This window comes from Hylobates moloch, unplaced genomic scaffold (genome assembly GCF_009828535.3).
Source record: "Hylobates moloch isolate HMO894 unplaced genomic scaffold, HMol_V3 SCAFFOLD_6, whole genome shotgun sequence".
Classification (NCBI taxonomy): domain Eukaryota; kingdom Metazoa; phylum Chordata; class Mammalia; order Primates; family Hylobatidae; genus Hylobates; species Hylobates moloch.
This window is the reverse complement of record NW_026652281.1, coordinates 10884073-10956161: the sequence shown is the minus strand read 5'-3', so window position 1 is coordinate 10956161 and position 72089 is coordinate 10884073.

Sequence of the window (72089 nt, the reverse complement as noted above, 5' to 3'; positions counted from 1 at the left end):
ACAATAGCAAAGACTTGGAAGCAACCCAAATGCCCATCAATGATAGACTGGATAAACAAAATGTGGCACATATACACCATGGAATACTATGCAGCCATAAAAAAGGATGAGTTCATGTCCTTTGCAGGGACATGGATGAAGCTGAAAACCATCATTCTCAGCAAACCAACACAAGAACAAAAAACCAAACACCACATGAAAACCAAACACCACATGTTCTGACTCATAAGTGGGAGTTGAACACTGAGAACACACGGACACAGGGAGGGGAACATCACATACCAGGGCCTGTCAGGGGGTTGGGGGCTAGGCAAGGGATAGCATTAGGAGACATACCTAATGTAGATGACAGGTTGATGGGTGCAGCAAACCACCATGGCACGTGTATACCTATGTAAAAACCTGCATGTTCTGCACATGTGCCCCAGAACTTAAAGTATAGAAAAAAATTTTAAAAAGAAATGTTTATAACATATTAGGTGAAAAATCTACGTTATAAAAGTTGGTAGGGTATGATCCCATTTTTCTTAAACCTACATTCATGACTTTGCACTTACAAACTATGTATTGAGAGAAAAAAAGAATGAAAAAGTGTTAATAATGGTTATCTCTGGGTAGAGGACGTGTGGATGCCATTTTTTTCTTATGCTCATCTATATTCCCCACATTTTATATGATAAAGGTATGCTCTAATACTTTTTAAAAAGTAAAATTTAGAAAGACAAAGGCAAAATATGCCAGTGCTTGTAAAACATGCCCAGCTGCCTCACTGAGTATGACAGCACGGCTGTGAGCTGACTCAGCTCCAGTCACCGAGCCTCCAGAAAGCTCTCGAGTTGACATACTGACAGAAGTGGAATGGCTTGTAAGTTTCCCAGGAACAGGATGCGGAACCTTAGGGCTACATGGCACCAAGAAACATACATTTGAAAAAATAAAAGCAGGTGGATTATTTTGGGTCACTTAATTGTTTCAAAATAACTGGCTGGGCCAGTTAATCCCAGCCCTTTGGCAGACCAAGGCAGCAGGATCCTTTGAGTCCAGGAGTTTGAGATGAACCTGGACTCAAACCCCATCTCTACAAAAAATTAGCCAGGCATGGCGGCAGACACCTGTGGTCCCAGCTACTCAAGAGGCTGAGTTAGGGGGATCACCTGTGCCTGGGAGGTCAAGGCTGCAGTTAGCCATGATTGTGCCACTGCACTCTAGCCTGGGGGACAGAAGGATACTGTGTTTCACACAAACAAACAAAACAAAATAACTGCCTGGTTGTCTGAATTACCTGTCATTGCTGTGTGTGTATGAACACCATCTCCCTGTGACTTTGGCCAGGTCAGTATTCAACAAGAGACTCTTTTCCGATTGAGTTTGACATTCTGCCATGGTCGAGTAAAGTACTGTAATTGTTTAGCTCCTCATGTCTCCACCTCAGTGCACTCCTATTAACCTTGAACGTTCATGCCCACATTTTGCCACACCCAGAGTATGGATATATGACAAACCCCTTTCTACGTTTTATTATTGCTTGCTAAAAATTTGAACTAAATGATAAGCTGAAGTATTGATTTTTTTTTGCCTATGTCATCTCTGCTACTATAAAGTTTTTAAACAACATTGGAAAACAAAATAATATATTTTATGCTACTCTAAACAAATATCCTCATCAAAAAAACTTGAAATATTTAGACTTAAAAAATATCATCAATGTCAATGTAACTGTTGAGTGGAAAGAAATCCTGCGTGTAGAGTACAACTTCCTTCTTGGAATCTGAGAATAATACCTTTTCAAAAAATTCTTTGCAACAGGGTCTTTCTCTGTCACACAGGCTAGACTGCTGTGGCACAATTATAGCTTACTGTAACCTTGAACTCCTGAGCTCAAGCGATCCTCTCACCTCAGCCTCCCAAGTAGCTAGGACCATAGGCATGCACCACCACACTCAGCTAAGTACTTAGTTTTTGTAGAGATAAGGTCTTGCTATGTTGCCCAGGCTGGTCTCCAACTCCTAGCCTCAAGTGATCCTCCTGCTTCTGCCTCCCAAAGTGCTGGGATTATAGGTACAAGCCACCTTGCCCAGGCACATTATTTTTGAACTTTAAAGTTATTTCATGACTTATGTGACAACTATTTGAGGGGAAAGAATTAAAAATATACAATCTACAAGGAAAGCGTGAATACCTAAGAAACATCAAAATAATTCACCCATTAACTATCAGTCTAAATAAGGGCAAGGTGGGTGTGATCTCCTAATAATATCACATGTGCTTCATTCATAAAATCAAGAAAGAAGGGCTTCACTAGATCCTGCTCTGACTTTAATCCCAGGACAGGAAATGCACTGATAATTCTCGAAGCTTTGGAGAGGAAAGCTTCACAAATTGGCCTGGATCCATTTCTGTAGCTGTGAGTCTTCAGACATTGATCTTCCTGATCCCTGAGCCCCTGCCGGTGTTTCCTCACTGGCTCATGCCCTTTTCAATGGTTGGCACCTTTGATCATAAACGTTTCCACAGGTACACAAAGACAGGCATCAAAGAGAAAAAGAACTCTCTGCCTATATTTGTTATGGTTGAAAATTCAGATGTTTCTCCTCTGTTTCCACTTAGGCTGAATTACAAGGTAATTTGCTCAGGAAGACAAATATAATGGTGGAGGGGGGTTAGCGCAGGGGGAGGTCCGCTCAGGGTTTCCACCAAGGGTGCAGGTTTAACAAGCTAGAATGGGAGGATCATGTACATAGACTACAATGAGAATGGTACCCCAGTTCCGCCCTCCAGCAACATCAGCCTGCACCAGTCTGAGAAAGAGCACGGTGGGAAAGGAGAGGCCAGGATGGGCTTTCATCGGTAACACAGGGCTCCATCAAAACACAATTGTTCTCGGAGCAAAAGACAGAAAACAGTAGAAAAAGCCCAATCAGCCACATTCTAATTCCCTTCTCACCCACAGAGCTGTGTGAGCCTGGCAAACCATGTGTCCTCTCACAACTTCTTCCTTCTAACACAGACCCCCAACACCCAGGTCACACGAACTTTGTCCTTGTGAGGATAAAGGCCACAGTCGGAATTTAGTAACATTAATTTTAAAACCCTCATCTCCAGGCCAGAAGAGCCTCTCCCAACCCCTTGGAAACGGGTTTTGATGCCACCACCAGGACAGCAGGGGCAGTGACTCGCGGATATGGGGGATGGCTCTGTGGGCGCGAGGCTCCTCCAGAAAGCAGGCATTTTGCAGGGTGTCTCTTTGATGGTCTTTTAAAGAGCTTTCCCTGTTAGTTAGAGCAGTTTCACCTTCAGATAGACTTGCCTTTCCGTTGTCCGTGGAATTCACTGCACACTTCGAGGGGCCGCCTGTCCTGGCAGAGAGCAAGGGACTCATAAAAGTGTCAGAACGTTATGAACAGCCCAAAGATGGGCTGTGAGGAGGGATAAGTGAAGCGCGGCGTGGAGGCCGTTCGGTAACTCCATCCATCTGTGGACAGAGGCAAGAGGACAAGGCGAACAGACTCGTGGCGAACAGCACCTGGGTAAGCCAGCAGGTGCTTGAACCACGGGGTTCCTCGCTGAGCCATCTAGAGGAGGGCACCCAGCAAAGCGCCTGCTGAAAATACCTTGTACCTGCGGGATTCCCTCTCTTCACTTGGAAGTGAAAGATGCGGAGTTTAATCCTAACCTAGTGGTGAGAGGGTCCTAAATTCCCTTTCTCGTAGAATGACCTGATTTCTGCGGCTCTGAGCTTGCTTGCGGCAGCCTGTGTATTAATTTAACTTCGTTTTTATAGGCCTTTTGCATGCAATGTTAAGCACACAGCCCCACCATCTAATTAAAAGGAACTCTAATCAATTTGCAGGATAGTTGCTTACAGAAAAAAAATTAAAAAAAACCACTACACGGAATCCTTCATTCTTAAGAGGTAAATATCAATCACTGAGATGTTTATATTTAATCACTGATCTTGTAAACAGGTTGTAAACACATACATGCTGAGTGACTCTGTAGGCAAGCCCTATCTTTGAGAAACATTTCTGGTTCTTACACAGTTAACTTTCTGGAGCTGAATTGCATAGGACCCGAGGACTGAGTGCTGGAGGTGGTTATGGCAAGGGAAGCTCTCTCTGGCATTCTGGGTTCTGACCTTTCGCCTGGCTAAGGCAGGCTGCTTCTGTGGGTGCCTCCAGCAGTGACAGAAAGAATGCACGGGAGGTGTGACCAATAGAGGGTACTGAGCAAGAAGTGCTGAGGCTCGGAGAGGGACCATCCGCTTTGAAGGCGCTGGACCAGACCTCAGATACACGAAGCCCAGCTTAGACCCTGCCCTTCCCCGGGTGAGTGGTCTTGAGCAAATTAGGTAAGACCATTGATTTCAAAGAATGTTTCCATCCTGGAAAACCAGGTAGTACAAAAGAATAAACGTGGGTCGAATCCTGGTTCTACAGCTGAGCAACCTTCAGCACAACACAGTGCCTCTCCATGTCTGCAAAGTTGACCTGAAAATGCATACTCCACATGGTTCCTTTAAAATTGAAGAAATTAACCAAGTTTATGAAAAGAGTTGATGCATAGGCTTGCTACAAATTCCAGTTTCCCATGATGGAGTGTGTTTTCTGAAGCTAACATTCTAAGATTATATTCCAAATTTCCTGAACAAAATGTCCTTATTGCATAGCAAGACTGGACCCTGAGTTCCTTAATTATGCATTTTATGTTGGGACGAAGACAGGCGAATACATTTTACTGACTCTGCTTCCCGCTCAGTAATTCTTTTTCTGATCCTGTGAGGTAGTGCTGCATACGCTAGTATTTCTCTGCTCAAAATGTATGGGTATCACTTGTCTGAAACTGGCTGCAGCTTGTCAGATTGGTCAGCTTCAAATATCTATTTTAAAAATCACCCAAAAAGCAGATTAAAATAAGAAATGTCATGTTTTTCTGTATAGTCTTATTAGTTTTGCCCCTGGAAAAATGGAGTAAAAATAGCTCCCAGGTGGGATAGCAGGGACAGCCTCCACCTGGAGGGTGGGATAGCAGGGAACTGTCTCCACCTGGATGTGAAATCTGGAGACCAGGAAGCTCAAAGTCACTCTTTGCCAACGGGCTCTTATAGGAAAGGATATCTGAAGTCCTCAAAGGCCAGACTTGAGTGTTTGAGGACCTGGGTTAGCACGCACAGAGGGAAATGCCACAATTTTGGTATTCTGACCTGGTTTCTGGGGTAAAACTGGAAATGAGCTCTTACTGCATTTTATTTTAAATTAACATCAGATATAAACCTGAAAGAAGGCCTATCAAGGATGTAGTCTAAATCCCGAAAGCTGACAGAAGCAGAAATAAAACCATCTGTTGAATGGAACAGAAAACAGTGGTCTCAGCACCAAGAATAGAAGATGATTCCTGGCTCATTGGATTCTCGTGTGAATTTTCTTATCTCTGTTATCATCTGTCTAGTTATCAGGTATCTACCTGCCTATCTATGTATTGTTCCATCCCATCCCCTAAAAGGGGTTCTTATGTTGCAAAAAGAAGAAAGCAGGAAAGAATTACAAAGGTGTTAAGATAACTATATAGAACGTGCTGTTCTCAACCTTTCTGGCACCAGGGTCTGGTTTCATGGAAGACAATTTTTCTGTGGACTGGAGTTGGGCGGCAGATGGTTTCAGGATGATTTAAGCACATTACATTTACTGTACACTGTATTTCTATTATTATTACATTGTAATATACAATGAAATAATTACACAACTTGCAATAATGTAGAATCCGTGGGAGTCCTGAGCTTGTTTTCCTGCAACTAGACGGTCCCGTCTGTGGGTGATGGGAGACAGTGACAGATCATCAGGCATTAGACTCCCATAAGGAGCACACAACCTAGATCCCTTGCTTGCACAGTTTACATTAGGGTTTGCCCTCTTATGACAATCTAATGCCACCGCTGATAGGGCAGGAGGCGGAGCTCAAGCAGTAATGTGAACAATGGGGAACAGCTGCAATTACAGATGAAGTTTTGCTCCCTCGCCTGCTACTCACCTCTTACTGCGCATTCCAGTTCTTAACAGGCCATGGATTGGTACCAATCCGTGGCCGAGGGGTTGGGGAATCCCTGACACAGACAATATACAAGTTAAAAAGATTTAAATAACATATACTGTGGTCTATTAAAATGGCTGGGTTGGTGAAATGTGAATTTGGGGAGATACGAATATAGGCATGGTTTCTTCTTACCTTCACATGTAAATACTTTTGTACTTTACAAAATTTGCATGCGAACATTTTCACGTTATTAATATGACTTTTGGTAACACCTGAATCATATTGCAGAATTTGGACGTACCGTAGTTGACTTGACAATTTCTCTTTTATATAGAGAAAGAAACTTGGAGTCTTGATACAACATAATAGCCCAGCCTAAAGAAGTTAACTGAGAAGGCTCTTACCAACATACTTAACCTAATATTAGAAGGACATTTCAGGCTTAAGCGCTTCCTGCCTGACACTCATGGCACATGGACAGTGTGTGATGTTTGGTTAGAAGTTAAATCAAAATAAAAATAGTCAATTCGCATCTGGGGTTCTTTGTTCTCCATGACGCCCTATGATCTGTGCAGCTGAGCCTTCTCTCCCATTTAATCTATGGATTTGATAGGATTAGATAATGCAGAAGTCCCTGAAATAATAGCCCAGTTTAATAACAGCTGGAAAAGTGTTATTGTAAAGATAGGCCATTCTTTTTTTTTTTTTTTTTTTTGGAGACAGAATCTCGCTCTGTCACCTAGGCTGGAGTGCAGTGGCACGATCTTGACTCACTGCAAGCTCCGCCTCCCGGGTTCATGCCGTTCTCCTGCCTCAGCCTCCCGAGCAGCAGGGACTACAGGCGCCCACTGCCATGCCTGCCTAATTTTTGGTATTTTTAGTAGAGACGGGGTATCACCATGTTAGCCAGGATGGTCTCGATCTCCTGACTTCATGATCCTCCCGCCTCGGCCTCCCAAAGTGCTGGGATTACAGGCGTGAGCCACCGTGCCCGGCCTCGATAGGCCATTCTTAATGACTACCCGTGCAGGTTTTTCATGCAATGAAGAAGGATCTTGACTAACTTATGGGAATATCAATGCACAGAACGGGTCATTTACTCACTCAACAAGTAATCACCAAGTGGACCCTAACACAGGTCGTGTTCAATAACTGGAAATGCAGAGATGAAAATGTGTTATATTAGCCCTAGAGTTCTGGAAGTGGACCCATGCCATGATCATCCAGGGCCCCTTGTGCAACTGCAGTTGGTAACATTACACTGGACCCTAAGTGATAGCCCTAGAGGTTCCATCATGGAGATTCAAGGTGGATGTCATCTCCCAGAGCTATGCAACTGGGGGCACTGTGAATAATCAAGACACAAGATGCATCAGTGGCTTAGCATCAATGGCTAATCATCAATGGCAAACACATCAATGGGCTAAGCACAAGTACTGTGGGAACAGAGATCACAGGACCCAGCTCTGTCCCACTGGGAGGTGATGGGATACCATTAAAATTCCCATGGAATGTAATATTGACATTTGAAAAATGGTAGACAAGCAGATTCAAGAATAAGTATATATGGCCGGGCACAGTGGCTCATGCCTGTAATCCCAGCACTTTGGGAGGTCGAGGCAAGCGGATCACAAGGTCAGGAGTTTCAGAACAGCCTGAACAACATAGTGAAACCCTGTTTCTACTAAAAATACAAAAATTAGCCAGGTGTGGTGGTGGGCACCTGTAATCCCAGCTACTCAGGAGGCTGAGGCAGGAGAATCCCGTGAACATGGGAGGTGGAGGTTGCAGTGAGCCGAGATCACTCTACTGCACTCCAGCCTGGGCGAAAGAGTGAGACTCCATCTCAAAAAAAAAAAAAAAAAAAAAAAGAGTAAGTATATAGAATGGGCAAGATCAAACACCAATTTTTTCACAAAGTGATCCTGAACCTGCCCAGCCTCCAACCTTCCTGGAATAAGCAACCTCTTCCTTCTCAAGGTGCTAGTTGCTCTTTTCACACTGTCCTTCACACTTGTGTGGCACACAGAGTAGTTTTTTTGGCACAGACTGCCAACTGTGACACTTACTTGTAAGCCACCAAGCCCTGAACATTCCACACAGACCACACAATTAATTTTATTTTTGCCCTCAGCCAGATTTCAAACAAAGACCCCAGAGATGTCTGGAAAATTAATTTATTAAACAGCAATAGCTTGATAATACACACGATGATAGAAGAAATGAATATGTTCCATATCTTATAAAACAGTTGGCAATCACTTAATAGAGTGTTCATTGTCAATTTAGTAGCTTGTCTCATTATGCTCCGCAAATAGTTGTAAAATAGTGTATCATTCATGAACCAACATGCTTTAATTACTTTTAGTGCACATTTATTTTTCAAATGCAATCTGAGTTAGATTCATCTATAAAAGCAGCCCATTTTGCAAAAGTCGGCTTCAGGACCTCCCAAAGAAAGAGCCACATGTTGTGTGTCTCAGCCTGGAAATGCAGACTGGCCAAGCCCACACCTTTGTCCTAGCAGAAAGCAGGTAGTGGTAGCCCCTGACTTTAGATCATCCAGGAAAGGGTTAGCTGATACTACCCCCAGCTGTGGACCCCACACAGTGGGTAGTGGCTCCCCTAAGCCAGTCCTGCCTGTGGTGGGTAGGATCTGATTCAGCCACCTGAGTCTTTGACGAGGCTGATCATGTAACTTACTTCGCAGTGGGATAGGAGCAGACCCAGGAGCAGGGGCTTGACCTGCCCTCGCATTGCTGGACGCGCCCTTCTTTACACTCCTGCCATTCACCATGAGAGAAACATCCCCCAGGGGACCACTAGTCCAAGGAAGACAGAGACACATCCAGTAGCCACGGACTTAATTCATAGCCTGGAGCCAACCCAGCTGGGATCAGATGACCCTCAGCTTACAGACAGATGCAAAAGCAATAAAGATAATGATTGCTGCTTTAAGCCAGTACCATTTTTGGGGTGGTTTGTTATGCAACCAAAGCTCACTGGGAAAGTGGCATATCCAGAATTTACTTTGAGATGCTCTGGGGACATCCTCAAAGCAGCTGGCAGTCAATTTACCTCATTTCACTTGCTGTAGAGGATGTGTGGCACACGGGACTGTAAGCTCAAAAGAGAAGTCACACATAGTGAATAAAGAAAACAAAATTTGCAGAGGAGGGAGGATCACTTGAAGCCAGGAGTTTGAGGCAAGCCTGGGGAACATATCAAGATACCATCCCTATGAAAAATAAGGAACAAAAAAAATTAGCTGGGCATGGTGGCACACGCCTGTAGTCCCAGCTACTCTGGAGGGAGGCTGAGGTGGGGAAATCGCTCGAGCCCGGCAGTTTCAGGGGCAACTGTACTACTGTATTCCACGCTGTCTCTAAAAAAAAAAAAAAACAGAAGAAATTTTAAAAATATGATTGAAAGCCACAGAGGCAGCCACTCTCACTACGGGTCTTGATTTTCATCCAAGTGCTTCTCATATGGGCAACTCTATGCACACACTCTAGGGTAACAGAAGGATAAATTAATTTAGTTAGCAATGGTTGACAATTTTTCACCTCAATGTTGGGAGGTGGGCTAAATTCAAAAAATACCTCACCAGTAAGTATTAAAAATAATGGTGAAAAATGCCTCACACCACAGTCACACCACTAGCATTAGTAGCAGTAACAGTTGTGATGGTTGTTATTCTCTTGACTATTCACCGACAGTGGAATTCAGAAGCAGGAGGAAGAGCAAGAAGCATCCTCTCCCATCCCTCACTGCCAGCCCAAGCCGCCCAGAATCTAGGATGTCCTTCCCGTTTCTCTCCCAAGATTGCTCTCTGCCACTGCACCAGCAATCCTATTCCACAGTCATGTCCTGTGGAGCCCAGAGGAATCTCAGCCAGAGGCTGAAAACCTGACACTCCCATAGTCCATGCTAGCTGAATCTTGGCTGGTGGGCCTCGGGAGTGGGCTTCCACAGCTAGAAGAATATCTTACAATGCAAGCATTTGACTTCCAAATGGAATTGCTTCCCGGTGTTTCTCCTTGCCATAGCTTGTGTGCCCAACTTTTCCTCTTGATACACAGGAATACTTGAACGTCGTGGAGCTCTGATGACCATCCGAGTTCATGTTGGTGTTTGGGCAACAACAGGACACAGTCTGTGTCCTCTACCTGCGGTCTCCTTTCCCTCTCTCTCCCTCCTCCAGGCCCAATGAGGGGAGCTCCTGTACATCTTCCAAGAGCCACATCCTGGGAGAAGTTTTCCAGTTGATTCCTTGGGGAAAGTCAAGCATTCCCACCTTTGGTTCCACAGAATCCTGCACATGCTTCTCTAGTATTAAGTGGCTGTATTATGTATTATGTATTAGTATTATGTTTGGCTTTGTGTGTTTAGTCCTGTTTCTCTCATTCATCCACGAGATCTTTGAGAACACAAAGTACGTCTCACACACTTTGCACAGCATTGAGACACAGAAGGGGTTCAGGAAATATTGCGAAGAAATTAGGGAATACTCTTGTCGAGGCCAGGCTCCAAGGCTAGACCGGAGGCCCTGATCTCTTTCCTTGTCCTGTAAGTAAGCCTGCTCCAGGCTCCGCTCCTTACCAAATTTCCAGGTCCTCAGCATTCCCCATTGAAGAAACAGGAGCTGATCATAGTTCGTTCTTATTAGGAGTTAAAAAAAAGGAAAGTGCACGCCATCTCCGATGACTCTAGGCCCTCCAGGGACAACCTATACGAGGTTTACAGCCATAGGGAGCACGCGAGGACATTTCTAATTAAATTCTTTAGTGCTTTTACTTGACCTCTTTTCAACTGTGCCATAAATCTCAAAAAAAAAAAAACAAAAAACCTCAAATCCAAAATTTTAAATAATGCTTATCAGTTGGTTTAGAACAGGGACTCGCCTTATTATCCCAATAGCTGCATATACTTGGATTGCCAGAGTGTGCCTTGAGACACAGTCAGTTAAAGGCCAGTGGCCATTTCAATTAAAATGTTCTCAAAGATTTCCAAATAATAAACTGGTCTGGCCTATAATTACAGATGAAATAATAATTTTTTAAAAACCCTCATAATCCTATGTTTGATGTTATGGCACGCAGTTGGTGTCCACGCACCAAGACAAATATCTCCCCGAGACAGGGAGCCCCGGACACAATTGAAGTATGAATCCCGGGCACCGTTAACACGCAGGCTCTATTAGCTGACTTTGTCATTGGTCACATTAAAGCCTTGTGGAATTTGCTGGTGGCTTGGGAGGGAAGGGTTTTGCAACTACTTAAATGAACATATAATTCTACTCGGTAAATCTCTGCTGTAATTGGCTAATAAGCACACACTTTGGCAAATAACCACTGGAAATGGTTGGTTGGAGGATTTCTCCCCCAACTTCTTTCTCACTTCCCACGGTTCTTCTGGCGTAGAGGGTGGTTCACTTTCACACACCTCCAGGCCTTTCAGAGTATGGAGACCTGGAAATTCTGAGTAGGTGAGTTCCATCTCAGAGGACACTCAGGGGAAAGCATACTGTGCTTCTTCACCTCTGATCTACCCTAGAGTTTCTCAGCTTCTGCACTGTTGGCATTTGGGGCTGGATCACTCTTTGCTGTAGGAAGCTGTCCTGTGTATTTGCAGGTTTTTACTGTCATTTCTGCCCTTGATCCTCCAGTGGTTAGTAGCAACACTGCACCCTGTCATGACAATCCAAAATATTTCTAGACACTGACAAGTGTCCCATGTGGGGCACAGTCGCCCCCCGTGAGGGACCTCTGGTCTAGCCAGATGCACCTTCCAGGTCCTGTGGCTCAGCATCCCATCATGGTGCATTGTGACAGTCCAGCGACTCTTCTTAGACAGTAATCTTCCTTCTGACTTGACCTGGCCTGCGGCACCTTTTGACTTTCTGGATTTTGCTCCCATTCAATTTCTCCTCTCACCCAGGCATGCGGTTCTTTTTTTCTCAGGCTTTGACCTGCAGTCATCAGCAAAGGATTTTGACTCTGACCCTTTCTGAGGCTCTTCCTTCTTGAAGTCACCTACAGAGCTCAACCCTTGCCTCTAGTATCCTGGGACAGAGCCCAGCATCGCCACAACTGCAGAAGATGATGGCTTCGTAACTGAACACCAGCTTTTCCCAGGACCCAAGCTGTCCCTGGTTGGAAGAGAGGCCGCAGTGAAAGCTTTCTGCTTCTTTCCAGGCTCTTGGAAGCAGGTACCCACTGTCCTTCATTTACAGGTTCCCTTTGTATCTAAAAGCGGGGGCACTGTACAGCATGCGTCTTTTTGACTTATTTGAGTGCATAGTTCATTTCTTTTAGGAGTCTATGACCACACAGTAAAGAAAGTGGAATCTGGGCTATTCTGTGACCTTGTGCCAAAATATAACACTCACTTAGTGCTGTCGTTGCCAGACTGTTTTCACGGTCACATCTGAAGCCTAAAGTCTCCCTGGGAATGCCAGGTGCAAGACAGAAGGAGTCTCTGGAAATGGGAATGAGGTTGCCAGATTAAAACACAGGACATTCAATTTAATTTGAATTTTAGATAAAACAAATTTTTAAAGTATAAATATATCCCATGCATACAATATGGGATATACTTCTGCTGAAAAAAAATGAGTCATTTTTTTGAAACTTAAATTTAAATGGGTAGGCTGTATTTTTATTTGCTAAATCTGGTCACCTAGGCAGGCAGGATCTCTTTTTCTTGGGGGATATAGGATTTGAACTTGACCCCACTCTACTTCCTGAACTTGACCCCAGCCCACTCCATGTTGACCTGGACTTGTTTGCTCTGAGCACATGGTGGGGTAACCACCAGGGGAAGTGAGGACTCCAGGGAAACCCAATGAAGATGCAATCTCATCCTGTCACATCTTGTTGTCCTGACTGTGCTGGCTACAAGCTGGGGAGGTCTGAACACCTCTCTAGATCTGGTTCTCATAGCCACTCCCACTGTCATAGTTTGCAGCTCTGGCCAAGGATTTGTCCATAGTCACTGTCCTACAGGAAAGTGAAAAGTCAGTCAAACTAATCGTGTTTGCAACTCCTGATTTTGTAACTCTCGGTTTTGCCAAATTCTCTCTCTGTTGCTTCCCAAATTCTGCCGAGCTGGAACATCTGCATGGGTGCCCTAGGCTCCTAGTTTGTGCACAGTGATTGACAGATGTCTGTCACTCTTAAGTAGTGTCACTGAGCATCCTGGTTTGCTCGGAACTGAGGAGTTTCCTGGGCCGTGGGAATGTCCACGCTGAAACTGGTAAAGTCCTGGGCAAGTTGGAATGACCTGGTTATCCAACTTGAGGCTGTTGGTGGAGTTATCTGGGGGATGGGTTGTAGGGAACAAAACTCCAAAATTCAAATTCCAACCCACTGAATGAAAGGGTTCTCACTCACACTGGGTTGGATGGATAAAAGTGAATTCCAGACTTTCCACAGATGGCCAGATTAACCATCACCTCCACAGGGAGGCATTTCCGGACCATTTTGCCTACCTAGTCCCAACCCCTAGATGCTAATGGTTTCTTTCCTAGCATGTCTCACACCTGGGAATCACATATTTATTCTTTGTCCCTCTCAATAGCTGGAAAGCTCTGTGAGGGCCACTGCCTTGTCTGTTTTGTTTATTGCTGAAATCCCCAAAAGTTAGGATAGTCCGGGCACATTGTAGCTGCTCCCAAAATATCTATTGACTGAGCAAATGGATGATTCAATGCCCAGCCATAGCAGGGGTAAGGCACTGGGAATGGGCTAAAGAAGCACAGCCCTCGACTTTAGAAGCCTGGAAGAAAGATGATTGTTTAAGATGGTTAGTGGCAGTGCAATACGAATGTTTTACGGAGAGATCCAGAGGATGTGTGTAACCACACCCAGGAAGGCTTCACAAAGTGTTTACCCAAATTATTATTTTAAGTGGGTTATCAATGTAGGCACAGGGCTTCCCTTCTCTTTGCTTGCAAAGAACATCACAGGGCTGGGCAATGCCAAGGTGATGGAGCCCAGAATGGCACTGGGGGTTTAGGGTCCCATGGGGAGGGTGTAAGTGGGGAAAAACTATATGTAAAAATTAACTTGGGGATACTGGATTGACATTCAGGGCTAAACACGTTCGGATCCAGCAGTCTTATGTTTCTGAATGAAAAAAAAATGGGAAGACATGGTTTTCCTGGTTACGCATGTTCTGTTTCGTCAAAATGTGCCCGATTGCCCTTTCTTCTGTCTGTATGCCTGGTGACATTTTAACTAACCTCCTCATCCCACTCCTAAGCCCTCCAACACTTCAACTACACCCTCAGGACCTCTCTAGCCAACATTATCTTCCCCCTCTCCTACCAGAATAAGAAACCCTTTTGCCTCCATTTGCCAACAAGCATCTATGGAAAAAAAAAAAAAAAAGGGCAGCAGCCCCAGTTAGGGGCTTATTGATAAAAAACTCCCATCTCCCTGTCACAGAGCACCTGAGGGAAGGGGTGCCTGTGGGTGCAGCTTCAGCAGACTTAAATGAGCTGGCCTGACGGCTCTAAAGAGAGCAGCGGATCTTCCAGCACAGTGTTTGAGCTCTGCTAAGGGTCAGACTGCATAGTAACAGTGGGAGACTTTAACACCCCATTGTCAACCTGAGACAGATCAACGAGACAGAAAATTAACAAGGATATTCAGGACTTGAACTCAGCTCTGGAACAAGCAGATCTAATAGACATCTACAGAACTTTCCATCCCAAATCAACAGAATGTACATTCTTCTCAGCATCACATTGCATTTACACTAAAACTGACCACATAATTGGAAGTAAAACACTCCTCAGCAAATGCAAAATAATGGAAATCATAACAAACAGTCTCTCAGACTACAGTGCAATCAAATTAGAACTCAAGATTTAAAAACTCACTCAAAATCACACAACTACATGGAAACTGAATAACCTGCTCCTGAATGACTACTGCGTAAATAACGAAATGAAGGCAGAAATCAAGAAGTTTTTTGAAACCAATGAGAACAAAGACACAAAGTACCAGAATCTCTGGGACACATTTAAAGCAGTGTGTAGAGGGAAATTTATAACCAGCTAGCCCACAAGAGAAAGCAAGAAAGGATCTAAAATCGACACCCTAACATCACAATCAAAAGAACTAGAGAAGGAAGAGCAAACAAATTCAAAATCTAGCAGAAAACAAGAAATAACTAAGATGGGAGCAGAACTGAAGGAGATGGAGACACAAAAAACTCTTCAGAAAAATCATTGTATCCAGGAGCTGTTTTTTGTTTGTTTGTTTGTTTGTTTGTTTGTTTTTAATCAACAAATTAGACCACTAGCCTGATTAATTAAAAAAAGAGAGAAGATTCAAATAATTGCAATAAAAAATGAAAAAGGGGATATCACCACTGATCCCACAGAAATACAAACTACCGTCAGAGAACAGTATAAACACCTCTATGCAAATAAACTAGAAAATCCACAAGAAATGGATAGATTCCTGGACACATACACTCTCCCAAGTCTAAACCTGGAAGAAGTAGAATCCCTGAATAGACCAATAACAAGTTCTGAAAATGAGGCAGTAATTAGTAGCCTACAAACCAAAAAAACTCTAGGACCAGATGGATTCAAAGCCGAATTCTACCAGAAGTACAAAGAGGAGCTGGTATCATTCCTTCTAAAACTATTTCAAACAATAGAAAAAGAGGGAATCCTCTTTAGCTCATTTTATGAGGCCAGCATCATCCTGATACCAAAACCTGGCAGAGACACAACAAAAAAAGAAAATTGGAGGCCAAAATCCCTGATGAACATCGCTGAGAAAATCCTCAATAAAATACTGGCGAACTGAATCCAGCAGCATATCAAAAAGCTTGCCGACCACGATCAAGTCAGCATGATCAAGTTATCCCTGGGATGCAAGTTTGGTTCAACATATGCAAATCAATAAACGTAATCCATCACATAAACAAAACCAATCAGAAAAACCACGTTTATCTCAATAGATGCAGCAAAGGCCTTCAACAAAATTCAACAACCCTTCATGCTAAAACTCTCAGTAAACTAGGTATTGATGGAATGTATCTGCAAATAATAAGAGCTATTTATGACAAACTTACAGCCAATATCATATTGAATGGGCAAAAACTGGAATCATGCCTTTTGAAAACTGGCACAAGACAAGGATGCCCTCTCTCACTGCTCCTATTCCACATACTATTGGAAGTTCTGGCCAGGACAATCAGGCAAGAGAAAGAAATAAAGGGTATTCAGATACAAACAGAAGGAGTCAAATTGTCTCCATCTGCAGATGACATGATTGCATATTTAGAAAACCCCATCATCTGAGCCCAAAATCTCCTTAAGCAGATAAGCAACTTCAGGAAAGTCTCAGGATACAAAATCAATGTGCAAAAATCACAAGCATTTCTATACACCAATAATAGCCAAATCATGAGTGAACTCCCATTCACAATTGCTACAAAGAGAACAAAATACCTAGGAATACAACTTATAAGGGATTATGAAGGACTTCTTCAAGGAGAACTACGAACCACTGCTCAAGGAAATAAGAGAGGACACAAACAAATGGAAAAACATTCCATGCTCATGGGTAGGAAAAATCAATATTGTGAAAATGGCCATACTGCCCAAAGTAATTTATAGATTCAGTGCTATCCCCATCAAGCTACCACTGACTTTCTTCACAGAATTAGAAAAAGCTACCTTAAATTTCATATGGAACCAAAAAAGAGCCCACATAGCCAAGACAATCCTAAGCCAAAAGAGCAAAGCTGGAGGCATCACGCTACCTGATTTCAAAGTATAATACATGGCTACAATAACCAAAACAGCATGGTACTGGTACCAAAACAGATATATAGATTAATGGAACAGAACACACCACACATCTACAATCATCTGATCTTTGACAAACCTGACAAAAACAAGCAATGGGGAAAGGATTCCCTATTTGATAAATGGTGTTGGGAAAACTGGCTAGCCATAAGCAGAAAATGAAACTGGACCGCTTCCTTATACTTTATACAAAAATTAACTCAAGTTGGATTAAAGACTTCAATGTAAGACCTAAAACCATAAGAACCCTAGAAGAAAACCTAGGCAATACCATCCAGGACATAGGCATGGGCAAAGACTTCATGACTAAAACACCAAAAGCAATGGCAACAAAAGCCAAAATTGACAAATGGGATCTCATTAAACTAAAGAGCTTCTGCATAGCAAAAGAAACGATCATCAGAGTGAACAGGAAACCTACAGAATGGGAGAACATTTTTGCAATCTATCCCTCTGACAAAGGGCTAATATCTGGAATCTACAAAGAACTTAAATTTACAAGAAAAAACAATCCCACCAAAAAGTAGGCAAAGGATAAAAACAGACACTTCTCAAAAGACGACATTTATGCAGCCAACAGTCATATGCAAAAAAGCTCATCATCACTGCTCATTAGAGAATGCAAATCAAAACCTCAATGAGATACCATCTCACACCAGTTAGAATGGCGATCATTAAAAAGTCAGGAAGCAACAGACGCTGGAGAGGATGTGGAGAAACAGGAACATTTTTACACTGTTGGTAGGACCGTAAATTAGTTCAACCATTGTGGAAGACAGTGTGGCAATTCCTCAAGGACCTAGAACTACAAATACCATTTGACCCAGCAATCCCATTACTGGGTATATACCCAAAGGATTATCAATCATTCTACTATAAAGACACAGGCACACGTATGTTTATTGCAGCTCTATTCACAATAGCAAAGACTTGGAACCAACCCAAATGCCCATCAATGATAGACTGGATAAAGAAAATGTGGCACATAATACACCTTGGAATACTATGCAGCCATAAAAAAGGATGAGTTTGTGTCTTTTGCAGGGTCATGGATGAAGATGAAAACCATCATTCTCAGCAAACTAACACAAGAACAGAAAACCAGACACTGCGTATTCTGACTCATAACTGGGAGGTGAACAATGAGAACACATGGAAACAGGGAGGGGGTTAGGGGAGGGATAGCATTAGGAGAAATACCTAATGTAGATGACAGGTTGATGGGTGCAGCAAACCACCATGGCACATGTATACCTGTGTAACAAACCTGCACATTCTGCACATGTGCCCCAGAACTTAAAGTATAATAAAAGAAAATTTAAAAAAAAATCAAAGTTCACACTTATGTAAGCATTTTACACTAAATTGTTAATGACTACTTCAGACTATCTAAATTTAGAAAAACAGTTCATTGTTTGAAAAGATTTTACCTCTCATTTACCTGTTTGACTCTCTGATTGCTTGAACATATCTCACCGCACAAATGTTACCAAAGTCACCATCTGGCTATCTTTCTTATTTCATGGGCCTTGATTCTGAAAACACAAGGACCCCCTCACATAGACACCCATTAAAAAAACCCTGTAAAACAAAATTTGAGTTCCCTTTGATATGTTTGGTTTGGTTTTGGCAGGGTTTTTTTGGGGGGTGGGGGTGTATTTAAATATACTTTTCAGCTTACCGTTAATGAGAAAAGAGAAAAAAGGAGTAGAAAACATGGAAATGGGATAGAGAATCAAATTTCCAACGTGAAATGTGTTAATTTTTAAGTGGATTTCAGTAGGTGTCTTGGAACATCAGTCGAGCCATTGATATGTGGTAAATAACCTGTGGTGGGTGGAATTAAGTCTAAGAATTCAACATTGGAACTTTACCCAAGAAAAATGCCCAAGAGTGAGGTCACTCCGCTTGGAAATTGTTTGTGTCCATCTGTCCATCCATCCATCCATCCATCCATCTTTTCAATAATTTTCCATCTACCTTTCAATAATTTTGACTGTTGACTCTGTGCCAGGTACTGTTTTAGGTTCCTGTTCTAATGGAACTCACATTCCGTAGACAGAAGACAGAGTAAACAACCAAACAAACAAAAAATCCATCAATCAATAAACGAGAACATCAGCTAGTGATAAGTGCTATGAGGAAAATAAATCACAGTGCTGTGATAGACTATAATGGGCAAGTGCCGGGCAAGGGCATTAAAGCAGGTGGTCAGGGAAGGCCTCCCCGAGGTGGTGACATTTCAAGCAAGCTGCGAATAAAAAGAATAAAGTCAAGTCCTGCCTAGTGAGCAAATAGCCAGTGTGAGAGCCCAGAGGCAAGAATGAGCCTGGCTTGGTTCAAGATTCAGCAAATGAGTCAAAGGAGAATAGTTTAAGAAGAAAAGGAATCTTGAAATTACTGGCATGTCAATGGAGAAAAGAAATGAATATGGATTTAATATCTTTTGATACTGGAAGCCAGTCCCATATTATCAACGGCGAAGTCAAACCTAACTTCTCCTTGCCGACGATCTCAATGGCTTTGGGTGTGCTTCACTGCAAACTTGCTTCCCCCTCACCAGCCCACCCAGTTGAATCCAGTGTGATTCAGTAACTGACTCCTCTTTGCTGAGCTTTGTGAAATTAGGCACTTGGTAAACTGGCATTAGGGTTTTTGCCAGAATAGCCCAAAACATTCTGTGCAATCATTTCCCGAGGCACCTCTTCCCCGCTGGAAGTAATGGGTGGCTATTTGCAAACTGCTTAGCCGGTCTTACCACTGTCAACCCATCCTCATTAGCTGCAGCCGGAACAAAGGCAACTTCCTGGAAGCCTTTGTTGGTTAAAAAAATAAAAGTGGTTTTCTTTGGATATGCCTGAACTAACTCCCATTTGTGTGTGCATTAGAAATACATAATGAATAAAATGAAATATGGAAGAGACTGTCACAGCACATCCAAATCAAACACTTATTTGCTAAAACAATTATATTAGAAAATAGCCATTGCCTGTAAAATTCTGGAATGAGTGAAAACTCTTTTTATTTTGTTTCCTTCTAAGTGTGCTCATAATTTCGGTTACAGACATCTTTTCCCAATACTTCTTACTTTACCCACCCAGTTTTGGACAGAATTTTACTAAACTCAGTGTCTCCTAACACAAAACAGTCTTTTTATTTGTCCTTAATAAACCTCAGAGAAGGTTCACCCTCATGTCTGGATTAATTTTGCTATTGATTCATTTTCTTTGGATCATAAAACAAGTGTACCACATGTTAGATACACTGGAATTACTTTTTTTTTTTTTACATTAACTACTCATGGTTAAGCCAAGCAGAGTTATACATAAAGAGTTAAGAGAGCCAGTTAGAATTAAATGATTCTACCTGATAATAAATTTTGCTTTTTGGAATAAAGCAATTTTCTCTTTATGGCAGTCTTACTAATACAATACAGCGTCTGCAATAATAATTCTATTTCAGACATCCCAAGTTCTCCCACTTCTTTAGCTCTCTAATTTCTTACATGATGCCTCTGGTTTTACAAGTATTTTTAATAGACTGACGTTCCAGATTCTTCTATACAGTCAAATCCTTTCATAATCAGAGACTTGTTTTTCCGCAGGAATTTAATTCCCTCTGCAGAATTGTAACATGGGTTGGACTGATCTGGTTTACATTTTCTGACATGTTTTCCCTCCCCTGAAGATTAACTTAACTATCGCTTGGCTCCTTCTCAATTCTTTTCATCTCATTTTCACTTAAAAAATATTCTGATTTTATTCAGTAGGGTATCTTGCACTGTTTTCTGAAGATAGGGATTTTAGCTCTGGGAACATGGTTTCATGCTGCCAAGTGTTTCTCCCTCGAATTCCAGATGATGCCTAGATTGTCTGAAATTAACACAGTGTGCCCAAAATTAAAAAAAAAAAAAAAAAATTCAGCTTAGTGAGCTGAATATCTCTATTAAGTCACTTGGTTAGTCAATTTCATAAAATTTTGTCCAAAAGAATCCACTCTATCAGCCATTTATCATTAAGTACATAATGCATTGCATTGGGTAAGAATATTTAAAAATATATTTTAAAAATCTACTCAGAATGCACTTAACCCCTGTTGTGATTTAAATGTTTGTGTACCCTCAAAATTCATATGCTGAAACCTAACCCCCAATACAATAGTACTGAGAGATGGGGCCTTTGGGAAGTGAGAAGGTTATGAGGGCTCTGTCTACATGGATGGGATTAGTGCCTTTATAAAAGAAGTTGAGGCCGGGTGCAGTGGCTCACGCCTGTAATCCCAGCCCTTTGGGAAGCCGAGGCAAGCAGATCACCTGAGGTTGGGAGTTCGAGACCAGCCTGACCAACATGAAGAAACCCCATCTCTACCAAAAATACAAAAGTAGCCCGGTGTGGTGGTGCATGCCTGTAATCCCAGCTACTTGGGAGGCTGAGGCAAGAGAACTGCCTGAATCAGGGAGGCGGAGGTTGCGGTGAGCCAAGATCATGCCATTGCACTCCAGCCTGGGTGACAGAGTGAAGCTACGTTTCAAAAAAAAAAAAAAAAAAAGAGGTTGAAGGGTGCTGCGGTGCCCCTTCCACCATGTGAGGCCAGAGTAAGTTCCATCTATGGGGAACAGGCCCTCACAAGACACCAAATCTGCTGCAACCTGATTCCCAGCAGAGGCATCCCAGCCTCTAGAACTATAAGAAATAAATTTCTATTGTTTATAAATTACATGGTTAAAGGTAATTTGTTCTAGCAGTCTGAACACACTAAGACAACTCCCCTCTTTAGAAATTAAATCTCCCTAATTTCTTAGAACTTAGCTTAAAAATCTCTTCAGAGATACCTTCCCTGGCTGTTCCCTGCTCCCTCCCTCCCTTCCTCCCTTCCTCCCTTCTTCCGTTCCTCCGTTCTTCTCTTCTTTCCTCCTTCATGGAGCTAATTTACAACTTGCAATTGCTTTTTTTGTTGTTGTTTGGTCTGTCTTTGCCACTGTTTTATATTCCTTGGGTCTGTAACATAATGGTCATAATGCTCACTGCACCTAGCCCAGTGCCTGATGCAAAGCAGGTGCTTCATAAATGTATGGTAAATTAATTTTAAAATACAGGTCCCAGAGGGGTTAATTTTTCTCCTCAATACTCTGGCCTGGCTTCCTACATTAACTGAATTAGCCCGTTACCAGCATGATCTCATTATTTTATTTTGAATCTGAGTTGAATTATGACTGCTATGTTATTGCCGTTTAAGAAGACATTGTTCTCACCTCTCTGGCCAGATGTGTCCACAAATATTCCCTCCCAGGAGAAGGACTCCACCAATCCAGGGATCCTGGGTCCCTCCTCCCTTGTGTTCTGGCTCTTGTGCCTGGCACTTTGAACAAATATTTCACAGGACTGTGTTATCCTTGCAAAGGAGGCCGTCCAAACAAAAGAGGACTTCTGGGGAAATTCCCCATTGTGATTTTCACGCCTACGCTTTTAAGGCAATCTGCAGAGAGCCGGAGGGTCAAATTGACCTCTCCGCAACTCAGCTGTCTCCAATTCCCCAAGAGACTGCGGAGAGGTCATCTCACCTTTTTGGCATTTGGCTCTTTAATTGCCAGAATGAGAGGATTTGATGAAATAAACTCTATGGTTGCTCTTGCTCTAGCATTTTGCAATGACTTCCATTATATGGAGGGACTGCATTTCTTTCCCAGGTAAGAATCAGTCCTTGTTCTGGTGCCTGGGGGAGGCTCTACTTCTGAGCAGTGGGAGCAGTGAAAGCGCATAATTCAATGCTGATGAGCCCCAGGTCGGAGGCTCCTGAACATTTCCTGTCTATTTATAGAGAATCTGGGATTCTGTCCAGCAGGCCTGCCGATTGCATCTACCAAATAATAAATGCGTTTGAGAAATCCGTTACGCATTGATTCCATGAGTTTGGGTTACCAGCTTGCTAGCATGGCCTGGCTTTAGTAGGGTGATCAACCATCCCAGTTTGCCTGGGACCAAGGGGAGGTCCCAGAACTTGGGACTTTCAGTGCTAAAACTCGGACAGTCGCAAGCAGACTGGACAAGTGGTGACTGTATTTGTCTGTAATAATTCTGATTACAAAAGCAACAGCCATCACCATCAGCGTCATTATAACAGTGACTTGTTAAGTGCTTAGCACCTGCTACACTTTATTAGGACTTTACTAATATCACCTGACCTTCAGAGCGACCCTGATGATATTAGTTTCCCCCCATTTCACAGATGGAAACTGACTCTCAGAAAGGTTACGTGCTTATTTCAAAATTTCTTAGCTAATAAGGAGCATACTTAGGATTCCAAACCTGACCAACCTGAACTTAAACCCTGTGTCAAAATTGCAAATTTGGCCGCTGATTGGGCATTTGATGACATCAAGGACTCATTGTTAACTGTTTTCTAGGTGTGCAAATGCTGTTATGGTTGTTATTTCTTTTTAAGTCTTTATCTTTTTTTTTTTTTTTTTTTGAGACAGAGTTTTGCTCTTGTCACCCAGGCTGGAGTGTAATGGCATGATCTTGGCTCACTGCAACCTCCGCCTTTTGGGTTCAAGCAATTCTCCTGCCTCAGCCTCCAGAGTAGCTGGGATTACAGGCGCCGGCCACCACACCTGGCTAATTTTTTGTATTTTTAGTAGAGACGGGGTTTCACCATGTTGGTCAGGTTGGTGTCGAACTCCTGACCTCAGGTGATCCATTCACCTCGGCCTCCCAAAGTGCTGGGATTACAGTCATGAGCCACTGCGCCAGGCCTAAGTCTTCATCTTTTAGAGGCATATTTAGGAACATTTACTGACAGGAAAAGAAATCAAAATGATGTGAGTAAGTCATATCAGGCTCAAAGCCGTCCCTCAGTGCAATCCCTGGGGTCACAACAGTGTAGAAAGAGCCAACACTGGGGGCCTGGGCTGGGTCTGCACCTGACCAGCCAAGCGAGCAGGTATCTATTCTCCAGTTTGCCTGGGTTTAGACGGAATCTTCATCATGATAATTTTTTAAAATTTTTTCTGTAAGAAAAGCCTTGATATTTAAACTTGTGTGTGTGTGTGTGTGTGTGTGTGTGTGTGGTGTGTTTGGTTATCAGTGGAACCCTTTCTTCAAATGAAATATTCCACAAATGCCTAATTGATAAAACCCTTAAAATGAGTTATTCTCGTGTAAGGGAGAACTAAGAATCCTCCAAATAGCATCCTTTGGAAACCCACTGGTCTATGCCATCCCGGCCTGCAGAAACCTAACAATATTAGAAAGAAACATTTGGTCAGTGTGATAACTCTGGTTCTGTCAGGCAGGACTGGCAAACTTCTCTTGTCAAGGGCCGAGTTATAAATGTTGTAGGCTTTGTGGGTCGTACGATCAATGTCGCAACTAGTTCATTCTGCCCTCCCAGCACGAAAGCAGCCATGGACAAATGTAAATTAATGGATGTGGCCATGTTCCAATAAAACTTTATTTATAGACACAAATTTGAATTTCATATACTTTTTGTGTGTCATAAAATATTCTCTTTCCCCTCAAAACTTAAAACGATTCTCAGCTGACAACAAGCTCAATGTGGCCCATGGGCTGTCATTTGCTGATCCCTGCTATAAAGATTGTCAGGAGCCTGGTTTCGATTTTTTTTTTTTTTTGGAGATAGAGTCTCACTGTCACCCAAGCTGGAGTGCAGTGTTGCCATCTCAGCTCACTGCAACCTCGCCTCCTGGGTTCAAGCGATTCTCCTGCCTCAGCCTCCCAGGTAGCTGGGATTATAGGCTCTCGCTACCACGCTCGGCTAATTTTTGTTATTTTTAGTAGAGACAGGGTTTCACCATGTTGGCCAGGCTCGCCTTGAACTCCTGACCTCAGGTGATCTGCCCGCCTTAGGCTCCCAAAGTGCTGGGATTACAGGCGTGAGCCACTGTGCCCAGCCAGCCTTGGTTTCAATTTTTGCCCCTGTGAGTTACTATCTGCACATTTGAGGGAAAGTTATTTAAGTCCTCAAGCCTCAGTTCCCTAGTTGTGAAAGGGGTGTAAAAGTAAAACCTACAAGCAGCAGCGATACATGGGAACTCTGTACTTTGATCTCCTTTTTTTCTGTGAACGTAGAACTGCTCTAAAACAAAGTCTGTTTAAAAAGAAATTCACGCTTAAATAAAATCCACTTCATGAGTTTATTGTGCAGATTAAATGAGATAAGACAGTAAAACACCTCAGCACATGGTGGTCACCCTCAGCTATAATTACCCGGTCCTCCTGGAAACCAGAGTACTGCCCTTCTTGACCTTCAAATAGCTGTGACCTTTGCGAGTCACAGCCCTGACGCAATGACCCTTAGAACTTGGATTCTGCGCCTGTTTTGGCAGAATGAACTGACCTAGAATCAGCATGATCAGACTCACAAATGTATGCCTGTTCCCTCGGCCCCCAGCCTCCACCCCACCACCATCGCCTGTTATTGGCGGAGCTCCCGGGCCTTTTCCCTGGACTAAAGTGCTATTTGCTTTTCTTCTGCAGCTTTTTCTAGAGATGTGAGCAATGTTCACTTAAATAACCTTATCAGTCTTACCTTCAACTCCACCCCTAGGTTCCCTATTTGAGCAGTGTGATTTCTACATAATCCCTTAGGCAGTTCCCGTGGCCTCCCTTCTCCAATTTTAGTATATGTGCTGCCGAAGCTAGCACGTGGCCTCTCTTTTCTAAGGGCCTCCTGGGCAGCAGGTGTGTGTGTGTGCATGGGGGAGGGTGGGGAGTGGTCACATACTTATCTGATCACGTTTTTCTACTCCTTTCTTCATCTTGGGCTCCACTGAGCTCCCTCGTTTCCTTGCATCTCTTTGTCCTTGACTTTGAAACATGGAACACCTCCTATTTCTTGGGGGACAATTTCGAGCCTGATCGTCTCTAGCTCCTTCCTGTGTGTGAGGCCTGGGATTTGGGCTATCACACCTCCTGTTCTGAGGCTCGTTTTGGTTATTTGGATTTCTTTGTGTTGCAATCACCTAAAAAATCCTAGGGGTTCTTTTCCTCCCTTATTTTCTCCTCCAGCCCCTACCTAAATTAGTTGCTAAAGGGCTGGCTTTGTGGGTTCTGAATTCATGTCATGCAGTTGTCTCCAATCAAAGTCCCTTCCTGATGTTACTGGGGCATCTATAAAATGCCTCAGCAAATCTTTTTCTTTTTTTTAAAAAAACTCTTTACATGTTATTTTCCTTATTGTTTAAAAATAAGATACGACATGCACATTTACATTGTAAAAGTCATTCATATGCCTTATTAAAAGTGTGTAGAAGCTGAACAAAGAGAAAAATAATCAAGCATATTATTATTCAACATTTTTGAATAATTTTCTACTGAAAAATTTTGACATACTCCGGTGGTTAAATCATTCTCTCCCTGCCTCTTTCTCTCTCTACATTTATATATATGTAGTAGTGTATGGTGATAGAGTTATTTAACACAGTAGTATCAATATTTTTCTTTGTTATTACTCTCCTAGTGAGCATCTCTCTATGACTTCATATTATTCCATCCAAGGATCCTCTTACATTTTATTTAATCATTTCCATTTTATTAAGCATTTGTTTGCAGTTTTTACCATTATAAATAATACTCCAAGCAGCATCTTTGTGAATACATGATTTTTATTATATCTTAAATTACTTATTTATGGTTGATTGCTATAGGTAGAATGACTTGAGGAACATCTTAGAGATAGTTATATATTCTTTAAGGAAAAGGTATTGTCAGAGCCTGTGTTGCATGATATGGCTGCTACTATTGACTTTCTGCTTCTTCTAACTGGTCTGGAATCTCGGTTCCTGGATTACTCTCCCAGAGAGAATAATCCTCAAGAAACTCTCCACTCAGTTTGTCACCTTTACACCAAGCCATGCCCTTCCCTTTGCTTTAATGAACTTGGCTGCAAACTACACCAGATGAACTCTATGCACCAACCTTTTGTTTCGAACATAAATACCAGCTCAACCATTGATCATTTTGCCTGACCTTTCTGAGTTCGTCAGCTTGTCTCTGATATATAGCAAAGCCTAACTTCTTCGTTTTAAGAAAAATTCCAGGAGTTGAATCCCCAGATCAACGCATTCATGACTGTGTTGCAAAGTAAAGCTGTAATATTTCACTGCTAAATCCTTCAGGAGGGTAAGCAATCACTCTGGCTCCTTGCCTACCACTGTTCACCAGTGCAGTTTTATGTCTCCTGAAAACGTCTTCTCTCTAAACACACCAAGGGCTAAATTGTCTCCTGGCTTCTTGTATCCAGTCCGATAACTGATGCATATACACCCTCCTCAAATGCACCCCAGCTGACACACACGTTTGACTGACTTTTGAAAAAGCTTTGGTTAACTTCAGTCCAGGAATGGTTAGCTTTTGCCTTTTCTGTGAAAACACATCCAATGGCTGGCTCGACCTGTCATGGTCCCTTTGTGAGGCCAGTCTATAGTCTAAGGTTTAGGTGCAGATGAAAATCAGAAGGGACTAGGAAGAGCTCTCTGCTCCTTTTGGGAGACAGCTACCTCCTGTGTCAAGTGACAGGAGTGAAATTTGCTACCTGCCTTCTTTTCGGAATGAATAAAAACCTGATCCATCTAGAAAATCCATTTGGAACTGATCTCCATGCTTTTACATTTAGGCAGCATTCACCTCAGAGCAATAACACATTTGCTTTACTGTAAGAAGGGGCCTTGGAGCTCATCTTGAGGGCTTGTTGGAGACTTCAGCTGAGGGGGTCACAGACAACCCCTTCTAAACTCTTGGTCTGTGGAAAGCATTGTCTTCAACTGTCTGCACAGATTTGGAAGAGAAGCAGACAGTGAGGGAAGACACACCTGCTTGGCCATCAGAGGTGGACGCTCAGCCCACCAAGACTGTCATTGATGACCTTGGAGACCATGGCAATTCCCTTGATTACCTTAAGGCCCAGTTTCCTCATCTGTGAGTGGGGATACTAACAGCTTCCCTACAGCCTTGCCTGGAAGAGGAGCAATGTTTTTCAAGTCCTTTTCGTGGTACCTGGTGTGAGAAATGATCAACACTGAAAGCTATTATTGTTAGCTAGAGAGATGTCTTTTTCTTTTCTTTCTTTTTTTTTTTTTTCTTTTTGTGAGATGGAATCTTGCTGTATTGCCAGGCTGGAGTGCAGTGGCACGATCTCAGCTCACTGCAACCTCTGCCTTCTGGGTTCAAGCAATTCTCCTGCCTCAGCCTCCCGAGTAGCTGGGACTACAGGCACACGCCACAACGCCCAGCTATTTTTTTTTTTTTTTTTGTATTTTTAGTAGAGACGGAGTTTCACCATGTTGGCCAGGATGGTCTCAATCTCCTGATCTCATGATCCGCCCGCCTCGGCCTCCCCAAGTGCTGGGATTACAGGTGTGAGTCACCACACCCAGCCAGCTAGAGAGATGTCTGAATGAATTGCAGTGGCCATGAGAGGGATAAATCAAGCAGGTAGATCACTGTCCCCACCGCAACAGCATCCATTTTACCCCCTATATTTTACAGGTAAGGAGAATGAATTTCAGGTGAGTTAGCGGGTTAGTACCTAATGGCACATTCAGGACTCATACTCAACCTCCTTGATCCATGATTCAGTGTTCTCTCTGCTATCTTGCACTGCCTGCCAAAAAATTCAGGTGACCACAGACAAGGACACATCAGAAGGGTACCTGACTTGACAGTGAGATGACTGATGAGACGTCCCCAGCATGAGGTTTTAACCATGGACATAGATATTTGGACTAGCACAGCCAGGTCTCCCGTTATAACTGGACCGTCCTTTCTGAGTTCCAGACACTGCCTACCATGTCTGTTCACCAGCACTCAATCGGTACAACCGTGAGATGCATGATGCTAGGCAACCTGTCTTGCAGAAACTAGGACAGTACACATTTTAAGCCTTAAAAATCTCCCCATTGGTGCTCACGTGAGTCTAGGCATGGGATCAAATGTCATAGAACTACACGCACACACACACATACACACAAACCATAAACAGAAGGGAGAGTCTGGGTGAGGTGGCTCAAACCTGTAATCCCAGCACTTTGGGAGGCCGAGGTGGGCAGATCACGAGGTCAGGAGTTTGAGACCAGCCTGGCCAACGTGATGAAACCCCATCTCTACTAAAAATACAAAAATTAGCCAGCCATGGTGGCGGGCGCCTGTAGTCTTGGTTACTCGGGAGGCTGAGGCAGGAAAATCACTTGAACTCAGGAGGCAGAGGTTGCAGTCAGCTGAGATCATGCCACCGCACTCCAGCCTGGGTGACAGAGTGAAATTCCATTTCAAAAAAAAATAAAAATAAAAGTAAAGAAGAGTGTATGTAAAAACTGGTGAAATCTGAATGAGGTGTGTTGTTTAGCTAACATAGTATTGTACCCATGTCAGTTTCCTGGTCTTCTTAGTGTTGTGCGATTAAATAACGTGTTATCATTGCAGGGAGCTAAAGGCTTTCTCTACTAGCTTTGCTACTCCTTGTAACTCTAAATTTATTTCAAAATACAAAAATATTAAAAATGTAAGTCCCCTACTTTGCTCTGTTCTTCCAGAAAATTATCCTAAGGAAATAAAGATGCATACAGAAAAGGCCATGCTGTCTGTCCACCATAAGCGGTTTGAAAGTAAATTCTCACCCAGCTGCTTGGTAGGTGAGGGCAGTAGGTCATGGTGAGTGAGGGTCAGCTTGGCTGGGTGACCTTGTACTGCTTATCTTGCTCAGCCTCAGCTGAGCTGCTTAATGTCTCTCTGCCTTGGGCATCTCATCTAGAAAATGAATGTAATACAATAACATCTATGTCATCCCATATTTGTGTCCAGTCTGTACATGTAATTTGTGTGCAGGATGGAATCTGGCACCATGTATGCTTCTCAGTAAGTGTGAGCTAGAATCATGTTCAAGAAGAACACTCATGACATGAGAAAATGTTGCTGTTAGTGAAAACTGGAGACAAGAAAACCATACGTATACTATTGATGCTATTTTTGAAAGGCATACAGATGTGTAAAACAGTGGCCAGAAAATTTTGCCCAAATGTTATCAGTAGGTGGTACATTTTTGTTTTCCTTTCTAAACTCTGCCATGATTTCTAAAAACTAAATGAGCGCTAGTATGTTGAATTTTAAAATGAGAATAAAATGCGACTCTGTTAAGTACAAATGGTCAGATAACATCGCATCTCAGCTGCTTTGCGTGTTTCACCTCAGCCCTTATCATTACTTCTGTGTTGCCTGTAAGCCACAGAATCTGTCTCTGAGATGCTGCATTTCCCTAAGAAAGGAGGAGGAGTGAGATGCCTCTGGGGTGTGTGGTTATTTGCTGTTGTTAATATCAGGGCCGCGATCCAGAAGTGCATGCAGTCTGCTCGTAAAACATGTGCAAGACTCTAGAGCATGCAGGCTCCAGGAGCCAGCCCAGCAGAGTGGTCAGTCACCTGCTCCATGGGGACCAGGGCCTGCTCCAACTTCCACACTCCGAATCCAGCCCCAGACAGGAGTCTCTAAGTGGACATGGGCTGACAAATGGAGCTGCATCAGCACTGTTTCAGGGAGAGCCTTGTGGGGTGCGAGCCCATTTTCTTTGCTTCCAAATTTTCCTCTTCTCTCCTGTAGTGGAGCCAGCTTGCAGTGGCTACGCTTCTCTTCTCCAGCGTGTTTGTTCTCCTGAAGGTCTCTGATGGGCACTTCTGGGCACTCAAGCCGTTTATCCCGCTCTCCTCCAGGGTGCTGGCCCTCAACAGGCTTTGGGGAAGGAACAAGGGGCCACCTGCCCCTGGAATTTAGGGATCAGGCTCAGCAGAGCTGTGGTAGTCAGTTAGGCACCCAGCAAGCTTGAACTTCTGTGATCTAAATAGACATCCCCTCTCCCTTCAAGAGCCTGCACCAACCCTATTGGCAAGGATACTGCTAGCAAAGCCCCCAGCCCACCCCCAAGGTCTCTCTGCCCTTCTGGTTCTCATCCAGGAAGAGACCTAGATGTCAGACTGCCCACTGCTGTGCGACTAGGGGAGGGAGGGTAGAGAGAAGATGGGACCCAGTCCAGGCTGCCTCTGCCTCCATTTCTCGGAGGGTCCCAGAGCCCACCACATCCAGGCTGAAAGAAGGGAGATCACCCCCATCCCAGATTACATTTTGGGAGGTTAAAAATTCTCCTCCTTCTACATCTTCACAACCATCCCCTAAACCCCAGAATGAGTGTCTGCTTATAGCACTTCATGTAAAACTCACCGATGGCTTTCCATAGAATTAGAAACGAAAGCCAGTTCCTCACCAGGCCTGCTGGCTCGATTCCTCCATGACTTGCCTTCTCCCTTCCTGGCTCTGCTCATTCCCCTTGGCCTTCTTTCTGCTCCTGGGATGCCCAGGCTTCCCCACGCAGGGCCTTTGCAGATGCTGTTCCCCATGCTTGGAAAACTGGCCTCCTCCCAACTCACCAGCCACCAGCCACCACTCTGCAGGATGGGTCAGTGTTTATCAACTCAGAGCTGCACTGAGTTCCTGTGAAGTCACTCCCAGTTACTTTCTTCATAGCACTGGTCACAATAGGTAATTCCTTTATGTCTTTGATTATTGTCTACTCCCCCACACTAGGAGGTGCCTCCATGACACTAAGTGCTTGTCCTTCATGGCCACACACATCTCCCCAGTGCTAAGAATATGCGGGGCATGTAGTAGGTGCTCAGTAAATCATTGCTGGGTAAAAAGGATGGAAGAATGAGGTCTTTACTTGATAGAACACAGTCTCTCGGTTGCATATAAAAATTTGCTTCGCCAGAGAAGAAGGTGATTCTGCTCGTGTCTTAGCATACAGGGGGCAGGAGTACTGGTCATCCTAGCCTAAGAGAGTCCAGTGGTAGGGACAGACATGACACAAAAAAGGACAATAGAGGCTGAGAAGGGCAATGGCAGGAATGGCCCAAGGTACCCAGAGGAGGGTGGATTTGATTTAATTCTAATGGGGTAGGAAGGGGGAGTTAGGGCTGATGATGCTCAGAAGGACTTGGAAAACTAAAGGGGATGTGGCAGGAGGCATATGTGGGAAGGGCAGGCAGGCTGTGAGCCCAGGTCAAGGCAGGGAAGTGCGACACAGCATGGTGCATAGTGGGACTACCTGCAGTGAGCCCCAGCTAAGACAGTGGGCAGCTGGCTGGAAAAGAAGGCAGAAGCTGACTGCGATATTTTTTCTTGCTTGCTTTTCTCTTTAACACTTGCCATCAACTAATGACTCGATACACTTGACTCATTTATTTTGTTTGGTGTTTGTTTGTTTATTTTGAGACAGGGTCTCACTCTGTTGCCCAGGCTGGAGTGCAATGGTGCAATCACGGCCTACTGCAGCCTCAAACTCCTGGGCTCAAGTGATCCTCTTGCCTCAGCCTCCCGAGCAGCTGGGACGAAAGGTGTGCACCACCACACCTGGCTAATATTTGAATTTTTTTTGTAGAGATGGGGTCCCACTGTGTTGCACAGGCTGGTCTTGAAATCCTGGGATCCAGTGATTCTCCTGCCTTGGCCTCCCAAAGTCTTGGAATCACAGATGTGAGCCATCATGCCTGGCATATATATATATATATGTGTATATATACATATATATACACACATATATATATACACATATATATATATACACATATATATACGTATATATATATACATATATATATACACACATATACGTATATATATATATGTATATATATATATATATATATAGTTGTCTGTTTTACCACTAGGATGGAAACACTATGAGGGCAGGGATTTTACCATTTTAAAATTGTATTCCCAATGCAGAAACTCTGCTTGGCACATAGTAATTGCTCAACAAAGAGCTCCTGAGTGAGTAAGTGCTGCCGATCTTGGGCACTGACCAGTGAGTGTTCAACAGGCGAAGCATCGGTGCCTGATAGTCTTAGGTGTTATGTGAATAAATGTTCTTCATTTTCACAGAGATTTTTAAAAACTCACTTCGGTATGATATAGGACCTGGCATCCAATCTCTGACTTCATAGATGTTATTGCTTAGAGTGAGGCCAAATTAAAAAAAAAAAAAGTTGAGTTCTTTTAAAGAAAACTATTTGTATAGCAAAGTGCAGAATCCAGGTGGAAAACAGCACAGCCAAGAGGGACACAACCACACTAACATTCTAGAAAGATGGCTCAGGCAATACCCTGGGGTGTAGGGCAGCGTACAGGAGAGGAGGCCATTCCATTGGTCCAAGGGAGAGGAAATGAGGCTTGAGATAAGGGTTGGGGCTGCAGGCGAGGAGCAGTGGGGTGAAGGGAGCTGGCTGGACTGGGAGCAGGTGAGGAAGCTGGCAGGGTGGCCCAGGAGGTGTCATGGCTCCCATGGGTATTTATTTATTTTATGAGACAGTCTTGCTCTTGTCACCCAGGCTGGAGTACAATGGCATGATCTCAGCTCACTGCAACCTCTGCCTCCCAGGTTCAAGCGATTCTTCCACTTCAGCCTCCTGAGTAGCTAGGATTACAGGCACCTGCCACCATGCCCAACTAATTTTTGTATTTTTACTAGAGACTGGGTTTCACCATGTTGGCCAGGCTGGTCTTGAACTCCCAACCTCAAGTGATCCACCCACCTCGGCCTCCCAAAGTGCTGGGATTACAGGCATGAGCCACCATGCCTGGCCCTGTCTTCTTTTAAGACTTAGCACAGGACCTTCTACATGGTAGGTACTCAGTAAATATTTAACAAATTTGTGGATGAATGAGTAACTGTGAGTCTCTTCATCCAAATAACCCTGGGGACTTCTCATGCCCTTCTCTGGGGGAAAGATGCCTCTATAGAGGAGACAATTAGAAGGAGGCCAGGGGCACTGCAGAGGGACGGCCTGCCCCACCTGTCAGGCTGGCTGCAGGGGAGCCCTCTTCTGGCCAGCCTGTGCCGCTTTGCAGAGTGACAGGTTCAAAGAATGAGAAGTTCCTGCAGCAGATGGGAAAACGATGACGGCGGGGTCTGGCCTGAAAGACAATTTCTTTGACACTCCTATTAATCACCTTTGGCGCTGAGTCCTGGAGGGCGTGGGGGGCAGAGGTTAGTGGAAGAGAGGGGCCAGAATGCTCAACTAACTCAGTCCTTCTCCTGACAGTGGGGAGGGCTGGGAGAAGGACTCCATTTCTTAAGTTGCTCGTATGGACTTTTCACGAGTTATTCCAGACTGGCTGCAGAAAACATCATGCACAATCCTAGGTGACATTCCAGGAGGGACCAGGACAGTCTCCCTGCCCCCAGGCAGTCATATTCAGGGCAGAATGGCCAGGGAGGGGGCTGACATTTGGAGAGTCCCTTCCCTGTACCACTCACCACAGCAGGAGCTTTACATATGTTGTCTGAGGTCATTGCCATGACAACTGTGCAGGATGGGTAGTTTTTGCAGATTAGGCCTCAGAGGTTTGGGGGACTGAGCTCCTTAGCTAGGGCCAGACAGCCAGTAGGTATCGTCACTGGAATTCGAACTGGGCTCTTTCGAATTCTAAAACTCATGTTCTCTCTAATACTTACAGCCTTACTCTCTATCCAAAATAGACCTCTGGGCTCTGTGCCTAAAGCAATCGAAAATGTAGCGAAGGACATGATACTTGGGACAGAACTATTTTGGGATGTTTTTGTGGCTAGATGCTCTGGACCTGGGGAGAAAGCCTTAAGACAAAATCTGTTAGGTCAACGGCCTCGGGTGGATACCTTATCTGTTTATGCAACCCATAGGGAAGGGAGCTCCCGCAGAGGGTACAGCACACGCAAAGGCATGGAGGTGTGAGAATGGCAATTTGTTCACAGCGTGGAAATGAGAGAGGGGTGGATGTGCCCAGAGGGACGAGCTGGGCTGCTGGGCCCTTACAGTCTTACAGTTCCTTCTGTAAGAGCAGAATCTGCTCTGAGCCAGGCAGGATGCTCTAGGGAAGGAGTCAATGCTTGCACCATCCAGATCTCCTTTGATGGGAATGAGACTCAGCCCCCAGCCAATCTAAATGGGAGACATTCTAGAAAATATTAGAGAGTTATCTAGAAGCTGGTGGGTGAACGGTATTGAAGGGGAGCGGAAATAACCGTGGCATTTTTTAAAGAACTTAGGAGTGGTGTCTTATTCTCTCATAATGTATGTTTCCAGCAGAGTAATGAGTAGGACAATCAGATAAACATTTATCCCATAGCTCGTGTCAAACAAAAGGAGCAGGAATTTGGAGACAGTCATTTCACCCATAGGATGTGACTGATATTTTCCATATTCACACAGTGCGGCCCAGTGTTAATGCAGGTCATCAACACTCTTTTACCAAGTTTTTACCACTTGCCAGGAACTGGGACTAGGCAGTGAACTAGGCAGACAGGGCCTCTCATTGAACTTATAACCCTGGTATATCTAGGGAGGCCGGGAAATGGATAACTAAACACATCATCGCATCCAAGAGCTTTGGCTAAGTCACTGCAACTTTCTCACGTTAGTCTTCATAGTCTTCAAACTAGGGAAATTTTCTAAGTGAAGTCAAGACAGAGAAGGGGAATGGCTATCTATAGTTACAAATATTAACATGGCACTTTGGAGGATATGATTTGATTTCCATCTTTGGAAGTGTCCTAAGAGAAGACATTATCTTTGTTCATGTTCTCCTATATAAATCCAAGAGTATTTGTAATTTGGGCCTGAACCATTTGCCCTTGTCCTAAAGGAGTGGTGCTCAGGCAGTGACGTTCTAAAATTCAACTTTGTTTCTTCATGCCAATACCTTTCCCCTTGTGGGGCCCGGGATTCTCTTTCCCCTTCTTCCGTTTTCTCTGTTTCTCATGCCAAACTTAGTCAAAGTGTCTTTGCTAATTTTGAAACCATAGGGTTTTTAAACCTGTCGTTCTGTGTTTGCATGTGGAGTGGGGGAGGAGGGTGTCTCCTCAACCTTACTTTCCCTGGTAATTAGCTTGGAGATTCATGGGAGTTCGTTGCCAGTCAACTCCACTTCTGTGACTGGTCTTCTGTCTGGCACCATGTACTTTCCAAGAGCTCTGCTCTTGAGCTGCAGAACAGGCATCAAGTAATTTCACTTTGATGCCACTTGCTCCACAACTGCCATTTCTAGGTGGTCCCAGACCCCTTAATCCCTCTGGTCTCCTGAAAGACTGGTTCTGGTGGCTAGATGTCTGTTTTAGCCTAGAAGGAAAAGTCTAGATGTAAGCTTTCCTGTGGCAAGAGAGCCCCAAGACAACCAGTAGTCAAAGCAGACACATCCGCTGTGTCTGTAAATGGAGAAGACTCCAGGGGAATGGAAAAAAGTCCCAGGAAGCTTGAAATCCTTCCTGTTCATGAGGCAGAAAAGGAAGTAGAAGCTTTGAGAGGTGAGACCATATTGTAGGATCACATTATAAGCCGAGCTGGGACTTGAAAACAGATCTTCCATCTCAGTCCAGAGGGGGACAAAATTAGAGAAACCTTAGCTTGAAAAACTCTGGGGATTTGGACAGTTGTAAGGGAACTAAAAACAACTGCCTGCCTTTGGAAATCTCCATGGCCTTGGAGACTGTGCTAAACACATTGAGTGTGTTCTTTTATGCAATCTTTACTGTAACTAAGCATTTTAATCAGTGGCCGAGTCATCATTTAGGTTAAATAACTTGCTCAAAGCTTTGCCCTGAGAACACAGCAGAGTCTATGGCCATACCACTCTGAATGTGCCCTATCTCTTCTGATCTTGTGAAGCTAAACAGGGTCAGGCCTGGCTAGTACTTGGATGGGAGACTATGGCGAAGCTGAGCCAGGATTTGAACCCAACAGTTGAGCTCTATCCTCTCTCAAATGCTGCTTTTGCTGAGTCAGACAAAAGAATTATTGTTTTCCTCTTGAGACCTAGTCATCTTTTGGGAGATGTCTTTCTCCAGGAAGACCTCCCTAAATGCTCCGAGCCACAACCAGCACATCTCCCGTATACAAATGTCTAACCTCTAGGAAACTTACTCAGCAGCCCACCCCACCCCACCCCGCCAGTTTCCCATGGAGCTGAAGCTCCATGTCTTGAAGACAGCGGTTCCTGCCTTCCTCATACTTTCGAGTATCAGTTCCCTCCACTCCACACAGTTCCCAAATTTTAATTCAGGACCAAATTCCCAGGAGACACTCAAAGACTCGCAAAGTCAAAGGGGAAAGACTGAGAAAGGGAAGCTGTGGGAACCAGAACTCGCCTATGACTAATGCTGATGTTTCACTGAAATCAACTCTTCAGGAAGCTCTTTGAAAAAAATCAACTAATTTTAAGTCAAGTAATTTTTTTTAAGTCTATGAATTTCCTCATCTGCCATGGGAGGTAATATATTCAAAGCACCTAGGCACACATGGATATTGCATAAATGGAAGTCATTATTATTATTATTCAAGATCCATTAATTTCATTGGTCAGTTGAATAAGGATGTATTCCCCCTTTTTAATCTAAATTCATCAAGTGTAAGACGGTGGCCAAAAAGTCATGGTGTAAAGACAATACTTTGATCCTGACTATCATTCTTAGGCACATAAATCAGCCCTCTCTCTGAATTCTCTTAGTGTTTTCACTTGAGTCTCACTCCCCAATAGTTGGTTGTGGCCATGACTGAACTCCCAGCCTCCTCTCACTTCTCTCTTTCGCCGGGGTCCCAAATCAGTGACTCTAAGGGAGAAATGAGTACAGCAGTTCTCCCTTATCCAAGTATGATATGTTCCAAGACCTCCAGTGGATGCCTGATACCACAGATAGTTCTGAACCCTATATACAGTATATTTTTCCCTAGACATACATACTTATGATAAAGATTAATTTATAAATTATGCACGGTAAGAGATTAACAGTAATAACTAATAATAACAGAACAATTAGAACTATATACTATTCATAATTTCACAAACAGAGGATTCACTGTTACCATATATCTTAGCAATCTCAGCACACAATGTTTTTCCTGTCCCTAAGTCCAGAACCTTCACCTTTTCCCCTAAAGGAAGCACTTTACAGCTTCTCTTTGGCATATCTGATTGCCAGCATCATGACTCTAGTGCTTTGGGGCTATTACCAAATGAAATAAGGGTTACTTGAATACGAGCACTGTGATACGCAGCAGTCGAGCTGATGACTGAGATGGCTGCTAAGTGACTCACAGGTGAGAAGTGTCTACAGCAGGGATATGCTGAACACAGGGCGAATTCATCTTTTCTTTTTTTCCTTCCCTTTCCTCTCCTCTCCTTTCTTTTCTTCTTTTTTCTTTTTCTTTTTCTTTTATTTCTTTGAGGTCTCACTATGTTGCCTAGGCTGGTATCGAACTCCTGAGCTCAAGTGATCCTCCTGCCTTGACCTCCCAGAGTGCTAGGATTACAGGTGTGAGCCACCACAGCTGGCCAAAATTCATGTCTTGAGGGACAGAGTCAAAGCTGGAGGGAGCAGGATTTGATCACAATACTCAGAATGGCACACAATTTAAAACTTATGAATTGTTTATGTCTAGAATTTTCCATTTAATATTTTCAGTCCATGGTTGACCATGGGTAACTGAAACCCTGAAAAGGAAAACCATGGATAAGGAGGGACAACTATAATATACCTTGAATCCTAGGTTTTAATAGGGGGGTTCTGAGGACTCCCAGAGCAAAGGGGTAGGTCCCAAAAAGCAATAAGAGCGTCTCTGGCCACAAAGTCAGAGAGATGGAAAGAAAGAAGTTGATAACCAAGAAAAAAACAACATGGTGGTATATGGAACACTTGGACTGGGGTTGTCTTTCTGGAAATAGCCGTATGCATGATATCAAGATCTTTCCTCACCTCTGATGCTGCACTTTTATTACTTATATAAGAATTAAGCTTCCAAGCTTCAACCAGCTTCTTCATCTTGAGACATGAGGGAGAGTGGGGTAGAGTGACAGATTGGGCTGGGTGGATTTATTTATAATTTGGTCATGTAATAAACATTTTTTGAGCAACTACTATGTGAGACACAGGATGCTGGGCTTGGAAGGCAAGGCACCGAACATGATCCTGCTGCCTGCCTTGTTAGAAAAAGGTACCAACCAGTAATGCTCATGAAGAGGAGATGAGGAGATAGAAGTGTTCACAGGGTATCATGGTAATGACATATATCTTTCCTTTGATTGCAGGAAGACTTGTACATTCCTGGATTCAAGCACAGCATGGAGCACATGGCGGCTCTCAGTACATTGCTGTTGAATGAATGAGTTACCATAGTTGTTTACTAGTCTGTTTCCACTATGGGGCTGTGAATCCATCCTAAGTAATAATTGCTTATCCACGTAATACACTATAGAGTCAGGATAGGCTAAGAGACCCCAACATCTCAGAAGCCTAGAACAACAAAGGTCAGTTTTGCTGAAGTTACAGGTCACCATGGATCAGCGTGGAAGTTCTGTCCATGAAGATTCGTACTGATGAAGCAGCTGCCATCTTGGATGTGGTGGGGTACTGTGCTCATTATGAAAATCACTCTGTGGAGGGTCCAGCTGGCACTTGCAGTTAGATCTGCCAGCCTGGAAGTGGTTCACGTGGTTACTGCTCAGGACTCACTACCCAGAACAAGGAGGAGAGGAGATACACGAAAAGTGTGAGCTCTGCAGATTGTTTTAGGTGTGTGTGTACGTGTGTGGTATGGGAAAGGAAGAGTGAATGGGCCAGTGAATGGGGGGAATCCCCTTTGCCCGCTGCTGTGGGGCTGTTGTTCTAGGGTCAAGAACCAAGTGTGATGATACACAGATGGACAATGGCAGAATGGCTTATGGCCAATCAGCTGGTGAGAGACAGTGCACAGGCACTACCTCTGGGATGCACCAGGTAGTATGATATGGACAGGGTTCTTTAGTCTTTTGGTCAAGCCACTGCATCTTTGTGAGCCTCTACCTCCCCTTCTATGAAATGGAATTAAGACAAGCACCTGCTTCAATGGTGTTGTCAGGACTAAGGGGAGAACACAAAGCGTGCAGCTTACATGTGCCCAGTAGATGTTCATGATGAGGCCAAGGGACAAGGGTCTGGAAGGAGCTTCCTAAGTGACAGATTATTTCTTTCCACTAAGACTAGGAGGTGGGAGTGAGGATGGGGTGGGGTGGGGAATACTCCACCTGGCCCGTTCTCAGGTGCCTGGGAGTGTGGGCGGGGGCACGCCTTTCCCCTGGTTCTCTGGCTTGTGGGACTTAATCACACCTCAGTTACTGGCAGAGCTGTCCGGGTGGCACTGAGTCACATCCTCCCCTCTAGGGGAGCTGGGTCTCTAAAGTCTCACTGAACATCTTTACTGTTTTGACCCACACAATAAATCCCAAGAAAACGTGGCCCCCAGAGTGGCCTCGTTGCATCTGTTATGCCCCCCATGACCATGGGGTATGGACATGAGCTTCCATTCCAGCCCTGGGGTAGGAATCAGCCACCCCCTCTCCCCTACAAACACCGGAATTTTGCGTAACTGTACCTGTCCCATGCAAGAAAAATGTAGTTGTCTCAGCCTGAGGTTTATGATCATGGGCTTGTAGGAAACCTGTGTTCATATCCTGAATCTTTTGCCCGTGGCTGCAGGATTTTGAGCAAGTCACTTCACCTCTGTAAGCCTCCATTTCCTCATATGTCAAATGGTCATAGTAATGATGGCACTAGCCTGTTAGGGCTGCTGTGAAAGTGAATTCGGACAATGCATAGTAAAAGTGCAAGGCTGGAACGTAATATAGGTTAGCAATCGTGATCACCTTTCCCCACAGTAGCCACATTTCTGTGGTCAAACTAGGACAACAGGTTTTGCAACAACAGACATGGAGTTGTTTAAGAATTAAGGAAGAAACAATGGCATTTCTCAGCTAAATGAAAAGAACTGGAAGAATGAATTAGCCAAACTGTCAGCTGAAAGAAATGAAACTACCCAAGAAGCATTACAACAGGGAGCCCACCATCTCCATACATCAGTTTCAAACGAGGACCCCAATCCTGAGAAATAAATTCCCACCGTGCTGCCGGCCACCTGGGGCAGCCAACATCATGCACACAAGCCGCACTGTCAGATGCTTGTCTGCAATTCTTCCCTGTGACTTACCAGTGGCATAGCCCTGGGCAAGCCATTTCACTCTTTTGCACCTCTCTTTGTCTGCCTGATAAATGGGAGTAATGATCAGGATCTCTTAGGAGTGTGAGAATTAAGAGACAAAAGCTCCTCAGCTGTGGCTTGCTCATAGGAGGTGTCTTGATATTTGCTAGTTTCCAATCTTTCTACCTTTTCTTGGACAAATCTTTATGGAAAGCAACTTTAATGTCTTGTAACCCTGGGACCTGTCTCTATGTTGGTCATTTGGTCTCAATGCTTATTGAACTGTTTACCACCCAAGATGTCTTGGTGTTTGCCTTAGAGAACTGAAATCAGAGTCCAACGTGGAATGGAAGCTGGATGTGATCTAGGGGCTGTATAGCAAAGGAGTGACTTCCAGCAGTGGCTATGTGCTTCTCAGGCTTGGGTCGGGGCACCCGAGTGAGTTACACTTTCCTCCTCTCGCTCACTGCCCCTAATGGCTCATACATGGTTGCAACTCCAGCCTGTAGGTTTACAGATGCACCATGGCCGTGAAGCCCTTCTCAGTAAGGAACAAGATTTTACGCCTCTTTCTTTCTCTCTGGCGAATGGAGGTATGGGTGGGTGTGGACAGAGGCTTGAACCACAGCTCCCATCCCAAATGAGCCAACACCCCTGTTTTGTCACCAGGCTTTAAAAAAAAATCTAAGTTGTGATTAATGGCAACTTGAGGTTCCCCTTGCAGAAATAAGGTCATGGTGAAGAATATGGCTGATCTGAAACTCCGGTGAACTTCAAGGGCAGGAGCAGAATGATAATTATTCTGGTTTTGGCTCATCTTCCTTCTCTGTGGCCTGTGACTTCAAGGTTGGGGGCTGTCCCTGCCTCTCAGACTTCCTTTCATGCAAATCACCCTGAGTGAGGGGTGAGGGGTAGCAACACCAGAAAAGGAAGCAAAGGAATGTAACGAACTCCGACCTCCACGGACCTACTTTCTATTTTAGAGGCAAGCCTCTAAGACAGAGGTTTGGCCTTAGCTCCATCGTCACCCAAGCAAGATCTTGCATGCTTCCATAAAATCCCAAATCTAGAAGCAAGCTATGGAGATGAACCTGGTCCATTCATTTCTCCAGAAATGAATGCATTGGTTTCATTCCAGAAAAGATCACAGCTCTGAAGGGCTTATGGGTTTTTTTGCAATCCTGTTTTTTTCATCCTGCATGCTTATGGGAATTCAAGTCTCCAAGCTACCTCTTCTCCAGGTGGGTGGAAGGAGGTGAAGGGCCTAGATCAGGGAATATGCAGCTTTGGGACAGAAGAGACAGAGGAAGCCCCTGTAAAGCAGATCCCTTCTGCAGCTAGCTCCCACAGAAGGTACCCCTTTAAAAAAGCATCCGAGTGTATGAGTTCTATCGTGTGCTGGCCTGAGGGCTGCAGGGGCCTTTTTCTTTGCTGGCTTGAGACAGTGGATGGCTGTATATGATATATTTCTTGAGAACCCAAAGTAGTAGCAAGGCTTGCAGTCAAGGAGATGTGGCCAAGGACAGAGGAGCATGTGCGGAGTGGAGGAAGGAGAACAGATGAAAAGCTGGGAATCCTGCCTCCTTGAGGCACTCAACCCAGTCTTTAGGCCATAGATTCCCCATCTGAAAGCAAGGAGCTGGAATCCATCATCTCTCTGCTCCTCTGATTTATAGGCAGGATACCAAGGGAAAGATTTAGTCTTAGCCCCATCATTGCCTTAGGTAGAGCTGGCTTGTTTCCAGTAACAATCCCAAATCTAGATGCAGTGACTTTCTGGCCCAACCGTCTCTCAGGAAGTAAATACACTGGTGACGGTAGGAAGGAGGAGGGTGGAGAAAGCTCCCACTGGCCCTGGTTTGTGTGGGCTGAAGTCCCGGCTTGGAAGGAGATCTCTTCCTGTTGTAATTCACTGAGTGCATCTAAGCAGTGTAGCTTGGGAGGTCACAATGCACTGACCAGAACCCTATACACAGACCCAGACAGAGACACTCATACACACTCTCTCCCTCTAATTTGTGAGTACAAAGACATGGCCAGAGTTTTTTTTGTTTGTTTGTTTGTTTTTGTTTTTTTAATGAGACAGAGTTTCACCCTTTTCACCCAGGCTAGAGTTCACTGGTGCAATCTTGGCTCACTGCAATCTCCGCCTCCCGGGTTCAAGTGATTCTCCTGCCTCGGCCTCCCGAGTAGCTGGGATTACAAGTGGCCGTCACCATGCCTGGCTTTCTGGCTTTTTTTTTTTTTTTTTGGTACTTTAGTAGAGACGGGGTTTCGCCATGTTGGCCAGGCTGGTCTTGAACTCCTGATCTCAGGTGATCCACCTGCCTCGGCCTCCCAAAGTGCTGGGATTATAGGCGTGAGCCACCGCACCCAGCCATGGCTACAGTTTTTAAGTGAGAACCATGTTAGGGCCCTAGTTCCCTGCTTCCCCATTTACAGATAGGAGAGTACAGACCTCACAAGGCCCATAACCTCCATGGGTTACTACTAAATAAAATGTCCTGGCCTCCGAACGCATGTAAATACCCTTAAATCTCATAATACAAATAAGGCCATTTGGTGCAGCTGCACAAATGCCCGGTAACGTTGGGCAAGTCATGTAAAACTTTTGGGATGGAATTCGTGTAGCTGCAAAATAAAGATGTTGAATTACCTGCTCTCCAAAATCCCTCTGTCCTCTGTAAGTACGCATGAGTAGACTGTGACAGCCTCTGGGTAATTCAAGCATTAAAATAATATCCACTACCCCTCAATTGCTTATTTTCTCTCTCAGATACAAGTCTGTTGATATTGATAAAGACTGCTGATATTGATGAAGAATTATCAATATCCATCTCTATTGCTAAGGAATGTAAGTTGTTCCAAACGTGATTTGGAGCACGATGTGATGTCTCTGAAGGATGTGACTTGAGACATCTATCCAGGTTTCTTCCTTGCTTAGTCAGCATTTTCTTTCAAATATGGTATAAAAGGTAGAATGTGGAGCTTGGTGGTACCACCAGTGAGGTGATGAGGAAGAAGGTGTGCCTGTGACAGTAGCAAAAGGAGTGAGAATCTCCCTGACCCCTCTGCCTCCCCTGCAGACTCCAACAGCAAAACGGGGGTCCACACAGGATATGGGATCCAGGAGGGATTTTTCCGCCTTTTGTGGCCTCCAAATTCTCCAAATAGGTCCGTTCAGACAAACAAGGGTGGTTTGTTCTCCTAGCGACAGGCACGTGTGAGCCAATGCTTGGGTGGGGGGATGTCAATGGGGGTAAAAGAAAACCTTTGCCCAGTGGGCAGCAGGCGGGGGCCCCCACCAGGGCGTCTCTGATGAAAACGTTCAGCTTGATGTGGCGTCTCTGGTTCCTCTGAACGTGCTCGGAGACAGAGGCGTTGAGCGGTGCTCTCTGTGTTTGAAGGTGTTTCTCTACAGCAAACACCAGGCGGAGAAGAGAAAAACCCAAACCACTTCAAGTGGATTCCGATTTTGAAAGCCACCACATGAAAAGTGCAGAGACCTAAGCCCCCTTTAGTACGAGCCCAAGAGTAACAGTCTCAGGCCGGGGCGGGTCGCCTGCTCCTGGGCTACCAGCCCCCTGGAGGCCCTGTGCGTGTGACTCTATGGCCAAAGACATCAGTGGAGGGAGCGGTGGGAGCTTTCATCTCTGCACACTGCCTTGCTCAGAACTAGACCACAGCGCCGCTCCATGCGGATGCCCTAAGTAGGACAACTTTCATTTGTGACCACGTGGCCCCACCCATGTCTGAACTTCCTGAGGTTTGGCATAGACCTGGGAAGAGTTATGACCTTCAAAGAAGACCCTAAAGCACACCAAGAGCCGATACTCTGAGTTAAAGTCATTCATTCATTCCTTTATCCATTCATTCATTCTTTCCTCCCAACTGTATTTTTTTAAACATCTCAACACAACTTCTCCTCACCACCCACAATTCAGTAACAAGAGGAGCACTGATATGTTTCCCTGCTGCCCTCCACGTTGACCTGATTCCTTTGGTCTTGGCACCTGTTTGCCAACTCCTAACAATTGGCTTTTGCTTGATTGACCCCCTTGCCAAACCCTGATCCAAGACCCTAAAGTTAGAAGAGTTTAGTTTTCCTCTCCTCTTCTGCATTTCATCTAATCCAAAATGTGTCTAAATTCTAAATTATAAAATACAGAAGTAAGAAGTATGTTAAAATGACATTGTGCTGAAGTTATTGACAATGCAATGTGGGAAAATTCACCAAAGTTGGAATTCTTGTTTTGTTTTGTGCCGTCCTTGTTTTGCTGCGGCCCTAAGATACATTTAGTCAGACCCTCAGGGAATCCCGCACGACTCTCTGCTCCCTGATCCCAACTTTCAAACCCTAGAGAACCTCCTCTGGCCCTAACCCCAGCTGAGGCACAATGCAAGCCACCAGCTTCTGCAGTGGTCAGAGCATTTATCTAATCTCTGGGCTCAGACAGTGCTGGGAAAGAGAAGTTCCATGACTCGAAAAGGGCATTTAAAGTGGAAGTTAGACTTTTCATTGCTGCCATGTGAACCCATGCTCCACTTTATCCTGATGAGTTAAAGTTCCATTTGCTGCTGTAACAAATTACCACAAACTTGGTGGCTTAAATCGACATAAATTTATGTTTCATTTCTAGCAGCACAAATACGTCTCATTGGGCTAAAATCAAGGTGTCTGCAGGGCTGTGTTCCTTCTGGAGGCTGTAGGGGAGAATCTGTTTTCTTGCCTTGTCCAGCTTCTAGAGGCTGCAACATTCCTTGGCTTTTGGCTCCTTCCTCTGTCTTCAAAGCCAGCAACGGTAGGTGAAGTTCTTCTCATGCTGTTTCACTCTGACCTCCTCTGCCTCCTCCCACGGTAAAGAACTCTTGTGATTAATTATGCCCACCCAGATAGTCAGGGTGATGTCCTTATTTTAACGTCGGCTGATTAGCAAACTTAATTCCATCTGTATCTTTAATTTCCCCTTGCAATTCCCACGTAATATAGCATATTCACCAGTTCTAGGGATTGGGACACGGATATCTTTGAGGGACTAGTATTCTGTCTGCCATAGCTGGAGGTCTATAGGATCCAGCTGGGTTCCAGGTACTTTGTGTCTGCCCTTTTTTTTTTTTTTTTTTGAGACAGTCTTGCTCTGTCACTCAGGTTAGAGTGCAAGGGCACGATCTCGGCTCACTGCAACTTCTACCTCCCGGGTTCAAGCAATTCTCCTGCCTCAGCCTCCCGAATAGCTTGGATTACAGGTATGTGCCACCATGCCTGGTTCATTTTTGTATTTTTAGTAAAGATGGGGTTTTGCCATATTGGCCAGGCTGGTCTCAAACCCCTGACCTCAGGTGATCCACCTGCCTTGACCTCCCCAAGTGCCAGGATTACAGGCATGAGCCACTTTGTCCAGCCTTTTTTTTTTTTAAATTTTCAGAAAAAAGAACAAACAATAAAGCTGTGGCTTTATGGCTCACAAAGATCCATGAGCCCGTGCTCACTCAGACACTAGTCAAAAATGCAGATATCTGGTTTACCAGCTGAGATTCAGGTTGCGCAATTCCAGGAGAGGCCCAGCCATTTGCATTTTAACAAGCTCCTCAAGGGGACCCCAACGCAAATGCACTAGGAGCCGCACCCTGGAGACTCTGGTGTCCAGGGAGCACTGACAGCACATGAACTTTCAGGTCTTCAGTCCAAGTACGAAGCCTAGTCACTGAGAACAGAAGCAAGGACCCTACTGTATAGCCCGGCAGTTAGTGCACTCCATAGTCCAGGCTTTTGTGGGTCGATTCTGGAGCCCAGGGAGAATGGGGTTCAGGGGGTTGAGCTTAAGCTGCAAAGAATGATCTTTGTGCCATCAGCACGCCTACCCTCTGCCAAGTCAGGGCAGTCAGGAGGACTATCCCCCTGTAAGACTCAGTGCAAGGGGTCAAGGCTGTGAGTCATCGTTCTATGGTGAGGAGCTTCATTTGGATTGAAAGTATTTTAGACAGTCCAACATGGTATAGAAGAAAGGATAAGGACTCTGGGATCCAGTTAGGATTCTATTCAAGTTCAGGGATGAGTAGCTGTGTGATTTTGTGTATGTTGCCTAAACTCTCTGAGCTATAAAATAAAGCCTACCGCACGGTAGTGACCTTAACTGAGATATGTGTATGTTGAGTTTCTGACATACAGAATCGAAAAAATAAAAGCCTTCCTCTCTACATCTAAAGAGAGTAATGGAGGCCAGGTGCAGTGGCTCAGGCCTGTAATCCCAGCACTTTGGGAGGCTGAGGCAGGTGGATCACTTGAGATCAGGAGTTTGAGACCAGCTTGGCCAACATGGTGAAACCTTATCTCTACTAAACATACGCAAATTAGCTGGGTGTGGTGGTGCATGCTTGTAATCCTAGCTACTCAGGAGGCTGAGGCAGAAGAATCACTTGAACTCAGGAGGCGGAGGTTGCAGTGAGATTTTGCCATTGCACTCCAGCCTGGGCGACAGAGCAAGAATCCGTCCCCCAAAAAAGAGAATAATAGTAATAGTTAATATTTATTGAGAAGTTGCATGATTGTTACTCTGCTAAACTCTTGTGGTTCATTATTCGTTGAATACTCACAACTCTTAAAATGGAAGTAATTTAACAGAACTGACTTCATAAAGATGAGAAAACAGAGACATGAGCAAGGAAAGTGACTTGCTCAGACTCACAGACCTAATGATGAGATGGGTTCTGAACTCAGAGGCTAAGTCCAGAGTGTAGTCTCTTCAGCAGATTGTCTTGGACAATGCAGATTTTAAACATTCTGCCCCATTGTCAATCACGGCTACTTTTTAATTTGGAATACATGCTTTTTTATTTGGAAAATATGGTCAATGAACAGACAAAACTTACAGACTCATGATGTTTTACTTTCATTTTTGTTGAGGGGAAAGGCAAGAGGGGAACAACAGTGAAGCATCTCTTCTGTGCAAAAATTGAAAGGAAGGTCAATGGAAACTATGTATTGATTGAAAAATGATTTGAAATAGGCCAGGCCGGGCACAGTGGCTCACACCTGTAATCCCAGCACTTTGGGTGGTCGAGACAGGTAGATCATGAGGTCAGGAGATCAAGACCGTCCTGGCTAACACAGTGAAATCCTGTCTCTACTAAAAATACAAAAAGTTTGCCGGGCGTGGTGGCAGGCACCTGTAATCCCACCTACTCGGGAGGCTGAGGCAGGACAATCTCTTGAACCTGGGAGGCGGAGGTTGCAGTGAGCCAAGATCATGCCACTGCACTCCATCCTGGAGACAGATCAAGACTCCATCTCAAAAATAAATAAATAAATACAAAATAAAAAAAAAGAAAAGAAAACAGGCCACAGACGCCACCCTGGAGTTTTTCTGCCAGCCTGCAAGTCCTATGTACAACAGTGTGCATTTTGGGGCTTTTGATGTAGCAGGCCCCTGACCCTTTAGACTGGTCTAAATAAATGTTTGCAGCAGGCCTTCTTGGGACTTGGGGGCCCCAGCACAGATTTGTCATCCAAGAAAGGAGGGTTGTGAAAGGAGTTAATGTTTACCCAGAGTTCTGTGGCCACCATTTTTCTGTCTTTCTGTCTCTTGAAACATTTCCCTAGGGACACGTCTCCATTACACAAGCTGGAAGGAGCTTGGGAAAGCATCAAAAAGCACAAATGTGTGTGAAACATAAAAGAAACTTTTAAAATGTGGGTGGAAACCAAACCAGGCTGAGTTGGGTATTGCAAGTGAAGGACTGAGTTGGGACTGAGCAACTTTGACGTCACCCATCAGTGCCAATGAGAGGTCACTGTACTGGGATCGGAGTGCAGGAGCCACATCTTGTGCTCCGAGAAAGGATGGTCATGGTGGTGATGGTGATGACGACACTGATGATGAAAAGGATAAAGCTTCCATGTTCATTTCCTGGGATTGCCTAACTAATGACCACAAAATGCGTGGCTTAGAACAACAGAAATTCATTCTCCCCACAGTTCTGGAGGCCAGAAGTCTAAAATCGAGGTGTCGGCGGGGCTGTGCTTCCTTTCAAGGCTGCAGGGGAGGATCCTTCTCTGCCTCTTCCCGTGTCTGGTGGTGGCAGGCAATCCTTGACGTACCCTGGCTTCTGGCTGCGTCATTCCAATCTCTGTTGTGATTCCTCATGGTGTTTTCTTTTCTGTGTGCCTGTATATCTAAATCTCTCTTTCTTTAATTTTAATTTTTATTGGTTTTTGAGTCCAGTGTCACTCTGTGCCCCAGGCTGGAGAGCAGTGGTACAATCATGGCTCACTGTAACCTCAAACTGCTGGGTTCAAGCCATCCTCCTGCAACACCTTCCCAAAATGATCCTTAGGCAGACGTCAGTCATAGAATCTAGGACACGCGCAATTCAGTGTGACCTCATCTTAACCCGATTACATCTGCAAAGACCTCATTTCCAAAGGAATTCACATACAGGGGTACCAGGAGCTAGGACCTCAGTATGGCTTTTGGGGGGTGCCCATTCCACCCACAAAAGTTTCTAATCACGTTTGACATTTATGGAGCTACAACTTTGTTACAGGACTGTAGCAGGCACTTTGCAGTGCCTAGGTCAACCCATATGGAATTGCTGCATCTGTAGGCTATAAGTTGTTGAATATCAGCAATTTCATATGCTAAACTTCATATTATCTCATTTAACTCTCTGAGATTAGTACTAGTATTACTATTATTATCTCATTTAACTCTCTGAGATTAGTACTATTAGTACTATTGTATCTGCTAACAGAGGAGATAAAGAGCCACCTACATTTGTCAGGGAGATGAAGTAGTGGATGGCTTTAGGAATTGTACAGACACTAGTCAAACTATCCCTTCCTCTCTATGTGACCAGGAGGGAGTTACCTAATCCCCCTGAGCTTCTATGTCTCTGTTTATAAAATTTGAGACAACTTTTCTGTAATAACACCTGTGTGTATAAATATGACAATTGCCCAGACCAATAATTTGGAAGTGAGGAGAAGCATCTCATAGGGTGTCTGGTCTTTAGGAGGCATTGTATCTGTGACTCCTAAAGTGTGATCTAGGGAACACTACACTTGGAAATTGCCTGGGAGTTGGGCGGGGGGCGGAGGGGGGGTGCGGACACATCTGTTAAGAATGCAGGTTCCTAGGCTCTGCCCAGTGCTACTAATTTGACATCTCTCTAAGGGAAGGCCTGGAGAAGTGCATTTTAATTGGTACCCCTGGGGTAATGCTGGGATTGCAAACATTATAAAACTGTACTAAGTGAATACAAGTTTTCTTCTTTCCTTTCAACAGGACACAGCTGTCTAATTAGGAATAGATTGAGTCGTCCGGGTACCTGCCCCCTGCAAGTTCAGAGACAGTCTTGGGAAATGGGAGACCAGCTGACAGCCATCCTTTGCCCAAGAAGGGCAGGTTAGATGGCAACCGTTCAAGGGGAAAGGGAATCTTTAGCAAAATCTTTAGTTGCATGTTCCTGACTTTTCCGCTACTTGGATGAAAATAAATACCGTGCTTAAAAACTGCAGGTTTAAAAATCAATGCCATCTTTCTTCTGGAAGCGAAATCCCTGTGCCTTGCCAGGACAGAGAGGAAAAAGAAACAAACAAGATCTCTTCCCAAGATTTTTGTTTTCCCTCTTGCAAATCCTCTGGCTTGCTTTTCCATCAACTCGTTCTCTCACCTAAGCACCATTTTCTCTCTTGTGTTCAGAACGAAGAGGCCCTTGACTTTCAAAGTGAGCTTTTGGAAGGAAGATGCCTGCTTGAAGTATTGCTTTTTCCGTGTCTGTGTCTGAAAGCGCAAGCGCTGTTTCTAGCCTCCTTGAGCGTCGGGTTTGGGGTTTCGTGGGTAGAAGGCACTAGCAGTTTCAGAAACCAAACCTTGCTCTCGGTGTGATTTGCGTAGTCAGGAAGCCTGTCGAGCTACCCAAACAGGGACCCGCCCTGACGGGGGGACAGGAGATGGCTCCCTGCCTTCCTGCCTGCCGGCCCCCAAGTGTCTGCCCCTTCTGCTGACACTGGATCTTCGGGGCAAAGGCACAGCCTACTGAACATGTCTATTAATGTGGAAGTAGGTGGTGTACCAGATTCCTGGGGAATGGGGCCATGGAGAAGTTGTGGGCTAGAGGAGAAGGAATTCAGAATTTGGAATCTTGCTCTACCCCTCAAATATACGTATACAGGACACAGTATGTTTCCTATTTTCTGGGGGAATATGCTGAAGATTCCAAATATATTTTGTCCTTCAAGTCTCACCTCCAGCTGCTCTGGAGACAGCCCTGTCATCAACATTTTATAGACAGGAACCAGTGGCTTCAGGAATCAGATGACTTCTGTAGGGTCACGCACATAGAAAATGGTAGAATGCTGCTTCTTCCTTCTCCACCCCCTCATTCTCACCCTGATCCATGCACGTGGGGTCCTAGTCACCTCTCCATTGTTTCTGGCTGGGTCACTGTGACCTCCTTGAGCCTCACTGTCCTCTTTTGGGAAGTGGGAATGACAGCAATACCAGCCTAGGGTGAAGAGAAAATGGGGCTGAAAGTTACAAGGAGGTTTCACTTCTACTAAGGGACACGTAAAGGTTAGTGGCTCTGAGTTTCATTCTGTTCCATGAACGCACACTCCGTAGACTTGCTTTCTGATTAGCTGCAGGGAATGGGACCTGGGGAAGAGGCTGAAGCGGGGAGCACAGGCCAGGATAGAACAGAGATGCCAACTGCAGGTGGATCTTGGGTTGCAGGATGACGAAGCTGGAGAGGGGGACATTCAAGCACTGACCGCTTCACCCCTGCAAGTGGCTCAGATCTGACTGTACTAAAGTGTGAAACCCCAGAGGCCAAGGACCGTGGCCAGTTCCTCTCCTAATAGCATATGGTGCCTCGTGCAAGGGTTTTCTTACACCTTGACCTCCAAGCCTGGGATTCATTCGAGCAGAGCTGCTTCTTCTTCTTTTTTTCTTTTTTATTTTTTAACAACCTGCTTATTGTTTTTAAAATAACTCTCCCAGAGCTTTGGGAGAGCACTTGATGATTTGGGGAAAGTCCAGCCTGTTCTTCATAAAAAGGCAATCTAAATTACACTAATTTGGAAAATGTTATAAATACGGGGCTCGCCCGGGACACGGTTTGCGGGCACTGGAAGTGTTCTCGACGCTTTGATGTGAAGCATGGTTTCTGCTGCCCCTGTCACAGGCTCCAAAGCAGAGTGATTCTTCTGATGATGATGTGAGGCCACAGCAGGTAAGGAAACAGGAAGACCATCAGCTCGATAAGCTGCCCTACTAACCAGAAGTGATTTTCAGCTCTCTTTAAGAAGGGAAAAAATTACATTTAGGAAAATCCAGAAAAGGTTAAGCCAGTTGCATGTGTTGCTTAACTGGGCTTGCAGCAGAAGTCACTCTATAATTGGGACTTTTTGGATAAACCCAGTTTTGTGTAAATGCCGGGAGAAGTGAGGTCTGGGGCAGACTCACCTCAGCATTTGTGGGGACTGGATCAAGAGTCCAGCTGCAGTCTAAGTTTTGAAAAGGGCAAATCCAACTAAGAAACTATTAAAACATAACCTCTAACCTCCTCTTTTGGCAAATATATGCTCACAACTATTTGAAGGCCAGGTTCAAATTTAGAAGTTTTAGAACCCCTGGGATTCTGCAACAAAACCTGTATGCACAGGCCAGCTTGGGGGGCCACCACCTAAACTCATTCTTCCACCATGAGGGATCACTTGCATATGTGTCTTTTGAGTTTCCTAGGGCTGCTTGAACCAAGGACCAAGAAGTGGGAGGCTTAAGATAGGTATTTCTTCTCTCTGGGGTGCTGCAGTGCTATTCACACTCCAGGGCCCCGTGGGCTCAGGCTGACGCTAGACTTCAGCTGAACCCACATCTCCATCCACTGTCTTGTCCAGCCCCTGTACTACTAGCTCCTATCCCAGCTTCCCTGTCACTACACTGCTCACCAGGAATCACTCTCTGCACCTAAGACAGCATGGGAACATTTTAAAGGACTCTGATGCGGATTCCTTACTGAGTATGAATTGACTCTGAAGATTTAATTTCCCTCTTCCTTGACCCATTGTCAAAGCAGTCTAGTGATTACCACCCCCGACCCTGAGAAAGAAGTGTCTCCCAAATCAGAATGGGAGGGGAAGAATCAAGACGAAGACAAATAGAGGATGAATGATTATCCAGAGGCTACCAGAGGGAAGAAGTGGAAGACAGGAGGTTGGACGGAAGATGTGCCTATACCTTTTCTCGTTTTTGCACACACATTTAACAAATAGTTTTAATATGAAAAAAAAAGACATGGAGGGTAATGAGCAAAGGGTATTAGGTAAATGCTCCAGCTAATCCCGAAGTCTAGAGGGATGATCGTGAAAGATGAAAGAAAGCCTCTAAAAAGAGTTAGAAAATCCAATCTATGGTTTAATAAAAGAGGTCAGAGGTTATAACAAATAAAAAAGAGAGCCATAGGGCACTTAATACCAAATATTTAAGGTGAGCTTTGCTTTAAGCAAGTGAGCTGTATTCCTGAAAAAAGGTTTGTAATTCAGTTGTTTGTATCTCAAGCACCTTGAGAGAGATCACTCTTTTTTTTTTTTTCGCTCTGTCGCCCAGGCTGGAGTGCAGTGGCGCAATCTCGGCTCACTGCAAGCTCCGCCTCCCGGGTTCACGCCATTCTCCTGCCTCAGCCTCTCCGAGTAGCTGGGACTACAGGCGCCTGCCACCACGCCCGGCTAATTTTTTTGTATTTTTAGTAGAGACGGGGTTTCACCGTGGTCTCAATCTCCTGACCTCGTGATCCGCCCGCCTCGGCCTCCCAAAGTGCTGGGATTACAAGCGTGAGCCACCGCGCCCAGCCCACACCCAGCTAATTTTTGTATTTTTAGTAGATACGGGGTTTCATCATGTTGGCCAGGATGGTCTCCATCTCTTGACCTTGTGATCCGCCTGCCTTGGCCTCCTGAAGTGCTTATCAGAAAATCCATTACAATCCTTTATGCCTACAGCACACACTCTCCCCTAAACTCCTGTATTAATTGTAGAACCCTGCATTTCTGTGTGTGGCTAGCAAGGACCACACTGAGGGTACTGATCTGCAATCTCACCCCAGGATAGTTTGATATGGAACAATCCAACAGGAGTTCTGGTGTCTGGGGCCTGAAGGTAAGACTTGAAAAAGGTCAGGTGCGGTGGCTCACGCCTGTAATCTCAGCATTATGGGAGGCTGAGGCAGTTGGATCACGAGGTCAGGAGTTCGAGACCAGCCTGGACAAGATGGTGAAACCCTGTCTCTACTAAAAATACAAAAATTAGCTGAGCACCATGAGTTCTAGAAATGCCAGTTAGGAAGCAAAAACTCTGTCTAAACTGGGGACACCCATAGTTTCAAAGTGGAATGGAGACTCGGAGAGGCATTTTGTAAATATCCATGGCCCAGGCATTAAGGAAGCCACCCTAAGTTCCTTGGGAGAGGAGATTATAAAACTGATAAGAGGTTGGCAGATCAATTTCTCTTTTAACTTTGTGGTCATAAAAACAGCAGAACTGGGATAACCACTGATGTAGCATCAGTGATGTGGGCGCTAGGGTATCTCTCTTCTAAAAGCAAAATATTAATGGAATCACCAAAGAGTGGGAGCCTGAATCTTTAAGTGACCGAAGTCCTGCAACTTGGAGTCCCAGGAATACTTGTAACTGGCCTCAAGGTCACCACTTCCCCAAAGACTACGGTAACAGAATGAACTCAACTCTCTTTAGCCAAAGAAGACCTTTTAGATTAGCAAGGTGCAAATTCTCAAATTACTCAGTATCAGTTTGTCATACGATCTCTCCAATCAAAACCGTAAGTAGATCTCTTTACTTTCTCTTTAGTTTAATAAATAGCATTAGCAGATGGTTTCATTTGGGGGTTTAATATACTCCCTTGAACAGTATTTTATCCCCTGAGGAGAATGATTTTGGGTGCAGAACTACAAAGCTGGTCTCAGGGTGGACCGTGGGCTGTCAGCTAAACCCATTCATTAATCCAAAGGGTCCTTGTTGCTTATGAGTTTCATTGAAGGCATGTTTCAAACCCATGAAGCAGCAAAAATGACAAGTTAGGAAGTCACAAAGCTTTGGGTTACTCAAAAATAGTGAAAACCACAAATGTCAAACCTGCACCTGCCAAGGGTCTATTGTACCAGATTCTGAGCTCCTTGAGGGCGGGGAATAGGGAATGTTTCTGATTCATCTTTGTATCTCTGGTAACTGCAACCAGCATAGTACCAGGCATTGTGAATGTCCTTCATATGTTTATGACATGAGTGGATAGATGGATGGACGGATGGACGGACAGATGGATGAATGGATGAATGGATAGGGTTTGTGTAAGATAATAATTTTTAAACTCAATGATGAACAAAGAAAACCATCTTTCTAGAAAAGCATGCCATGTTACATTAGACATATGAAACTTCCTCCCAGTTCACAATAAGTACAATCCAGAAAGTTTAACTTTGGACTAGAATTTGCAATATATTCTTTTTAAGAGCTTTTTAAAATTGGTAAAAACTTCTCCGTATTCTAGCACAGTGTAAGCATAAATCCTTGTATTTTAAAAAGACCCCCAAATGCTTAATTTATAGTCCCAAATTCTACATCCATCACCTTTAGGTCACCTATATGCTTTTCTGATGACTGAAAGAAAGGGAATCATAAACTTAAAAAACTGTTAAAAATATCTCTTAAAAAACATTTTGCAAGTCTTTGAAGCTGTCACAAAAATCTTAGGTAGTTTCTGAAAATTGTCCAAATATGGTAGTGTCGCCATAACCAATTGCTCAGCAATCATTACAGACTCTGGGTGAGCTCTGACAAAGGAACTAATATTCTGAAAATGAAAGTATCTGAGAACTAAGCACAGGCCGCACGGAACCTGCAGGCTGCTTTGGCACTTGCACTACCTCCAGAGAGCTTGGGCAGACACACTTGAACTTTCACAAAGCTGCTTGGCCTGTCCTCAAACAGACGTGCCAGTCTCTCCTACACGGGCTGGCTGGGGAGCTCTTCTGCTTCACTCACCTTCCATTTAAGTGAAACCATAATCTACCCCCTGCACCTGCTCCTCAAAAAAACCAAACAAACAAACAAACAAACAAAAAAAGCCCCATAGTAGTGATGGCAGAGCAACGGTCCTTTTAGCACAAATTTACACTTACCATGTTCCTCAACTACAAGGTATTTTAATAAAGTTAATCTCCTGATATTTGTGCTAGAAATTGCTGGTATTAAGTGGCTATTTAGCAGAACACCACCGACCCTTCAGCAAGCTTGGCGCCCAGGAGCTTAAAGCAAACAAGCCATGGCAAACCACCTCCATCCGCCTTCTACCCCAGCAGAACTCCCTTTGGTATGAAGGTCTTGATATGAAAGATGTTGCACTTCCTTCTTTCCGCCATATGCATTCTTGCAGCAAGAGAAGGTGAAGGACGGGTACTACTTCCACACCATCCAAAGGCAAATGCCCCATTCACTTGGCAACATCAGCCCTTAGAGGGTTCCACTGGGCAATTACAAAATACGTAAGTGGCAACTATATGCTGGGCCTAAAGTAAGGCATCAAAAAATTTACCCAAAACCTTTACATCTAGCTCATTGCAGATGCCTAACATAAAAGGGCACCAGGAAAGAAAGCAGAGGTATTTCTAGTTCTGCAGATGTCTACCAATGCTTTTCTCACATTATGACCATCATCATAATAATCCCAATGATATAATCATAGATAATAATAATGTTAGTCATAAAACAAGGGTGACTTTTTAAGAAAGGTTGGGAAGTTGTTTCAAACTGTGCAGGGCTGGTGTCACAGGAAAATGTCAAACTTTCCACTTTAACTTCCGTTTTTCAGGCACGAACACTTTGCTTTGGGGGAAATCTTGGCACTACGAGGGCTCAACCTGAGAACAAACTTCAAGTGTGCACCCTGCCTCTTTTCTGCTCATCGCTCAGCTCTCACCTGGACTCGTTAAAAATACAGAACTCTGGGTCCAGCCAGACTGAACATCAGCTCTCCCCCCAGCCAACAGTCCAAGCCTGGATTTCCACGAAGGCACGAAGCTCTCTTTACAGATTGCAGATTTACATGGTAAAAATAGAAACGTACGGCATCACATGTATATGCAAATTTGCCAACCAAACTCAGTGCTGAAAATAGTTATTTACTATTTGGCGTGCATATTGGCCCAGAAAACCTTCCATACCTATTTCATGCTCATTTAAATTCTTTAAGAGTTCCTGACCCATTTAAATTCCTTGAGGGACGCCTGGCTTCACATGGGCATTTGTCTGCTCCTCTCCCCAGCAGCTTTTAAAGAAATATTGCCTGTCAGTGCAGATTGGACTTTGGAAAAAATATCTATTAAAAATATTTTTAATATATATGGCCCCCCTTTCTTTAGGTCTTTAGGCCATAATATATATGGCCCCCCTTTCTTCAGGTCCATTCTGGGCACTGTTGAGCCACGAGTGGCCTCGGACCTAGAATCATGGCTTCCTTCTTGATAGCTCCTTTATGTTTAGGAACTAGAATGCCTAAGCTGAACAGCTGGAAAATAGGGACAGCAGTTTTTCTGAAAATTTGGTCTTTGGACACCGACATCAGAGCCCCCTAGGTGTGGGGAGCAGGGAAGGCTTGTGCAAAACGCAAGCTCCTGACTCCTCTCTAGAACCACTGACTCCGAATTTCTGGGAGTGGGACTCTGGATGTTGCTTTTATAGGAAGTTTACTGTGGTGATTCTGGTGGCTTCCAGGGGTGGGGATCCATTACTCAGAAACCACCCTGAAATCCTGAAAGTGTGCCGCTCAGGAGCTGCATTCCGCAAGGCCAGAGGGCACTGCGGGATTCACCACCAAATGAGGGCACCGACTTCCTGCAGGAAGGCGGGAGGTGACTTCCCCAAAGTGACCAGCGCACACTGAGGTCCGCACTGCCATTCTTTCCAGGAGCAATTCTGATGCTCACAGAAGGGACCACTGTTCCTAAGGGCAGTGTGGCAAATTATTCCCACCGCACAACTGGCTGAGCCAAAGGGGCACCATCTCTGCCCCCATATTTAGGGACGATGACTCAGTACAGTTTGGGTTCTACAGCTCAGCAGTGTGTGTTTAAACCTTGGCCCTACCTCCCACTGGCTACTTCAGTTTACAGAGGAAATGATAACAGTTCCTACCCGATAAGGTTATTGAGAGATCAAATAAGATCAATATTGCCAGGCATCTGGGGTGATATGGGCCAACTAGTAAGCCCTTAATAAGCAGTAGCTGGTTTTTTTTTTTAAATACTTTTAAAATACTTTTTTGATTTTTTAAAATCCTTTAGAATTTACACCCAGAAAGTCTATCTAGGTGAACAGGCAAGTTTGGTTTGGAAAACGAAGTGATGATGCAAAGTGACGCCTACAGAAACTATGGAAGCTTCTTAGAAAAGTCCTCTCTACTATCCTCTGCTAGAGAAGGAAGCTGAGGTCACCTGATGATGAAAAGATGGCCCCACCATCAAGTAGCAGATAGTTTCATAGTATAAATTCACTGCCAACTAGTTAGTGGGTTCTTGATACATTTGGCAGTACGCTGTTTCTCACCTTCACTCACAAATTAATTTGCCACACCATTATCCTTGCATGCACGTGTGTATGTGTGCCTGCACACTTGAACAATAATACTTCTTTCACTCACTTTTTTCAATATAGGCAAAGACACATCTATTGAAATATCTATCCAGGCGTACATACTGGTGCCCCACATAGATACAGAACTTGCTCATAGCTACTACCTACAGACATTCCCACGCATCTTTAACAGGTGAGACAACCCATACACAGGCAAATGCCCACGCATCCACCCGTTCTCACGTGGCAGTATCCACAGGCTCCCACACAACCCAGGACACAGCTTTGTGTGCCTCTGCACAAACAACCTCGTATAGACACAACTGCACAAATGCACTCAACACGCCTCTTCCCCCGCCTCGTCCCACACAAACGCATCAACGAGTTCTTGGAGTATGGCACAGACCTGAGTCTCTGGCAAAAAACCAAAAAACAAACAAACAAAAAAAACCCTTTGGAAACCCATTAAAAACCGAAGCCAGAATTGAGCGTCCCCTTCGCGTTATGTCAGCAGGCTGCTGACTGTGGGAGCAGGGAGCATGAACACAAACGAACATTCCAGAATCAGCTTTGTTGTCCTCCACGTACTCTGCCTTCCTTTTTTTTTTTTTTTTTTTCCTTCAGCAACAACAGAAATCTGTGAAATGACTGAGGGTGGTTAATTAAGCATTGCAGCCCATATTCCACTGCAGTTTCAATTGGAAATGGTGTTCTCTTTCACTTCCTGTTATGCAGGATTGCGGCAGGCTGTTAGACACCTGCCACGCTCCCAGCCCAGCTGCTGTTCAGCTAGGGGCAGAGAGGAAGCACTCCCGGGCCCTCGGCCTTGAGAGGGTCTCATTCTGCAAACCAGCCCCTCCCCGCTGAGGCGGGGGCTGGCGGTGGAGGCACAGCTGATGTGAGTCCACACTGGAAGCTTGAGGACCGGCAGCTGGCGGTAAAGACCTTATTCCATTGTGAGGGTTGTGGCAGGAGGCCAAGTGTTTTCCCCCAAACCCCCAAACCCTGAGTCCTGCCATGACCCATGTGTAATTAAAGCTGGAGTGTCTACGCAGGCCGGAAATCAGATGTTATTTTTTGGTTTGCCTGGATCCCTTAGCGTCAGGAATCAGACTGCATGCAGAAACATCCACTTGTTTGTTGAGCCATTTATTTGCTCATTCATTCATTCACTCATTCTTTCATTCACTCATTCATTTATTCACTCATTCATTCACTCACTCATTCTTTCATTCACTCATTCATTTATTCACTCATTCATTCACTCACTCATTCTTTCATTCACTCACTCATTCATTTATTCATCACCCTGGGAAAACCTCCTATGGGTTAGCTTCTCTATGCTAGGGAGTCACCAAACAGACAAGGCACATTTTAATTTTAATAAAGCTAGCTAACCCTCCTCATCGTAGCTCCGATTTACTGAGAACCCATTATGTGCCAAACAACATGTGCCATACCAGTGAGCTCCAGCACCCTTTATTTAACAAAACCACTCCCAGTTCCTTGGGGATATTTTTCACTGCTTGTAATTACTCTGTTTTTATCAGAAAACAGAGAGGAAGGCATTGGAGGGAGGGCAGAGGGAGGGTGAGGGGAAGCAGGGGAGCAGTGGACTCCAGGCTTCCTCAAGGAGATGATGACAGTGATGGGCTAATGATGCTCACAAGTTCTTTGATGCTTCTGCCATCAAGAGGTGGGGTGCGTATCTCCTCCCCTTGAGCCTGGGCTGACCTGCTTTGACTAATAGTGTACAGTGAAAGTCGCACCATTGCCATTTCTGATATTTCAAGGCAGTTTCTATTTCCTTTCTCTCGGAGACCTGAGCTGCTACATCCTAAGCCGGTTACATAAGAATCCCGAGGCTGCCATGCTGTGAGGAGGTCCAAGCTGCTACCTGGGGAGGCCATGTGGACAGAGAGTGAGCTGCCTATTCAGCCCCCAGCCCTCGGAGTCGTCACAGTTTAGCTCCACACATCACTGAACAAAGCAAAGTCACCTCTGCTGAACCCTGTGTGAATTCCTGACACGTGAAATTTTGAGATACAATAATAATCAATTATTTTAAACCATTAAGTTTTGGGAAGGTGTTGTTATATAGAAATAGATAACAAGCTTATTGACTGAGTAGTGGAATCTTAACAGGTGAGTGAATTAGGTAAAGATGAGGAAAGGAAGGACATTCCAGGTGGAAGAGAATAAGCATTGTGTTGTTTGTTTGTTTTTTGAGATAGGGTCTCGCTCTGTCACCCAGGCTGGAGTATAGTGGTGCCATCTCAGCTCACTGCAACCTCCTCCTCCCGGGTTCAAGTGATTCTCCTGCCTCAGCCTCCTGAGTAGTTGGGACTACAGGCGCCTGCCACCATGCCCAACTAATTTTTGTATTTTTAGTAGAGACTGGGTTTCACCATGTTGGCCAGGCACTGGTCTCTATCTATTGACCTTGTTTGTGATCTGCCCACCTCGGCCTCCAAAATTGCTGGGATTACAGGCCTGAGCCACTGCGCCCAGCCTGTATATCTTCTTAAAATCCCAAGTCCAAAACCCCATGAGAGGGAAGCTACTTCCAATCAGATAAAAGAGTTGTCTCTTGGGAGGCTTAGAACAGAGGACAGAGGATGCCAACAATACCCAGCTTTTATCTGATGAGAGAGATACCCAGGCTTTTCATATTAATTTCCCATAAATCATACGGGCTCTGTTGCAAATTATCTTTCCCCAGGACTAGTTACATAGGTCATTGAGTCAGTGCCCAAGATGGAGAAGCCATTTCTTTCTGAATACCCTTTGGGTTCAAAAAGGTAACAGAGGTCTGAGAGTCAGAATCATCTTTTTAGAGAGATCTTAACCACGGGGAACTGTGTTTTAATCCAGGGACAGCTGTCCCAAGAGCCTGTGTGCTTAACCATGCTGCCACATGTGCGTCCATTATCTAACCCAGAGAAAAAAAAGTAAAAGTTACAAGATTTGGGCTGGGGGGTTGGCTATGTGGAGCAGATCATCCTGTTGGTCTACTACATAAAATAGGTATGCTTTGAGGCAATGTGTGATCTGTCTGTACTGTGCAACAGCTTCCAATGATGCCTCATTTTTTCCTTTGGAATCTAGAGTACCGTCCAACTCCCAGGGCGAATTTGGTGTTTCTCAAATTGTTGACCTTGCATTAACTGCATTAGAGTCACTGAGGCTTTTCCTCCATGAGAGAGCAGCCTCTTTTAAAAATACGGATTCCCAATCTGTACCCCCAAAATGGCCTCAAGCAGACTTTCTGTGGATAGGGTCTGGAAATTCGAATTTTACATGCTTCCTCCGAGATGTGATGCTTATTTACGATGACAGTTGAGGACCATGGGAAAGAAACACTGATTGCCCCATTATGAATGCTCGATTATAGTCAGGTCTATGAAGAGACTGCTTTTTTCCACATCTCCCATAGGACCCATTACAAATCACAGAAGCCCTGCTTGTGGAATACCCTCTTGTGGAAGCCCCTGCATTTAGGAAATGGGGCGGCTGTCTGCTGATCTGCTCCAAGCTCTCTTCCCTCTCCTACAGAGCATAGGAGTGGAGGGCAGGGAGGTGACCACTGGGAATGACATTTCCTGGCTTCCCCAAATCCCTTGCCAACTGGCTTCCTGATAGGTTTGGACAACGGGAGGTGCTGGTGGGAGGTGGGGTGAGAGGAAGGGAGAAGCCAGGGAACTTCTCTCCTCTCCATCAGGTGTCATGTCACCTGGTTGGTTCCAGTTTCCATTGTACAGCCACTTTTCCTCTGCTCAGAGCTCCTGCTTTTGGGCTCTGGCTCTAAAGCAAGACACTCTCCAGCGGGTAGTGGCTTCCTGAATTTCCTTGTTTCTGAGCCTCCTTACCTTTTCCTTTTTAGCACTCCTAAGACCTTTGTAACTAGTGGCTCATATTAGGTTTCCTCCTCTGAACCTATCTAGGGGTGAGTTCTGTTTTCCAGACTGCTCTGACCTATGCAGGGAGAAACACAGTAAAAGGTGTGTCATACAAATGACTAGCCAGCTACCCGTGAGTTATTGGGTGCCTCTGGTGGGCCAAATATGGCGCTAAAAGCTTTAGATATATTATATTAGATATATTATTTATTCATTCAAAAGCATATATTGAGTACATACTAGATGGTAGGGACTGAGCTAGAAATTAGGTTTACAATGGGAACAAGAGGTGGTGGTCCCAGCCCTCACTGGGTATCACCTCTCCTGGGGAAGACTCACCTTGCATAGAGAATTGCAGGTGTGATGTGTGGGTCATTGCAGAGAACTGGATGGTGCTCATGAGGGTATAACAGTAGGGCCTGGCTCCATTCAGCAAGTGGCATCGTCCCTCTTTCAAACAGATGAGGAAACTGAAGCTTAGAATAGGAAAGATGACATCTTAAAGGTATATATACCCTAGAACATTCTCATCCTTAAAAAGAAGAAACTGGGACAAGGTTTTCCAAGCAGAAGCTATAGGGAATATTGTGGGTTGAATCGCATCTCTAAGAAGACATGTTGAAGTCATAACCATTGGTACCTGTGCATGTGATCTTATTTGGAAATAGTGTCTTTGCTGATGTGATCAAGTTAAGGAAGAAGACATACTGGATTAGGGTGAGCCCTAAATCCAGTGATTACACACAGACGTACAGGGCAAAGGCCAAGTAATGATAGAAGCAGAGATTGGGGTGATGTAGCTGCAAGTCAAGAAATTGATGGCAACCACCAGAAGCTAGTTAGAGGCAAGGAAATTCTTTTCCGAGAGACTAAAGAGGGAGGATGGCCCTGCCAACACCTTACTATTCAACTTCTGGCCTCTAGAACTGTGAAAGAGTAAATTTATGCTGTAAGTAACTCAGTTGTGGTACTTTGTTGTGGCAGTCCTAGGAAACTCACACAGGTAGAGAGAAAGAACTCAGAAATATGTATTACCAATATAGTCAGAGGCATTTGAACCAGACAACTCCATCTTGAATAGGGGCTGGGCACAATGAGGTTGAGACCTATGGGGCTGCATTCCCAGGAAGTCAGGCATTCTAAGTCACAGGATGAGGTATGAGGTTAGCACAAGATACAGGGTACAAAGACCTTGCTGATAAAACAAGATGCAGGAAAGAAGCCATCCAAAACCCACCAAAACCAAGATGGCGATGATAGTAACCTCTGGTCGTCCTCGCTGCTCATTATATGCCAATTATAATGCATTAGCATACTAAAGACACTCCCACCAGCACCATGGCAATTTACAAATGCCATGGCAACACAAGAAAGTTACCCTATAATGGTCTAAAAGGGTAGGAACCCTCAGTTCTGGGAGTTGCCCACCCCTTTGCCGGAAAACTCATGAATAGTCTACTCCTTGTTTAGCATATAATCAAGAAATAACTATAAATATACTCAAATGAGTAGCCCATGCCACTGCTTTGCCTATGGAGTAGCCATTCTTTTATTCCTTTACTTTATTAATAAACTTGCTTTCACTTTACCCTATGGACTGGCCCTGAATTTTCTTGCATGAGGTCCAAGAACCCTCTGTTGGGGTCTGCTTCAGGATTCCTTTCTGGTAACACCATCAACTCCTGGGGTGTCCCAGACCTGATGCTGAGCCACCCCAACAAGACTCCAAACAATAGGGGTGCCCAAAACACAGTCTACAGAGGGTGGATTCAGGGGCCTCACTCACATGGGCAAAGCCATTTCTACAAATATTCTTGAAACAAATGGAATTATTTTCTGGAAACAGAGAGGAGAAAATAAAATTGAATTCTAATTAAAAAAATGCCTATTATATAATACACACTTTCTATATGTTACATTTTTGCACATAATATGTAATATACTGCTTTTTCCTTACAAGAAACTTGGAGGTATATGCAAAGATCAATGTTTGTCAAATGAGTGATGCTAGACACCCACATCACAGACCTAGGAAATGGCTCAGTGAGGTCAGACCCCATGACCTATGTTCTTTGCACCCTGGCCTGCTATTCCATGACTCTTTTTCTCCCAACTCTTACATTAGTCTTGGTTGGTGTTCATCTAGTAGAAACTGTGCATAGTAGTGTGTCTGTGAAGGGGAAAGGCAACTTTATCAGAGCATCCCATTGTTGGATGCTAGAAATAAGAACCACCTTTTCCTGTGCCAGTCTATAATATCTCACTGGCTTCTAAATGAAAAGAGAGAGAGAGAGAGGGAGAGAGAAAGAGGAAAAGCAGGCTTTGTCTCTATCTGAGAATGTGATCAGACAATTTCAGTCCCATGTCCACCACAGCTGGTAGGTCACTGCCTGCACGGGGCCCAGTGGAGAGATTTTCCCCACAGATTTTCTGTAGTAAGGTAAGATACCATGATTGTGCAAGAGGTAGTGGCCCCCAGGGTAATTGAGATTCTGTCACAATCTACCTGGTAATCTACCGAACCTTCTGCACGAGTGTTCTTAAGTAATTCTGAAGGGACTTGAATTCAGGGACAAAGCAACATCTCAGCTTCTTTGAAGACAATATCAGGGTCATTCTTCGAATATCAAGAGCTCCTGAGTCATGCAATCCTTCGCATGAACTTTTCTTGATATCCTTCCTCTTAGACTCTTGTATATGTGTCCTTTTTCTATGAGCAAAGAATAGAATTGGGGAACTATGACAATCACTGCCATTAGAGTTAAACTGTCTATAAAAGACTGTGTCTTTGATCAACAGGGCTTGTTTGTAGTTCCTCTTCTGCAAGACAAGCTCTTGACTACGTGTGATCAAGAGGGAGTGTGGGCTACCTTGGGTCAGTCACTGTCTCCAGCTGACAAGGTGGGAAGCTGGCTCAGATGCTCCCTAGTTCATGCCACTGATAGAATTTGAAGCTGTCTTGGAATTAACTGTTACCTTATTGTAATCCCTAGGAAATATTTAGGTAGGTATACTATTATCAGGAAGTAGCGTCTTATTTGATCCTTGACTCAAATGCTTTTAGGTAAATATTCTTAAGAGTTTACAGAGGAAATTAGCCTCAGAGAGCTTAAGGAACTCACCACTATCATGCTAGATAGTGGGAGAAGGAGGAGTCAAATGCAGGTTTATCTAGTTCCAAAGTCTACACCAGTTGCACAGGGCCAACTCTCTATCCAGCATTGAGCAACTCCAACTGAGTAAGGGATCAAACCACAACCAAACTACAACAGCATGGCAACAACTCAGCTTAAAAAAATCAACTGAACTGCTCAGCTGGCATTCCAGACATGGAACAAGGAACAAAGAAGGAGGTTTCTCACATTTCCATCAGTTGTCACAGTTCTGCAAAGATAGGCATCATTCTTCCCTTGAAAAAAGTCTACTTCCCTCTAGAGCAAGTTACAAGAAAAAGGTTGTTAATAATGCTAGAAGCTAATGCAGCAAAAATAATTCTCTCTAAATATACTTTTTTTTTGGGGGGAAGGGGGCACGTGGCTGTCTATAAATAAGACAAATGAAATCACTGGGCTAGATATTTGAAGCTTTTGAGGTCCTCAAGAGCTTCAACCCACACTCCTTGCTGCGTTTTGAACCAGTCTTTGGAGCTGTTTACACACCAGGGGAATGATAAAAGAAAAATTTCAGCCAAATTAAATTTAAAGGAGTTTAATGGAGCAATGAATGATTCGTGAATTGGGCAGCCTTCTGAGCCAGGGTAGGCTCAGAAACTTTAGCACAGCCACGTGGTGGAAGATTTATGGAGTGAAAAAGGAAAGTGACATGCAGAAAATGGAAGTGAGGTACAGAGAAAGCCAGATTGGTTACAGCTCAGTGTTTGCCTTATTTGAACATGGTTTGAGCAGTTGGCACATTTGGTTGGCCAAAACTCAGTGATTGGCACATGTGTGGGCTACTGTCTCTTTACACCTCCACTTGTTATAATTCACGATGCACAGAAAAACCTTTAGGCTGAACTTAAATTATGTAATGAGGCAGCTTTTAGGCTAAATTTGTTGATTTAACCTGACCAGGTTTAATGCAAATGGGCCCTAAGACATATTCTCACTGGAGAAGGTGTCACAAAGCAGGGTCTTCCACTGGGCAGTGGCAGAGACCCTTACTGGGGGCTTCCTGTGTGTCAGGCACAGTGGTAAGTGGTCCACAAGAACTTTTCCCTATTTTAATTCTCCCAGTGGCTCCTAAGGCAGGGGCTGTTGGCAGTCCCGTTTCACAGATGAGAAACTGAAGCCATGTTCCTTGCCCAAGGCATTTAGGACAAGAATCAGCAATATTTGCATTCTGCTGTCGGGCTCTGCTCTGGGCCTTCCTAAAGTCAGTACCTCACCTCCTGCGGTCTGTAAGCCAGACCTGCCTTAAGACAGCCATGGTTGGGGCTGTCCCCCTCTGGCTGAATCAGTCCTCCATGTGGACTGATGGCTGTGGAGTGGGAAAAGAAAGTCCAAAGCTGATTCCAGCATCGTCTAACTTGATCTTTCTTAGCCTTATCTGTAAAATGCGATTATAGTAAATTCTTCCTCATAGATCACTGTGGGACTAAATAAGTTATTATATACGAAGCAAGTACCTACTAAAGTTAATTTTATAGATCTGTTCAGGAAGAGTCTAAGAACATAGTGAAAGCTTAAAAGACCTATACAGGTTGGAAGGATTAATCTTTTTATTTATTTTTATTTATTTATTTTTTCTTTTGAGACAGAGTCTCGCTCTGTCGCCCGGGCTGGAGTGCAGTGGCGCAATCTCGGCTCACTGCAAGCTCTGCCTCCCGGGTTCACGCCATTCTCCTGCCTCAGCCTCCGAGTAGCTGGGACTACAGGCGCCCGCCACCGCGCCCGGCTAATTTTTTGTATTTTTTAGTAGAGACGGGGTTTCACCGTGGTTTCGATCTCCTGACCTCGTGATCCGCCCGCCTCGGCCTCCCAAAGTGCTGGGATTACAAGCGTGAGCCACCGCGCCCGGCTAATCTTTTTAAAAAATCAGCTCCGAACAATGAGAATACATGGACACAGGGAGGGGAACAACACACACTGGGGCCTGTCGAGGGGCGGGGTGTAGGGAGAGCATCAGGATAAATAGCTAATGCATGCAGGGTGAAGTGCCTAGGTGATGGGTTGATAAGTGCAGCAAACTACCATGGCATATGTTTACATATGTAACAAACCTGCACCTCCTACACATGTATCCTGGAACTTAAATAAAATAAAATTTTTTTAAAAAAGAAAAAAATCAGTTTCATAAATAAGCATTTCGGCAGCTTCCTAGTTACAGTATATTTACTCTGTGTTTCAAAGATTTGTAATTTTTTTTTTTTTTTACTTCCCGGATCTTCAAGTCTTTTGACCACATTAGAGTCTTGATCTAGTTCCTCACCTGCCCCAGGGTTAAGGGAAACAGAAACCTCAGGCCTCAGAACTGGCCCTGCCCAGCAACCTTAGAGATGAATGGGAAACACTCTGTCTATTTTCTCTTCCAGACCACCTAGTATTACCCTCTGCAGTTCAAGGACACTGAGGAAGTTTAGTTTTCCCTTGTGTGTTTTTCTGAGCCTGTCATTCATTTGCTTTCAATGCCCTGGTGGGTGGACTCTCCTCTGTGCGGGCACAAAACTTTGCTTTTTGGACAAAGCAACAGCCCTCTGTGGAATAAATTTGTTCCCCAATGGCAGGGAACATACCTTTTGCACAGTGTCTTTGCCGCTCTGTGGCGACGTCCCTTGTGTCTGCCTGAGGGCCCTGCTTTTAGACAGTCACTTCTTACTCCCAACCAGTCACTTTTTCAGGATTATTTGCGAGGATGCGGTCTGGATCATGTTAACCTCATGTTATCAGGTCCTGTTCCATCATTTAACGCAAGACCATCATAATATTATGGGGTAGCAAAGGGGATCCAAAGAGACAACATGAAAAAGTACTTTGGAGGAATTTTTTCTTGGCAATTACTCTTGATAGCACTGAAGGCAACGTAAAGCTTTCCACCCAGAGAAGATAGCAAAACGGCAGCAAATGCTTTCATTGAAGAATTGATTCAGCATTTAATGAATATCTACTGTGACTGTGGGCAAGGCATGATGCTGTGAAAACAGGGATGGATAAGGAATTGCCCATGCCTTGGAGGGTGGCACCATTTTGTAAGAAAGTCAGACTGTGAACGAGGAAGTAGCATCCCAAGTTGACCATACTTGGTAGTTGTGGTTCTTTGGGAGAACTACTGAACTGCTTAGAACTTCAGCTTCTCTGGCTATAAATGGAAAAGATCAGGATTCTTCTTATAGATTTTGTGAGAATCCAATGCGATGATACAGAAAAGTACTTAGTAGAGTGCCTGGCCCATAGTGAGCACTCAATAAACACTACCATTCTCATTCTTCACATTATGATAATAAAGTGGTCTCAGTGCTATCACAGGTACACATGGAGTTCTGTGGAAATGTGGGGCTGTGTGCCATCGGCTTCTCTATGTGAGGGACCAGTGGGGAGAACATGGGTTCCCCAACCTCCAATTTCTGTCCATCTATAGGGTTGCTCCATAGAGCAGGGCACCCACACCCAGGCTGCACACTTGAGTCACCTGGATAGCCCCACCCAATTAAATCCCAATCTCTTGGATAGGACCCAGGAGTTAATATTTGTAAAAACCTTCACAGGTGATCTAATGTGCTGCTGAGGTCATGACCAGCTATGTAATTAGCAAGGTCCAGTGCGGAATGAAAATGCAGGGCTACTTGCTCAAAATTATTAAGAATGTCAAGGCAATGACAGTAAAGTATTAAACCAAGGGCCAGGTGCCCCTGCAAGGCAGCACACTGATGAAGCCGGCTCAGGCGGAGCTTGAGAAGCCCTCTGTTTGCATAACATTCCAGCCTCTCTCTGCCCATGGAGACTTGCGTCCCCAGGAAAGGAGATGTGGCATCTCTGGTTAGTAAATGCGGGGAAAGCAGCGGCCCTCCTCAGTTCTAGGAATCAATCCGCCTGTGCAAAGCAGGTGTGTTTGCTCTGCTCCTGTCTGTCCTAAGTTTTACAGAGCCACCTCTTGTTTGCAAGGCTTGAATGGTCTAGCACTTTCTTCCCTGGGGATTACATTTGTGTAATGCTGGGATACAGATCCTGCAAGCTCCTTTGGCCAATCTGAGGAGTATAACAATCATATATTTCCCTCGACAGCCAGCTCCAACTGGGGAGGGGAAGAGGAGGGTCATTCCCAGCTGAAGTTTGAAGGGTGCCAATGACGGGCCTCTCTTCCAGGCAGGTTAAGAAGCAGGGGGCAGAAATGCATGAGAGTGGGCACTAAACAGAAGCCAGCATGCAAAGACCCAGGGAAGAACTTGTTTGTCATGGGGAAGAGCTAGTGCCACGGCCAAGAGGTGGCATGGAGCTGGGCGTAATACAGGAAGCAGAAGGTCTTGGAGGCTGAACTTGGGTGAAGCCAGGGCAGAGCGGATGTGACAGAAGCTGGTGTGGACTACCAGCGGGCCTTGCAGGCTTTGGAGGGCTTCCAGAGGCCCCTCAGAGGTTTTAGGCAGGGGAGAAAATGGAAACTGTACCATTGCCCAGCAAGTTCTGGCAGACAGGCCTCCAGGGCTATAAGGCAGGTTGGGAAGCATTGTGTGGTAGGCTGATCCTCCCAGCCCCCTGAGCACCTAGCCCACCAATGCTCACTCCTGGTGCAGTGGCCCCTTTCAAGGAATCCTTCTTTGGGCACCATGTGGTGCTGATGGGCAGTGGGGCTCGGCAGCAACAAGCCCCAACTGCTAACTTGAGAATGAAGAGCAAATATTTGACTTTTTTTCGCCCTTTTCTCCCTCCTCTGCTGTCATTTTATACAACCCTGTTTAGACTGGATGCTGGTTAATGGGCGACCTTTGCCCTTTGGCTAAAAGCTGTGACGAGGAAATCCCACCTCCCATTAATGGGGGTTTTGTTCAGGATCCCAGGAACGCCTAGCTCACAGCTTCTGCTCTGCAAACGCATTGTCCGCCAGGCTTAGAAAAAGAAAATGGAAAAGAAAAACAAACAAAGAAAAAGAAAAAAAGAAAAGAAAAAAAACAACCTTCCACTGTTGAATTAAAACAGCAAACTCCAGGCCCAAAGTAGGTTTCAGTCTCTATTAAGACAACAAAAGGTCCTAAATGCCAGGCCTGGGCGCAAACTGTGCAGAGAAGCGGGTGGCCGGAGAAGGAGGGGGTCAAGGAAGAGAGGGAAACTCAACTGATGGTTACTTTTTTTTCAGAGTTATTTCCGGTGGGTCTGCCCCTACCCCTCAACAAATTTTGTTGCTCTGAGCATTCCAGGCATAAAAAGTGAGGCCCTGGAGGGCCCCTGAGACCAGGGTCCTACACAGCGACATGGCACAGCGACATCGCAACCCAGAGGCACCTTGATCTTGACTGTTCTAATGCAATGCTTTTCGTTCCCGGCTCCACATGGATGCCAGTGTGTTCCAGTCACATGGCCACAGTCTCTCCCTTCCTTTCTTATTTTCTCTCTCCTTTGTTGATGTTGAATATGATTATTTAAAAGCCTTTATCCTTTTTTATGCTAAGCCACTCTGGCCCAAAGCCATCTCTTTCACCCTAAAAATTGGAACCCTTGGCAAACAGGGCTTTCTGACCCACTGTCCACTGGGCTCGGCTTGATCATCTCTTATGACTTACTCGAGAGCATCAATGATTGTGCAGGCTGCAGAGTCTTCCTTATGGCCCCCACCTGGCATCTCTTCCACAGCACCCAGGATAGCTCATGGCTAAAAGCACATGCTCCAAAAATGTTTGGTCATGGGAGGATCAAGTATTAATATATGTTAGTTATTATTTATGTCATGTTAGGCATGATGGCTAATGATTGTTTCTAAGCTAGATAGGTGTATGGAGTAAAAAATTAAAAACAGACAACATTTATTGACTGCTATTTGTGTGTTAATGACTTAACTCTTAAAAGACCCTTATGTTGGCCAGGCGCAGTGGCTCACACCTGCAATCCCAGCACTTGGGGAGGCTGAGCCAGGCGGATCACCAGGTCAGGAGATTGAGACCAGCCTGGACAACATGGTGAAACCCTGTCTCTACTAAAATACAAAAATTAGCTGGTTGTGGTGGTGCGCACACGTAGTCCCAGCTACTCAGGAGGCTGAGTCAGGAGAATCACTTGAACCTGGGAGGTGGAGGGTGCAGTGAGTGGAGATCCGGCCACTGCACTCCAGCCTGGTGACAGAGCGAGACTCCATCTCAAAACAAACAAATGAACAAACAAACAAACAAACACCCTTATCTCAAATCTCAAGATTATACTAGGGTTTTTGTAAGTTCCTAAAAATTATGAAAATAAAAACCAAATCAATTAGAACAAAAACCAAAAAAACCCAATTCCTTTTTTTTTTTCTTTTTTGGAGAGACAAAAAAAATTCATTTAATTTATATATATTTTATTATATGTTATCTCTGTGTGTACATAGCAGATAAGAGCAATGATTTGTGTTTAGTTTTTTTAATTGTTTTTAAGAGATTATTCAGAAGTCGATTGTATTAATGTGAATAAAAATTTACTACAAAGTAAAGGGTCTACTGCATGTTTTTATACAAACCAAAATGCTTG